Genomic DNA, 60,948 nt, shown 5'->3' with positions numbered 1-60,948 from the left:
AAATCAGGGTATAATAGTTTTGTTGAAATGTATTTAACAGGCAGAAGGAGGCGTGGCAGACCCCAAAGTATATATTCTTGATCAGTGTGACGAGCTGAATCGATTTGGCCCTGTCCGTCTGTCTGTCCGTCCGTATGTATGAACATGTCTTAAGGCATTGAAGATGAATTCCCCCGCCTCCTCCGAGCATGTCCAATTACAATGCTCCAGGGTATCTTTATAAAATTCTGGTCTCCAGACAAACTTAGTTGAGCAAACTTATATGGTTATAGCGTCTTCCAGGTGTAACAACGGTCCCTTGAGCGTCGTTATAGCCGGATTCTACTGTATTTTAGAACTGAATTAAGTAATCGAGCCTTAAGCGAGCCTCAGGCGCTTTTGGGTAGGAAATTCTCATAGTCATCAATCCCCTTCGGTTCAGGCATAGGGATAGAGAGCGGGAGAGTGGGAGAGAGATAGAGAAAAGGACTAATCAGAGTTAGCTTTTTGTCGTCCTTTGCTTTGCTATGTTTTGCCTTCCTTTCCGACTGTGCAGTGCAGTAGTGTTTGCAGCTGCTGATTCTACGTATAAGCTGCTGTCGGCAGCTACTCAGTTATTGCACACTTTCACTTTGTGGCATAGTGCACCTAACTGCGTACGCCTACGTGGCGCACACACGGCTCTTGGAATACTTACAGCAGGGCCTTAACATATGGAACAATCAACAAAATCGCATGGAATCCAGCTCAATCACATGTGGGAATTCAATTAAACGAACGTGCAAATGAGTCGGTTGTAAATGCTCAGATTTGCACTTGATGTGCAGCAGCAGCAACAACAATCGTTTCATCCACACACACACTCGCACAGACTAGAGGCATATACACATGTATGTATTTATAAATAAATCCCAAAGCGCCCGGAAGTCACTTACAGCTAAAAACGGAAGTTGAAAACGATTGCTGCGTTCTGCTGCTGTTGTTGTTGTTCTTGCTGTTGTTGCTCTTGTTGCTGCTGCTGTTGTTGCTGCTACTGCTGCTGCTTCTCTGCTGGTGTGTTTTATAATCGCTTTTGCGCTACGTACAACATGAGGCAAAGCCGTCTGTGTCGTCTGGCCAAACAAGCAGACTCGGCTGGCGCTCGTGCGCCCTTAACCGAGTCCTGCTCAGCCAGGAGTCTCTGCTGCTGCCACTGCCATTGCCACTTGGCTCCACACTCGTTCAGTCATTGAACAGTTGCCCAACGCGTTGCACGCCGACGGCAGCAACGACGAGAGCTTCACTTCAGACCTCAAAGTGACTCTTTGTTTTCGTTTGCTCCGTATTTTTTTATTTTTTTTTGGCGCGCATTCTAAATTGGTTGCAAACATTTTTGCATTTTGTGACTATTATTTTGTTTTATTTTTTTCAACTTGATAATATTGTATTGGTACTAAAGTCAAAGTCAAACAGGTGAAAAAATGCGTGATCATCCAGCGGTGCCAAATGTGTTTCGTGTTGCCTCATCGCACAGCATTAATAGCATGGGCGTTGCAACCACGCCCAGCAGTAATAATATGCAGCAGCAGCAGCAGCAATTAAAAATGGGCGCCAATATCAAGTATGTGAAAAGCAACAGCTATGAGCAGCAGCAATTAGCACAGTTGGAACCACAACTGCAACAGCAGCTGGCTAAGCATCAGCTAACCACCAGCGCATCCATTGAGCAGACGCATCAATCGATGCAGCCACAGCAATCGCCGTACGCAACGTTGCCCCGCGGCGTTCTGCGACGCACGCAACAAGAACCACAGCAGCAACAACAATACTCTAAGCAGCAGCAGATACAGCACGAGTCGCAAAAGCATCTGCATACAGGTGTCATCAATACGATTTCAGGCAGCATTCCAGCGACGGGCTTTCAGTCGCTAGCTGGCAGCTTCAGCGATTTGCAGCTCAACAATTTGAGCCGCAACAACAACATCTGCTCCACCAGCAGCAGCAACAATAATGACAAGCGACAGCAACAATTGCTGTTGCACCACCAAGAACAGCAGCAACAGCAACACCCACCACACCAGCAGCGTCAAGTACCTTGCAAACCTGCCGAACAGCAGTGGGCATCACTGTCGCCTGAGGATACTGGTACCGCTCTGGAAGCCCAGCCTGGATTTACAAGCATGTCCAGCGCCAGAGGCGGTTACCTGTGGCTACTGACACCTGTTGCGGCTAGGTGAGCGCCATACAGTACATGTACTGACAAGCCCAAGAATGTCACTTTCTTGACTCCTTCTAAGATCAACAGCATAGAATGTGTTCGCTCTTTTATATATTATATGTATATTTTTGTATATTATCTTAATTAATATTATTTATATTTCTATATTCGAAGCTTTATTATACCTATGAATATTTATATATCAATATACTAGGTGACCCGCGAACTTCGTACCGCCTAAAAATCAAAGAATGTCGTGTTACCTTTTAGCTGAACTAATTTAGGCTTTGATGAACGTAGTACAATAATACAAAACAATATTAATATACTCGTAGATAGAAATATAAAAGAATTTTATTATGATGAATGATGATGAAAATATACAGAATGAGAATAAAAATTAAAAAAAAAAGAAATAATTAAGTTTTCCAAACACATGTCAGAAAAAAATCATTGAAAACTATGTTGTTCAGGTTGGGGTACAGTATGATTAATTTATTAATCGGATTTTCATACAAGCACCTTGTGGTAAACGACATTCTTCGTTTTTTGGTCAGACAATTGACTCGCGATATTCCGTTGCTTGCGTTACGGGTCCGATGGGAAAAATTAGATCTTCTAGGACGTGGCATTTTGAATATGCACTTTCACAAAACCACATAAAACAAACGAGACAACCTATGAAAAGACATTTACACTTTTGTTAAAGTATAATAAATCTTTAACTTAATAAATAATTTACACAAATTAATGTCTAAGACAAACAAATATAATAGTACCTACCGGAACTTTCGAGATATTTTGCTTCTGTACGCACGCGTAAAACTTTTCAATCTTTTAACAAAAAAAAAAAAAAAATACACATGATAGTTTATTCATTCACGTATTGATCAAATGTGCATGAATAATTGTTTAACATTAGAGCAGGACCGAAAACTGTCACTGTTACCAAGCCTACTGGGTAAATTCTCAATGAAAACTTGACAGCTCCGAACTTAAAGAATTTTAGGGAAAATAACGCGTTTTTCAAGTATTTGTCAATTTTTTAGTATTATTTAAGATATACTCTCCAAATCGGGGCGGAAACAAATCCAACAAATCAAAATTGGTCCAGCAGATCTCGAGTTATAAGTTTTGTAACACATAACACGACTTTGTTTTATATATAGATGTTTTATATATGAATTTTTTTATATACGTTTTTCAGATCTAGTATCCTGAAATTGATATATGTATATTTTACTAAGCTATCTTATTAATTTACATTAAATTTTTGCTTACTCAAATCCTTAATTATATTTTTAAAATCTATTAAGTTTTCTGTTAGAAATATTTGCATATGTAAATACATACTAACAGTTTTAGAAACATTACTTTCTTATTATCTAACATATATTCAATAATGATAATAAGTTAGATTTTTATATTTTATACGCAAATCTGGCTCCTAATCATGTAATAGAATACAAATTATTTTTTGATATTTTAAGTTAAGTAAGTTAAGTTTTTTATTTTATTTAAAAACAAAAAACTCATTGTTAATACTTATTTAAAAAATAACTTTGATTATTTATTGAAAAATCTTCTAATTATACTTCTTTTTTTTACATTTGTTTGTAATTATTTTATTTTATTAATATAATTGTTATTACTATCTTTTATTATATAGCATTGTAAAAATATTTAATCCTGAACCCATTGACAATAGGAAATGAGGGTATAATTGTTTTGTTGAAGCGTACCAGTCGGAAGGAAGCATCGAAGACCCCATAGAGTATATATATTCTTGATCAGGGCGATGAGTTGAATCGATATAGCCCTGTCCGTCCGTCCGCCTGTCCATCCGTCCGTATGAAGGCAGAGATCTCAGAAGTTATAAGAGCTAGAGACGCATACTCGTGTATACCATACGCAGTACGAGTTAAGAGCCAGAGACTTCAATTTTTTTTTAAATGTCTTTATATACAGCGCGGATATCGAGTTTATCACCAAAAATCGATAACTCTTCTATCGATAAAAAAAACCTTATTGAAAATCAGTTATAAAACAAGTAAGAACGTTGCAGTCGGGCGTTACCGACTGCGGAATAATCATTCACATCCCATCAACAATTTAGTAGTTAAGTTTCGCTCTAATACTGTAGAATATACAGGTTTTTCCGACGCCCCAACTGGGCGTAGACACCTCATTTTTGGTCAGTTTTTAGAAAGAGATAACGGTACCCTAACTGCAAAGTTTGAATGCTTACCCTCAAAAAATGTGAAAATTACAGGGTATTTTTCGATATGCCACGCCCCTAAAGAGGCGTAAAAATTATTTTTGGAGAATCGATAGAGGAGGCTACCAGTAACTCAACTATCCAAATTTGAAGCTTCTAGCTATTATACTTTAGGAGATATAAACTTTTGCGGTTTGCCACGCCCCCTGTGGGCGGACATATATCCGATAAAACTTTTTGGTCTTGGGTGATCAGTCCGAGTATATATACAAAATTTGAGGTCTCTGCCATCAATAGTGTCCAAAATATAGGAGAATTTAAAAAATCACTATATCTTCAGGTCCGATTTGCCACGCCCCTAATGGGCGTAGACTTATAATTTATCTTCAGACTTTATAGAATCATACCATTAGCTGACGTGCAAAATTTCAGCATTCTAGGTTTACAACTTTAGGAGATACAGTTTTATCCGATTTGCCACGCCCCCAATGGGCGTAGATATATCCGCCATAGCTCGTGATCTTGGGTGGTCAACGCGGACCTACATACCAAATTTCAGCTTTCTAGCTCTTCAACAAACATGATTTCTGGTATATCGGAAAATGCATTTTCCGATTTGCCACGCCCCTAGTGGGCGGATCGGGAAAATTTTAACACTTTATAAATGGGAGATATACACGAGTATGTGTTCCAAATTTCAAGTCTCTAGCTTCAATAGCGCCGAAATAGATTGCGTTCATACGGACAGACGGACAGACGGACAGACGGACAGACGGACGGACGGACAGACGGACAGACGGACGGACAGCAAGACGGACATTGCACAAAACCAATATACTGATTCACTTTCGTGAATGAGTATAATTATATCTCCTATATCTTTAAAGATAGAGTCTCCAAATTTTAAATGTATACTTAAATGCATTTCATACAATTTCGGTTTTTATTAAAATTTACTCCCACCTGGATCAGGGGATCTCGTAGTCGAGCAGTCTCAACTAGAGCTTTCTTACTTGTTAGTATATGTATTTGTGTGAATTGGGTACGGTCTCCCATTTGCAGCAATTTATTAATATCTGTGCACAGAAACTGGAGGATTACATATATATATATATATATATATATGTTGTTATATGTTTATATGGAGTTTTTAGTAGGGAGTGCCTCATTGAGACCTACTGTACCCAGTTGTTAATCCTTTAAGCATAAGCATCGTGCGCCAGACTCATATTTTCAATGAGTTTAGAGTATCAAAACAATTTAACAATTGAATTTTTCATTCAATTTTCGAACTGCTCTACCTAATTTTTGCCCCATCACGGTTGTTTATTTGGAAGAAAGTTTTTGTGTGGAAGGCTTGAGATTCCTCAAAAGGGAGGAATACTTCATAGAGTATGGCAAATATTGTAAGAATTGTGCAAGTGCGAGCTTTGGAATCCGAAATCCAAATTGAGATAGTCGTCGCGTTGAAGGCGTGTGGCCGAGTTGAGTTTCAAACTTTTCGAATTAAAGCTAAAAACTTTGTGATCTTAAATGCGAAATGGGTGTGGGGCGAAGGGCGAGAGGACTTCCTTAAAGTCGAGTGAAGGCAACTGAGGACTTGGACACACTGACTGCAAATAGTTTGCGAACAAATTAAGCCCACTTTGCAGTGATTTGTGTCGCTAACACAATTATTTGTCGGCAGTAGAGCAGTTGATGTCCCTCGTGTTGTCCTGCTTCTGAGTTCTGCTCTCCTATGTCTACTGCCGCTGCTACTGCTGCTGATGTTGTTGTTGTTGATTGTAGCGGAGCACGTGAAAGTATGTGCTATGTGCAAAATATAAGTCGCGTCCCTTGGCAGTGGCGGTGGCAGTGGTTGTGGCTGTGGGTGAGTGGCTGAGTGAAGTCGATGCTCCAGCAATTGGTTGGCAGATGCCAGATGTCAATACATATTCATACATTCACCATGAGTACATGTATATGTATATGCGTGCACAGACATATCAACATATCCATATATATAAAATGTAAATATAAGCAACTCCCGGGCCATTAAAGAACTTCTAAGGCTACTCTTTCTGAACTATCACATTATATCTGTGTACACATGCACACATCTGCAATACGTGTGAAAATGTCAATCATAACAACATTAAGGGTCTTCGCAGCGAGGTGTGGCGAGGCGAGGCGTCCATGCAAATGAGACTCGGAGCTCGCGTAAAAGCCAAAATCTTAATTTGACTGCCACGGCGCAGTCTCTCATTCCTATATATTAGACAGCCCTTCCGCGTGGCACCTTTTCGGTTTCTTATTTTCTGGTATCGTTTATACCCTGCATTCCCTCAAGGGACCAGAATGTTGGTCGCAATAGCCATACGGACGCTATAAGCGGAGTTATTATAGCCAGGTTCTACTGCTTCAATGATCAGTGCACCCATGTGAGAATGGGATCTAATTTAACTAGAACAAGTAAAAAAGCTCTAGTCGAGACTGCTCGACTACGAAATCCCCTGAACCCTTCGAAGAATTGATATTTCACATTAATTCTTAGAGTCTTTCTGCTTACACAAGAAACACACACACTCACACACAGAAAAACATAGGGATGCAAGCATAAACACGCATTGGCAGCAGTGTAGGCTTACTATGGAAATTTAATTGTTTAATAACTTTTCTTGTTGATGAACTATACTCATGAAACTTTCAGGTTAATAATATAACATTAAAGTGCGTTATATATGCCAAAGCACTCTCTAGTATTTGAAATGCGCTTTTTATAAAGGTGAGGGTGAGGGGGTGAATATAAGGGTGGAGGGTAAATTTTAACAAAAACCAAAATTGTATAAATTGCATATAAGAAGAAGAAGAAGATGTGTGTGTGTGTGTGTGTATGTATGTATGCCTGTGTGTGCGTGCGTGTGTGTGTGTGTGTGTGTGTGTGTGTGTGTGTGTGTGTGTGTGTGTGTTTCTTGTGTAAGCTGAAAGACGCGAAAAATTATTGAAATAGCTATTACTCCAAGGGTACAGGGGATCTCGTAGTCGAGCAGTCTCGACTACAGCTTTCTTACTTGTTTTACTTGTTTTTTAATTATACTGTTGCATTCATTTATAACGTATTTTAACAATGCCAATGACAAGTCACCAACTGCTCGCTCATGCAGCCAAAGCGAGTGAGGGAGAGAGGAAGAGAGAAAGAGAGAAAGAGGAAAGAGAAAAGGATGAAACAATGGCAAAGTCGAAGAGATGAAAGGAATCACTTCAGTTGTCTGCAAATGCAATTACCAATCGCCGTCTGTTAATAGATTACGAACTCTCAAAGGAAATGTATATAATAGTTCTGCGGAGTGAGATTTCGCAATTTTCCAACAATGCGAACAGCTTTGGGGTAAAGAAAACACCTTGCTACTCCATCTGCAAATCAAATTGAATTCATTTGAATGGAATTATCCTGGCAGTTAGTGCACAGAGAGTGAATGGGATGATAAGAGAGGATGCGATGAAGAGAGCTAGAGAGAGAGAGAGAGAGAGAGAGAGAGAGACCGAATTCTTTCTCTATAAATTGCAAGAAGAATGTCTGTGCATCATATAGCAAAATATTAAAGTGTTAACATATGACTTCATATTTTCACGCAATATAAAAAAGTATTGAGTGCAAACAAAGAAAACTTTTAAAGCCGTGCAATTAACAAGTAAGAAAGCTCTAGTCGAGACTGCTCGACTACGCGATCCCCTGAACCCTTCGAGCAACTGATATTTTAATAATTATTTGCATATGCACACATACACGAACACACAGACATACGTCCGCACGCATAAACACGCATTGGCTGCAGTGGTGGCTTACTATAGGAAGTTAATTGTTTAATATCTTTATTTATGGATGTACTTTCTTCATGAAACTTTTAGATTATGAATATAATATAGATATGCATGTATTTGCCAAAGCACAAGTCCCTAGTATTTGGAATACGCCTTTTTCAAATTTGAGGGTGAGGGGGTGAATTAGGGGTGGTGGGTAAATTTTGACAACACAAGGACAAGGAGACTCTAGCTTTAATAATGAAGGAGATATAATTTTAAAACTGATTTTCGATAATGTTTTTAATCGATAACAAAATAACGGGGCACGTTATCGATATTTGAAGCAAAGCTCAATATGCGCGTGCTATACACGAACCTAGGAAAAAAAATGCTCTCTAGCTCTTATATCTTCTGAGATCGACGCGTTCAAACATCCGGTGCTCCTTGCTGAGAGATTCGCGGGTTATTTGCCCCTAAACTGAGTGATTATTTTCATATTAAAAGTCCTCCAGATGAAGTACATCTGCAAGTGTAGAGCGATCCTCAGAAAAAATGAAATATCTCTACATGGACTATGGTTGTCATTAGCAAGAAGTGATATTCCATTCAAATGGACATGAATGTGGCTGACAAATGTTATCAAACGCAATGACATATTTTGAGTAGTTTTTATGTTATTGCAATTTAGTTTGCTTATATTTGGTGAGCCCTAAAACTATCCAAATATTTTTAAAAATCTCGTTGACAGAAATCAAATTCAGTTTTCATTTGGGCTGTCTTCTAGCTCAGCTTCTTCTTGGCTTCACCATTTCATGAAATTTGCTGGTGGCTTGTGCTTTTGTGGAGCAGCTAAATTTACGGTTGTGCTACGGCGGGCACACTTACTTAGCATACGCTGCTGCTAACGACACAGATATCAAATTTTTTTGAATCAGCAGTCAGACACGGGGGCACAAAGACACACACACGCACCCATGCACATAAGTCTCCCTCTCTGTCTGTGTATGTACGTGTTTGTGGGGGAAGGCCATTCGCATTCCTTTGGCGCATGCATAGACTGCAACATAGTAAACTTGGCATCTATTACAGCATTTCGGTGGCTATCGTTATCGCCGCCCTGGCCGGCCCCCAGTGGCTGTTCACGGAGGAGAAGCTGCCCAATGTTAACTACAATGGGACGGCCAACTTTAATGCACTGGACGATGGCGCCTATGTGACGAAGTATACCAAATCTAGTCTCTGGATTTTATGCACAACGCTGCCAGGTGAGTGAAATGGTCAGTGGGGTATGAGGTATGAGGTGGGTGGACATTAAATTAGTATAAATGTGAAAGGCGATGACATTGCGTATACGTCATGTGGCAGACGAGATTTGTACTGTCATTGCGCGTTAATAAGCGAGGCACAACTAAATGAGCGGCACACACAAACATCACTGCAGTTAATCTATAGACGTCAGTTAGTCAGTCAGTCAGTCAGTCAATCAAACAAACAAATAAACCAGACAACTGCCTCCAATTAAGCGAGATCTAACGTACGCTGTTGGCCGAACTGATTCATTTGCCAAAAACCTATCCAAAAACTGTCTCTCATGCATGCCGCGAAGCTCTCTAAAGATACACAGATACACACTTTTTCTATTCTGCAAATTACAAGAGGATGAAATATATACATATACAATATATAATGAGATAATTACTTACATATGTACATATGTATATATGTACATATATAATTAAATTTATATCTACATGTGTACATATACATATGTATACCATGAATTATAAAATAGTGCTCTTTTATGGCAGGATGAGAAGTATCAACGGTAAGCGAATTACATTCAGTGGTTTATTTGATTAAATCAGTTGATGATGTATTTGAGTTAAGGTGAGGAGCAGCTGTTCCCAAATTGAGCACCCATATCTCCATATAGGCTGCATTAATGATTTGTAAAATGTGAATGGAATATGTATGTGCATGTAAATATGTGCGTGTCCTGTGTATCCCAAGCCCCATCTCATTCGTATATCGCCTTGCACAAAAGACATTGCTACTATTGGAGATCTGAAGTGTAATCATGTTTTCACAGGTCTTGAAATGGACTCATTCAATTGCATTAAAATTGATTACTTCCCTGATGAGGACTATCAACCAGATCCACACGATTCAACGTCTGCCATCCCCTGTAAGTAAATGTTAGAAATGATAGAAATAGATCGCAACTACTTTACGACTACTACTACTTGATATATACATATAACAAATAAAGTTACAAATATTTGATAAGGAACTTTAAAAAAAAAAAAAACAAGTAAGAAAACCCTAGTCGAGAGTGCTCGACTAGATACTACCCTGAACTAATAACTAATAACTAATAAAAATGCACATTTAGTATGGTTCAAATTTCAATTTCGGTGTGTTTAAAAATATCAATTAAATAGAAAACTTATTTAATTAAATATATAAATATTTTGAAACAATTAAAGAAATTAACATCAGTTGCGCCGCTCGGGATTCGAACCCGCGACTTATCGATCGAGCACCACACCGTTACTAACTACGCCATCTCACTTTTGAAAGCTGCGCTGGCAAACCTGAAATAGATTCACTGCTGCAGCGTCATCTACCAAAACCAAACCAAACTAACAGCTGATGTGATTCTAAGAATGTTCTAGAAGAAGTTTGAATGTATGTGTGCACACGTATACGAATCTGTTGTAACTGCTGCACGTGCGTATGTTAATTGGCCAAATATTAAATTATTTTTAATTAATTTTTGACTTAACGGAATTTAATGAAACTTTCAACATATTCTACTGAATATTTGACAAATTAAAAAAAAAAATTAAAAATCATTCATAATTAGCTATAGTGGCCTGACTTGAACTTGAATGTTTTTATTCGATAAAAACATAACGGGATGATTTATCGAATGTTAAACGCAAACTTGAAATTGAAGTCTCTAGCTCTTATATCTTCTGAAATCGACGCGTTCAAACATACGGACGGACGGACGGACAGACAGACGGGCAGGGCTAAATCAACTCAGCTCGTCGCCCTGATCAAGAATATATATACGTTGTGGGGTCTGCCACGCCTCCTTCTGCCTGTTACATACTTTTAACAAAACCATTATACCCTGATTTCCCATTTTCAATGGGTTCAGGGTATAACAAGTAAGAAAGCTCTAGTCGCGACTGGTCGACTACGAAATCCCCTGAACCCTTCGAAGAATTGATATTAAATTAGATATTAGAGTCTTTCTGCTTACACAAGAAACACACACACTCACACACAGAAAAACATAGGGATGCAAGCATAAACACGCACTGGGAGCAGTGTGGGCTTACTATGGAAATTTAATTGTTTAATAACTTTTCTTGTTGACGAATATACTCATTGATATAACATTAAATTGCGTGTATATACCCAAGCACAAGTCTCTAGTATTTAACATACGCTTTTTACAAAGGTGAGGGTGAGCGGGTGGATATAAGGCTGGGAGATAAATTACATCAAAAATCTAAACTTTATAAAATACATATAAATCTACATTTAAAATTTGGAAGCTCTAGCTCAAAAGGTGTAGGAGATATAATTAAATAACTAGCTTTCGATAAGGGTTTTAATCGATAATAAAATATCGGGAGTAGTTATCGATATTTAGAGAAAAGCTCGATATGCGCGTGATATACACGGACCCTGGAACAAAAATTTCAAGTCTCTAGCTCTTATATCTTCTGAGACAGACAGACAGGCGGACAGGGACAAATCGACTCAGCTCGTCTCCCTGATCAAGATCCTTCTGCCTGTTACATACTTTTAACAACACCATTATACCCTGATTTTCCATTTTCAATGGGTTTAAGGTATAAAAATAAATATAGTTTTGAATCAAACTGTTATTAATGTTTGAATTGCGAAGAAGAACATACTTCACCGACTAACCAATTTACGCTCAGAACGCAACAAAAACACACGTATCAGAAAAGCTTTATCATGCGATAAAACAAGAAAAGGATTCAGGAATGGTTTCTCGCAACTCGCTTTGGCATGTTTTAAGCGATTACATGTAAATGTGCATGTAGAGCTTTTCGCATATTGTCGCGCAATATTATCGTATCCACGCCATCCGCGGCCACTCTGACATCAGGCGTATACATACATACAATGTATATACGAAATCTAGTCTAGTCCATTCGACAGGACACACACAAACGGACAGATTAACGAACAGTAATAGGTCGTTTCAGTTGTTAATCCTGACCGACGCTCAGCACGGCATCTGCCTGATTAGCGTTAAAAAATCATAATTTTGGAGCCAAACAAGATATTCTAATATCTCAATGATATATGTTATTCTTCAAGCTTTCAAATGAATGTATCCGCTGTCTGATTAATTAATAATAAATAATTTTCTATCAAAAGGGGGAAATGTAATTTAACGTCAATAATACGTGTTATGATAAAATATTCAATATTATTATTATTATTATACTCATTCACGAAAGTGAAATAAGTATGTATATTGGTTTTGTGCAAGGTCCGTCTTGTTGTCCGTCCGTCTGTTCGTATGAACGCAGTTTATTTCGGCTTATTGAAAGTGTTAAAATTTTCCCGATCCGCCCACTAGGGGCGTGACAAATCGGAAAATGCACTGTCCGATATTCCAGAAATCATATTATATGAAAAGTTAAAAAGCTGAAATTCGGAATGTAGATCCGCGTCGACCACCCAAGATCAACAAGCTGTGATGTATGTATCTATGTATGTCCATTGGGGGTGTGAAAAATCAGATAAAGCTAGAACGCTGAAATTCTGCAAATGGGCTAATGGTATGATTCTATAAAGATTAATGAAAAAAGCATATATCTTAGCCCACTAGGGGCTTGGCAAATCGGACCTGAATATATAGCGATTATTCAAATTCTGCTATATTTTGGGCAGTATTGATACTAGCGAGCTGAAATATGATATATATACTCGGGCTGACGACCCAAGACCAAAAAGCTATGGCTTATATATATCCGCCCGCACGGGGCGTGGCAAGCCGCAAAAATTCATATCTCCTACAGTTTAAGAGCTAGAAGTTTCAAATTCAGATAATTGAGTTACTTATTATTATTATTATTATTATTATTTGTTTTTTTTTTCTTCAAGAAATGTTTTGCCTTCAGCACTTATCCCGCTTATTGCGACTTTTATATGCAGTTAACATAGTCAACTTTTAGTACTGTGGATTCAGACCCATACAAATTTTGATTTGACGCCCGACTGTGTGACTTTGGGATGAGTAGATCTCGGCGAGGGAATAGCTGCAGTATATAGTTTGTAGTACAAATTAAATTTAAGCACAGCTCTTCCCCTTCCTCAGAATCATATTGGTTACCGATTATTCCAGATGCCATATGGTGCATAATATCGGATAGAATTTGCATGTGAGTTGAAACCAAACGGCTGTAGAGAATTCTGTTTGAGTGTTTGTTAATTGAACACATATTTAATTGAGGTATTGCAGCAGCGTATCATAGCCAGCAAATTTGGTTAAGAATAATTGATTTGTGTACATGAAAATATCAGCTACAAACGCCCTTTTGCTCTTTAACAGCATCCGGGCGACTGACTAATTGCATTTAAGTCGAAATTTGGGAGCTGCCTCGATTATTATCTGTTTGCTAGCACTGACGTTGTATTACATCCTTGTTCATGTGCCTATTTCGATTTCGTTTTTGTGTCCATTTCCATTTCATTATTATTTAATTTTCGATTTCAGTTCATTCGATTTGCAGAAACACGAAAACTCAAATATTTCATTATTTCTGCTGCTGCTACTGATTCTGATTCGGACTGATTTCAAATGCGCCGCTGGCGATAAAAACAAACTATTGGACGAAAAAGTTCACATCGTTTGACAAATTTTCAGATTTCATATTTTTTCTCTATTTGGAGTAAAGGCCGCGGGCCGAAAATTGTGCCTTTTTGGAGCAAATTAGCTTTGCGGTTGTTCAATCGAAGCACAATAGAACGCTGTTTATGTATGTAAGTATGTGGCACACAACACGGGTAGACCACATGAATTTTGCGTCTGTTCGTTCATGTAATGTCGTTAATGTATAAAAAGGGCACGATTGTATTTTAGCAGCAAAGTGTTAAAGCCCATATATGTATGTATTATATAAACTAAATCAAAAAAATGGATATTATGATAATAAAATAATACTCTTATATATAATTATAAGTTAGAAGAGAAATGAAACAATACGAAATTATGATGGGATAACATAATGGGAAAGTCTTCTATCTGTCCAGTAAGCTATGTCACTCTATGCCTAAGACGTTGTCAGTGGTTTCTTGCCAATGAGCTTAAGTCAAGGACTATATAAACGTGTGAAAGTAAATATGAATGCATTGTGAGTAATCCATTGGATACATTGTTGTGTTTGGGCCTGATTGCTCTGAAAATGACATCAAAACTAAGTCAGCCCAAGATACAGGTCAGAATATATGTATGTACATATGTACATACAGTCACCCACAAAATAAAAAATAATAAACAAGTAAGAAAGCTCTAGTCGAGACTGCTCGATTACGAGATCCCCTGAATCCTTGGAGTAATAGCTATTTCAATCATTTTTCGCGTCTTTCAGCTTACACAAGAAACACGCACCCACACACACACACACACACACACGCACGCACGCACACACAGGCATACATACATACATACACACACACACACACACACACACACACACACACACACACACAGGCATACATACATACATACACACACACACACACACATACACATAAACATTTACACACACATACACAAACACATACACACTCAAGCATAAACACGCATGGGCGCAGTGAGTGAGCGCTTACTATGAGAACTCAATTGTTTAATAACTTTTTTTGTGGACATACGATCTTCATGAAACTTCATGAAACTTCAGATTATGATTATACCCTTGATATGCATGTATTTGCTAAAGCACAAGTCTCTAGTATTTGAAATATGCTTTTTACAAAAGTGAGGGTGAGGGGGTGAATATAGGGGTGGAGGGTAAATTTTAACAAAAACCGAAATTGTATAAATTGCATATAAGCATACATTAAAAATTTGAAAACTCTAGCAATAAAGGTGTAGAAGATATAATTTTATAACTGGTTTTCGATAAGGGTTTTTATCGATAAAAAAAGATCGGGATGAGTTTTAATTTAATGATTTTAAATGATAAACTCGATATCCGCGCTGTAATTACGAACATTTAAAAAATTTTAAGTCTCTAGCTCTTATATCTTCGGAAATCGACGCGTTCAAACATACGGACAGACGGACGGACGGACAGACGGACAGACGGACAGACAGACAGACGGACAGGACTATATCGACTCAGCTCGTCGCCCTGATCAAGAATATATAGACGTTATGGGGTCTGCGATTATTCCTTCTGCCTTTTACATACAGGCAGGCAGACCTTTAGAATATGTAATATAGGGTTATATAGAAGAATAAGTGGATAGATAGAGATAAACAAAATGATCCAAGGAATCATTATAAAGCATCATAATTTTTTGTTGCACGATAAAAATGTTTGAGCCGTACTCTACTGCTTTACTGCAGTCAAGCTTATATTTAAGTATCAATAGTCTATGAGCTCAGATCTTTTTAGTTGTCTATTGCAGATTAGTCTACAGTAAAATCTTAAGGATAAAATCACCTGGGATGCAGGTGCATTTCCATATCTATTGCTTTACAGTTCAAGTTTCGATGATCTAATCTGTTTCTGCATGATCATAATTGCGTATTTTAAGAATACTACAAGAATATTCTGTCACTTATCATACTTACATACATATATGTAGATATATTCATAATAGGAATATGCATACATATATTTATTGGCATTCCATATACATTTTTTTTCCGAAAACGAAAAATTAACTTGAACTTATTTCTTGCTTTCTGCAGATACTGTTACTCGGTCTTGTCCAATATTTCTGGGCGCCGGCATTTTGTTGGTCATCAGCTTCCTTATGTTTATGATACCAACATGTACGCATCGGAAATATATATACTATTTCAGCTCCGGAATACTATTTATCGTCAGCGGTAAGTGATGTTTATCTATAAAGTAAACGTTGCAGTTACCAACTGCAGAGTACTCATTCACACCCAATAACAAATTTAGTAGCTAAGTCTTGAGTTTCTAGATCTAATACTGTATAAAATGAAGTTTTCCTTGATTTGCCACGTTCCTACTGGGCGTAGACATTTTTGGCCAGTTCTTAGAACGAGCTAACAGTAACCTAACTGCAAAATGTAGATACTTATGCTGCAAAACTGTGAACATTACAGGGTATTTTTTGATACGCCACGCCCCTTAAAAGGCGTAACAATGATTTTTGGGTCATCGATAGAGGAGGTTACTATTAACTCAACTATCCAATATAAACTTTTGCGGTTTGCCACGCCCCTGTGGGCGGACATATATAGCCTTTTGGTAATGGGTGGTCAGCCCGAGTATATATACCAAATTTGAGGTCTCTGCTCAAAATATAGCAGAATTTGAATTATTGCTATATCGTCAGGTCCGATTTGCCAACGCCCCTAGTGGGCTTAGGCATATAATTTTTTTTTCATTAATCTTTATAGAATCATAGCATTTACCCATTTGCTTTAAGCAAATGGGCCATAGCTTTTTGGTCATGGGTGATCAACACGAATCTACATTCAAACAGCGTTCTAGCTCTTCAACTAATATGATTTCTGGCATATCGGAAAATGAACTTTCCGATTTGCCACGCCCCTAGTGGCCGGATCGGAAACATACACGACTTAGTGTTCCAAATTTAAAGTCTCTAGCTTTAATAGCGCCGAAATAAACTGCGTTTATACGGACAGACGGGCGGACATTGCACAAAACCAATATACTCATTTCACTCTCGTGAATGAGTATAAAAATTGGTGTTGGTAGTGCTTGTTAGTAGATGTTGTTGGAAGTGTTAAGTTTTAGATTTAAATGTCATATTATTCTACAGGTCTGATCATGCTCATCGGCTTGATTGCCTATATATCTATACTGAAGGCGGAGATTGGCTCCAAGCTGCGATCGCGATCCACACTACAGCCAGCGCTCTTCAAGGTGAGCTATGGCCAGAGCTTCTTCTTGTTCGTCTTTGGGTTCATTGCCACCGAGTTTGTCGGAGTGCTAAACATTTTTCTCTTCATCAACATGCACGAGATGAGCTACTACAGTGTAAGTATAGCTGCCCACCGGTCCCAGCATCCTCAGCGGAAATGGCTAAGGGAAGGGCAAAGAGAGGAGCAAAGTATGCGGATGTGGGAGCAAGAACTGACGTCATTTCCGTTTGAGCGAGCCACCACCGACAGACAGGACTCTGGCTGCTTCTTAAAGTTCTCTGAGCATTTGAATGTTGTTAATCATGCCATAAATCATAACCAATGTGCATGTTTATTGGGAATACTAAACCTTCTGCATGATAAACCTTTAGGTTTCTCAAGTTATTCAAGTTTATACTTTCCACGAAAAATATACATATTTCAATAAAGCCCTCGTAAGGAGTCAGCAGTAACTGCCTGTTAGAGCATTGCATAGTCTTGTTTACTGCATATTCTCTGCGCTTTAAGATGGTTTTACTCTTTTTCCAACAGCGACTACCCTGCTTTAGTTTGACCAACATACATTCCACCACCAAGGAAGACGAGGAATATAATGTGCTTAGCCACTCGTACAAGCGCTATCACCAGCCGAACACGGCAACGGCGACGGCTGCCGGCCAGGAGACGATGCCAGTGGCGGTGCGGGAGTCGCAATATCGAGCTGGTCAGCAGCAGCAGCAGGTGCGACCGGTGGCCCAGCGCTCGAGCAATGCGCGATTGCACCAAGTGCATGATGCGAGACGTGGACCCAGCCAGACGCAGACGCTGCCCGCAGGCTATGCGTGCCTCAAGCATCCGAACGCCAATGGAGGCGACTCCAATCAGAATCTTTATCTACACAACGATCTTGAGCGTCGGTAAGTAGAGGTGGCTAATGGACAAAAAACGAAACTCTAACTAGCAGTGGGTGACTCTCTACAGCTTCTACTTTGAGAAGCCTGCAGTCTCCAAGTGCAATTTGCACTCTCGCAGCTTTGCCAAGTCATTGAACGAGCTGTGTCTCGAGCCACTCGCAAGACCAGCACCAGCAGCAGCACCAGCACCAGCCCCACCGCCACCACCGACTACAACTATGTTTGCCGATTTGCCACAGGAGTTTCCGCTAACGCGCTCCGTGTCGACCACCACAGATATCTACACAGTGCCAACGGCGGTCCAGCTGAAGCGCAAACAGCTGCGCAACATGGCCACCAACACTCGCACGGACCAGCGCGACGACGAAGAGGAGCAAACGGCGCAGCTGTGCGGGTTGAAGCGCGGCCTGCGCAAGACTAAGGATGAGCTATTCCAGGAATTCTGTAAGCGGGCTGGCATGCGCGCCAAGCCAAAGAATATCTACTATATTCCCAGCGAGGATCCGGACGATGCGCTTCCGCTCCAAGAACCACAACCCCAACGGCGCGGCTACGAGGAGAGCCAAAAGAGCCATCACAAGATGCATGATGAAGATGACGCTGATGGCGACGATCATGGATTCCGACAGTTTCGCTCTGGTCCAACCTTGGACGAAGAACATCTCTATATAGTCGGCGGTAAATTAACAAAATATCTAATCTAGAATAATCTATATATCACCAGGCCCATAGTGAATGAAATGATAACTGATAACTGGGAAATCTTCATTAGCAGATCAGGGCTATTATTATTTGGTGGTACCACTGTAACTGTAGGCGATTGTAGACCCAGCGTGTTCATTTACACGACTACATTTCAATATGTGGCAATATATGGGGATAGCATTTGTTGGTCCCAAACAGAATTGGATGAGTGAGTCAATTAAATAGATGCTCGCCTAGTTCCAATTAAGGAACGAAATGAAGTGGCCAAATGGCAAGACTTGAAAAGTCTTCCGCCTATAGCTAAGGAGAAATATTATAACACAAAGTCTTGGGAGCGGCGGTTAAGGCTACCTTGATTCACTGTTGAAAATCCATAGCTGTTGAGTGTGCCGTGAGTATGGGACCGTTTCGTCAGCAAATGCTAAGCAACGTCAGCAGAATGAGCTTGCTGAGGCTCTGAGAATATGTAGTCGTTATATATGTAGGAGAGTCTTAAGTGAATCCGCATCTAAGATTCGATGGGCTTCTATTTGTTTCTATAAGGTATTGCTTGTAATGTCTGTTAATTTCATATGCAGATCACGCTCAGCTGGTGATACCTCGGCGAGTGTCCATGTGCGTGGAGCCTATGCTGCCGGCGCAGCAGTTACGGAAACTGAACTCCAATATGTCGCTGCACATGCCGCAAACAGAGGTGTGGCCCTGGATGGCGCAACCACGTCTCGCCTCGGAGCATGGTCAGAGCCGGACGCTGCCGCGCTGCTTCCTGCGCCAAACAGCCGGCAGTCAGGACAGCCTGGGCTCACTGCAAAGCAGCTACAGCGCCAGCCAGCTGCGCTTCTCGCAGCTGATGCAGCAGCACCAGCAGCAACTGGATCAGCAGAATCGTTATCTGTCCACGCTGACGCTGCCCCGGGCCGTCGATGAGGCTCAGATCAAACCGCAGTCGCAAAAGCAGCAGCAGCCGCTGCCACAGCCGCAGGCGCAACCGCCGCCACAGTCGGCGGTGCAGTGGCCTTCGGCTATACCGTCCTCACCGTCCAACTATGCCAACGGCTATCCAATGCCGCAGCCACTTTACGCTCCGGCTATTGCTGTGCCAGTTTCCAGCAGCATCGACGGCTCGCATCCGCCCAAGTTCCAGCGCGCCTACGCCTTCGACGATGCCCAGCGCCGGGCTAGCCAGGCTAGCTGTGCCGCTTCGGAAGCCTTCGATCTGGACGAGATGGAGCGCGAGCGTAGACGCTCCCATGCCAGTCTCTTTGGTGGCCCAGGCATGCCGCAGACACGGGAGCAATACGACCTCATCAATGGCACCGCGGTTTAGACCGAAGCAAGAAGCCTAAGCCCGGAGAGCTAGCTGTACTATGTCACGGCCAAACCTTCGAAATCAAATTGGTTGTATCTGAATCTCAATGTTGAATGTTAAATGAATAGTTTCAACATGAATAACTCTTAAGTACAGTTTCCCCAATTCATTTATTCATATCATAGAACGATTGCAAGACATATGAATCTATATATCTATCTCGCTCTTCATGCATATATATTTCTAGAGTGCTCTTTCAATGTGGATCCTATGTAATAACATTTATAAGTTTTTAGTTTCTGTCATATTTTATCATCGACTTTCATTTAATGTATGTTCTCCATTAAATGCATGTACATATATTCAGATATAGATAATCCTGAGGTAATTTTAAAATTGAGTAGATGCTATTCCAACAAGAATATATGTATATACACACATAAGTATGTGGATATTGTCATATAAATATAGATATACATATACATATATATATATATATATATATATATATATATATATATATATATATATATATATATTTATACATGTATATATATATACGATTGCCTCACTCTTCATTGAATTAGAGGAGAATGGGACTGGGGACGATTGCTTTACTAGGCGCGATTGGAGGATTCCAACACCACAAACATGCCCAGCAAATCAAACGTCGACATTTCATCACAGATTCATGCGTCTCCAGAACTCAGGACTATGCGACGGCGGCGTGCTGGATGACGCGTGCGATGCGGATGAGACGCTGCTTACCAGCTGGGCGTACACCTCCCGCATGGCTATGGGTGGGGTGTCCAGGCTACTGGCCAGGCTGCTTGAGTTGGTCGTCGTGTTGCCAACATCGCTGATTGCGTCCAACAGCCCCATCAGATTGGATCCGGCAGTCGTGGCTGTAGACAACTCCGTTCGGCAGCTGGGCGCAGTATGCGGTCGATGGGCCAAAGCAGTGGCTGGGCATCTGGCGTTCAATATACTTGTGGGCGCACTCCAAGGACGCGTGACTGTCTTCACATTGGCCATTGGCAAATCATCAAACTTGGCTGGGCTTTGCGCTACTACCTGAGCACCAAACAGCTGATGCAATCTAGCCATGGAGCGCTGCAATTTGCGTCTGGCAGGAGGTGTCACCGGCTCATCGCCTCTATTGGCGTCAGCATCTGCCAGAGAAGTGAGCGTGCTGCTGCTGCTGCTGCTGCTGCTACTGGCTAGATCTGTCCCCAGTGCTTTCCCAAGCTGCGCTTCGGCGGTTAACAGCTGCAGGCTGCCGGGCTTACAGACTCGCGCCAATGTCGCCTCTACGCGGCTCATCAGATGCTGCGTCTCATTCTGCACCTGGGTAGCTATAGCTGTTCGCTCAATCGCCAGCGCTGGTGCTTCCAGATCCAGCTCTGGAGACAATATTGATGCTGGTGCTGCTGACGTCATTGTTCCCGTCGCTGTCCCTGAAGTTGACTGAAGCTCTGAGAAGAGCTTACGCCTGGCCACGGCAATGGCATTGGTGAACTGATAGCTCTCTTGGTCCACTTCTGAGCTGCTGGTAATGGGCGAAGGTGCAGATGGCAACGCCGCAGTCAGGTTGACATCGTCACAGCGTATGCGACGCTGCCACTCGCGAAAGTTTTCCAAGGTGCGATGGATCTGCTGCCGCTCGCTTGCACAGCTGGCACGTATGTTGATTTTCTGTTTCTGGACTCGCGCACGGTCCAGATAGTCTAGAAAACTCTGCTCCAGCAGATCGCTCTCTTGCTCTAGCTGCAGCATGCGATTTCTGTATATATGGGATTCAGAGTGAATTAGCACTTACACTTGGACGCAGGATGGAATCAACTTACTTGGCGCTAAGTAGTGCTTCATTGAAACTGGACATATCTTGTGGTCTGGCGTCGGCTGTATGTGACCTGCTCTTGCTACAGGCGTTAGTGGCAACATTGTTCTGTACTGCTTTCTCTGGATGAGCAGGAGGTGAGACAGGTTCAGAAGAAGTAGAAGCAGCAAGAGCAGGAGGAGCACCAGGCGCAGGAGAAGCACCAGGCGCAGTAGGAACAGTAGGAGCAGCAGAAGCAGCAGTATTATCAACACTCAAGTCTGGTAGATTATGAAGAGGCGGTGCAGAGACAGGTCCAGTCGCTGGCGCAGGATGAGCACTAGTCGTGGACGTAGCAGGACGGCTGTATTCAGTATTCCCTTCGTTGGCTTCTTCATCAGTCCACACGGGCTGAATGCGTGCCGTTTGCTCGGCGGCCAGTTCCGTTTGCTGTATCTTCTCCGCAATCAGCCGATGGTGTGCCTCGTAGCGCGCGAGCAGCCGGAATATCTTTTGCACCAGCTCACGTGCTTCCGTGGACTGTGAGTCGCGCTCCACATGTCGGCAGAGCGTCTGCAATTGATATAAGTAAGATTAAGTGTACAAAGTACTGCAATAGGAGGAATACACACACGCCAGGAGTTTTGCCTGCGACTGAGGCGCATCAGCTCAGCATGATGCCGCATCTTTACTTCGAAAAGCTCATCCAGACGGTGCTTCTGCTGCTCCAGTGCCTTGTTTAGCGACAGCTCGACACGTTCCAGAAAGATCAGACCGCTGCGACTGTGCAGCATCTCATAGATCCACTGCTCGTAGCTGCGCGAAGCCACAGCTGTTTCGGGAGGACATGGAGCTGTTTGGCTGGCGACATCCCGGGAGCCTCTCTGCGTTCTACGCCTCGGACTAGTGGCTGCGTGCCGCTGCTGCGCGCTTGCCGTTTGAGTCACACTTGTGTGCACTCTGCGCGGTGGTGGTGGTTTTTTGGTTTGTGACGACCTGTCCTTAAGCCTCTGCTGACGCTGCCACTTCATGCCCTCCTGGACGCCCATGTAGTGCCCATGGGAGAAGCCCTCGCGATAGCCCTGCTGGAAGCCCTTGCGCATGCCCACGGTATACTCCTGCTCCATGGCCAGGTTGAGCACATTACTTAGCGACTGCACACAGCTCGCGAGCTCACCTACCATTACCCCAAGCCTATCTAGCTTTGAGTGCATACAGTCGTGGGTGCTGGAGTCTTGGGGAGTCTGCTGTTGGTATTTCTGCAAAATCTGCTGTACCGTCGCCAGGCTACCCACTTGCTCCACATGTAAGTGCGGCAGCTTTGGAACAGACGGCAAGTCCGCCGGCAGTTGAATGGGGCCAACCGGGGACTCCACTGTGTTTTTGTCCTCTTCCGCCTCTAGCTCTTCCTGTTCTGGTTGCTGTGGCTCGGGCAGCTCTACGGCCATCTCCCCGGCCCCCAGTACTTTTCCCATACCCTGGAGGCGCTGACGTTCAAGCATTTCCTTCTTTAGCAGCTGGTCAAACGCCTTTCTGGAGATGACCTCGATGGGCGGCGCACAAGATTTGCAGAGCGCATCAATAAAGCGCATTAGCTCTGACAGCTGCTCGTCCACGCCAATCAGCGACTGTGAGATGCCCTGCCCCATGAAGACAGTGCGTCCATCGGCGGCCACAATCAGCTCTTCGGCCTGGTACAGCCCGGTGGTATCCACATCCGGGCTGCTCGAGAAACATGCTACCGGATCTGTTTGCGTGCCCTCCTCCGATTGGCCTGCCGTTGGTGTCATCGTGGACTCGCTGACCTGTTGCACAACCATGCGGCGCGCACCTATCAAGCTCTGAACCAGCGCGGACAGCAGCGACTGATGCGTTATGTCGTAGGTCTTATGCACTGTTTGCTCGAGATCTAGCTGCGGCTGAGGCTCCCGTTGTGTTTCACCAAGCACTGCAGAGAGCAGCTGCTGCCGCTCCTGCTCACTGAAGCGAAACCGGACGCTGTTTTCGAAGTCGGGCAGTGCATGGCGGTGCGGCATCTCGCTGCTGTAAACGGTGAGCGTGTAATGGCAATTCTGCTCATAGAGAAACTCCGCGACGAGCGTGTGCAGAGCCAAGCCCAAGGGCGACAGCAGCAGGAAGTTCTGCTGCTGGCTCACCTGTACGGAGGTCGTCGACACTCGGGTCAGCAGCTTGCCTGCCGAAGAGAGAGAGTCAAATATACAATGAAATGGATATGCAACCACGCAGAATGCGTTACTTACCAAGCGAGCTGCTGTTAAAGCTATTGATAAGCTCCATGCGCAAGTGCGTGTGCATTCTATTTTCGATGCCCTCCTGTGCCAACCACTGACGAAACTCTCGCTCGAATTCCAGCTGGGACAGCTGTGAAAAATTCTTCAGTTGTCGACGCAGCTTTGTTGTCTCCTCATCCTCGGAGTCCGAGTCCATGTCAGAGCCGGAGCCAGCGTGTTGACCAATGGCTACGTTCGCGTCTCCAGCAGCTTGTGTGTGGAGCTGTGTGCCTGTCTGACTGCGTACTCCAGGAGCCTTCTGTTTACCTTTGTCATAGCTGGGCTTGGGCGTTGAGCGCAGTACCGTTGCTGTCAGCCTCGGCGCTGGCGTCGGCTTCTGCGTTGGCTTCGGCGTCGGTTTCTGCGCTGGCTTCGGCGTCGGCTTCAGTATCGACTTTGGCGTCTGTTTCATTGTCGGCGTCGACTTCATCATCGGCTTCGCCGGTGGCTTAGGCGGTGGCTTCGGTGTTGGTTTCGATTTCGGCGCCGTTGGTGTTATTATTGGACGCCTTAATGGGACAGCACGTTTCTGGAGTGCCTGCGCTTCCCTCTCTCTCCTGGCCGCCTCATGCTTCCGTTCACGTTCACATATCAGCTGCGGCTGCGTCTGGCGCAGCTTTAATCTGGTCTCTTCCTCTTTGCTTCGCTGCCTAACGGATGTCAGACGACTGAGGCCGGCAACGGTTGCTACAGTCGAAGAAGCAGCTGCAGCAGTAGCAGCAGTTGGCCTTTGCTTGGGTTTCATTCCGTTTCGATTTTAGACACTAGCAATTTTGAGCGCATCGGTAGAAGTCTTAATTCTCAGCCTTAGATTTCCGCTATAGCTTCAATCACAATAATTTTCCTATTTAATCGTGCACATCTTACATGGGATTCACTTGCCTGTGTGTAGCTGCTGCTATTTCTGCCTGTTCTTGCCGGCACGGCCAGCGTTTGATAAATAACTTTTTGGACGCTGCAGCACACTGTAGACACCACCGTCAGGTGCTCAACTTTGACAGCAGTAGCAGCGCCATCTGCGTCGTAGCCTACCTGCATTCGGCCAAGCGTAACACTCCAGACGCAGTAAAAACACGATTGAGCATTTGTGTAACTAACACATTTCCTACAGTGGAATTTTTGCAGTAGAATCATATTTACATAGGTATTGCACGAGTGCGTTATCGCTCATGAGCCGCTGAAAACATAACTATTTCTTTTTGGTGAAACATCAATCAAATCTGTCATAAATATACTTATATTTGTGTTGAGAAGAGCAAAATATATTTGAAATACAAACGCCGCAAATCTATACTCACTGTCAAAAGCTTGCTTGCGTGTCAATCGATGTATCGTATAAAATATTTCATCTATCGCTGCAACAGAATGAAAACAAGAACAAGCATTATTGCTTTTAGGTTATACCACTAACCAGACAACACATGTTCTATGGTTAGTGATTATACTAATCAGATTTATGACGAATATATATTTATTTTGCTCGTTTGGTAGGGTGTTGATATATATACATACATATATATATATATATAATACACACTCACTGACAAATGCTGCCTGCGTGCCAATCGATATATCGGATGAAATATGCGTGCTATCGCTATAACAGAGCTATCGGTACAGAATCAAAACAATAATACGCACTATTTTGTCAGATGCTTAACTTTGACGATTTGTGGGTGGTAACCATTAATATAAATGTGGTGATAGCAAGCAATTCCGAATGACGTTGCGATTTCGGTTTCCTTTGTGAAGTGGCACGAGAATACATGAGTGTTAAAAGACTTAGTACACAGTTGAACATAATCATGGGATTACACACACATATTTACTTTTAATTTCACAGTTTTATCAGGAATAGCAAAATACGCACAGTCATTATTTGCAGCACGCAATTAAGGCTGGACCGCTTTGATGTCGCAGATCGATAACATCTTCAACCAGGTGCGAGCGCGCCTGCAGACCCAAGGCATCAAACTCTGGGAGGAGCCATACTATTCCGATGGCTTGGGCAGCATTGAGGCCTCAATTGAAGTAAGTACATCATCCGGATCCACATCCAAATCGAGGCGATATGTTAATCTTTAGCCCGCAGCGCTTAGCTGAGGAGTACAGTGTCGACCTTGGAATCGACGCCTCAAGATGCAAATACGTGATCACCGAGCTGCAGGATAATGCTCTGCGTAAGCTGGCGGCACGTCGAGAATTTAGCGAAACGGGTCTCGCCACGTTCAAGGTGCGACGCGTCGACAATCGCAATGGCACCACTAGCATACTGGACATCAAATGTGATCTAAACGAGCTGGGCTCCAAGCTGCAGCAGGTGATTGCGGCCAAGCTGGAGCTGGGCGATGCCGATGAAGTCAAGTGCATTGCAGCGGGGCACATCATCTCGCCGAATGCAACGCTCACTGCACAGCAGCTGAAGAACAATCAGCAGCTCATTGTCATCATTTGCAGGCGGGACGACCAAAACGGCGCCTTGCATGATAGAATCGCCAAGATCAAAGCTGATGTAGAGGCGGTTGTGGCATCCCAGAGTCAGCTTATGGAGGTACGTTGCCAAACTGAGATTGCATTTGCCGCATGTATGTGTAACCTCCTTTCAGATGGAGGATCAGGATGGCAATCCGGTGTTTCTGCCGCCGAACGAGAATCGCGCTCTGCTAACGGGTTTGGGTTACTGCGAGAAGGCGCGTGCTGCAATGCAACGCGAGGACTACGAGGAGGCTCTGCTGTTGCTGCTAGAGGCGGATGAGCAGTTCAGTACGTGTGATTCCAAGTTGCTTGAGTCAGTGGATAATTATGCACTGCTCAACTTGGACATAGTCTGGTGCTATATGTGCCTGAAGAATGTCGCCCAGCTGCCGGATGCTGACCGGCGTTTGAGCATCTGTGAGCGTAGCTTCAAACGTAGCTACGGCGAGAACTATTCGCGTCTTTATGCGCTCAAGGGTCGCGGCTGTCCAGAGCGCGCGCTCATCATGCGGCTACAGCTGCTCCAGGGCGTCGTGCTTTACCATCAGAATCAGCGAGACGCCGCCTACGAGCGCTTAGAGGCAGCTGGCATTGTGTTAAGCGAGCTAAAGGTCAACGACGAGCAATTGCTACTGCTCGTGGAGATGGGCTTCGAGGTGAGTGAGGCACGCCTCGCCTTGCGCTCCTGCTCGGGCGACGTGGAGCGAGCGGTGCAGTATATCCAACAGCGCAAGCAGCAGTTATTAGACGCTCGCAAGCAATCGAAGGAGGAGCGGGCCATGCACCGACGCTATGCTAAGCAAGCGACCCAGGAAATTGACTGGGTGAATCCTCGCAGTGTGTGCACTCTCACCGAAATGGGCTTCGAGCGGCGCCTGGCGGCTGCAGCGCTGCGACGCACCAAAAATGATGTAGCACGCGCAGTAAGTGAGCAGCTGTATCAGCTTCATATTCAATATCACAGCTTACCTTTGATCGCTTTAGGTGGAGCTGCTGCAAACTAACTCCGCCGAGCTGCGCGACTCATTGCCTGAATCGCAAAGCGTGGATGCAGTGCTGCTGGCAGCCTTGTTGCAGCTGGGCTTCAAGGAACCAGCTGCTCGGGCTGCTCTCGAAAGCGCAGAAAACAAATTGGAGAGGGCAATGGACTTTCTGCTCAAAGCCATCCAGAGCGAGGAGGAGCTGCTGCAAACTGTGGAGCGCGTCACAGAACTTGCTAAAGGGGGGGCTATCGAGTTGAATGGAGCATCCACTTCGCAGGCAGCCGAGGGGGCACCATCCAGTTTCCTCATAGATGCCGTGTTGCAAAAGGCCAAGGCCGAGTTGGAGGCATATCAGGCATTCAAGCGCCTGAATGCAGACCTGACTAGCACTGATCAGGATTACTTGGATTTGCCGTTGCTGCAGGAGGAACAGTTACTGGCCGAGTACCGCAATTTGCTAGAGCAATAAAATGAGGCAACCGAGGTTGCTGCTACTTTTGCCTGTTTGTTGTTAGTGTCTAAGCGATTTAATTTAATTACGTTCGTTACGGCGGCTCCGGCACGCTATATAAAACCGGTTTAATACATGCGGATAACTGTAATCATGACTTGTGCATTGCAAATCATTCACTTCACTTATAATGATACTTAAGTGGCGTTCGTCTTGCTGCTCCTAGTCCCCACATGCCCTCTTTTGACCTGCCTACGAATCTGTTCACAGACGGCATCGCAAATTGTCTCCTATATACAGAAAACAAATATATACATATGTATATACTTACTTTGATATGTATATATGCAATGTAATTCGCTGCTTATTAGCGTTGATGTCAATTCATTTTATTTAATCAACAGACTTTGGATCGCTGTCAGATGCTAAGTTGCTGACCTTCCCGTAGACTTAATCATTTACTTCAATCAATAGAAATGATTAGAATTTTCTGCAAAGAATACGTTATATATTTAAATTTGAATTAATATTTCAGAGCACTGTACAGTACTTTACAGCACATGTTGACTGACAAAAGCTGTGTGCTACCAAATGATCCACTACGCTGACTTATGATGGAAACTCTCAAAAGTTGTGCATTTTCAAATATAATGGGAAAAATTCCGAGCTAATATTTAAAATTTCATACTGCTTTGTTTTAATCTGTACATGACATCAGCTACTGCCAATTATCGGAGCAGATGAGGCAAAGATGAGTTTTAACGTAACGGTCAACGGAGCGAAGCCCGATTATATTTGGCATTTGTCTGTACATATATGTACATATGTATATAATAACGCAATCGTTTTTGTCATTCAACAGTCTCATAATTTTGAATATGTAAAATTTTAACAATACATGTTAATGCTTCTATTCTTTTGCTCAAAAATTCGCCAATCGTCTTACATGTGTAAAGGATTCAATTTTAATATATATTTTTATACCCTGAACCCAATTATATCTCCTACACCTTTAGAGCTAGAGCTTCCAAATTATAATGTAGACTTATATGTATTTTATATAATTTCGATTTTTGTTGTAATTTACCCCCCACCCATATATTCACCCCTCACCCTCACCTTTGTAAAAGGCGTATTTCAAGTACTAGAGATTTGTGGAATGTACATACATTTTCACCATATGATTACGCTCTGAAAGTTTCATTGAGATTGTACGTCTAGAAATTAAATTATTCAACAAATAAATTCTTGTAATGTTGCCCACACTGAAGCGCAGCCCAAGCGCAGTCGCTGCTTACTGCGCAGTTAGCAGAGCGCGTTCTAATACGTGCGTGTGTATGTATGTGTGCCGAAAAGAAGTGCAGAGTGAGTATCAGATTAGAGGGTGCAGGGTATCTCCTAGAGCCTAGAGTCTCGACTAGAGTGTTCTTACTTGTTTATTTTGGACGATTTCAAACATAGAGGATGCTATAAGCAATTTAGTCGCTGAGCTTTGTGTTTCTCGCCCTATACTGTAGAAAATACTGTTTTTTTTCGATTTGCCACGCCCAGTTAGCGTAGACACACAACTTTTGGCAAGTTCTTAGAACGAGCCAAAAGTAACGTATTTGCAAAACATAGATGCTTACGCTCCAAAAATGTGAAATTCCACGTTATTTTTCGACATGCCACGTCCCGAAAATCACAATATATTCAGATCTGATTTTCCACGGGTTTAGTGGGCGTGGACATATAAATCGATCTTTATAGCATCGTAACATTAAAAAATTTCAGCGATCAAGCTTTAAAACTGTAGAGGATACATGCTACGCCCCTACTGGGCGGGAAAATTCATACACCTTAGAATTGGAGGGTATCTGCAACCATAGCTCAAAATTTCAAGTCTCTAGCTTCAATAGCATCGGAAAAAATTACATTTATGCGGACAGACAATCGAACGGACAGCAAGACGGACATTGAACAAAACTAATATAATAATTTCACTTTCATGAATGAGTATAATAAAGTTGAATTATTAATACAAAACCTTCAACTCGGTCAAGCTTTAAATACAGGCTTGAAGATTTAGTATGGACTTCAAATATGAGAATCTAATAGTTTTATGAATTCTCTAAGTTTCGTCTTTCGCATAACTAAAAATTACTGATAGGGATCTTTAAGTGCGAGTTGATTGTTTTAATTTTTTTATTTCTGGTTCTTTTCTGATTCGTTTCGTTTATTTTATTTATTTATTTTTTTTTTTTTTTAATATTTAAATTCACCTTTTTTCCACCACTTAGTAGTTGGTTTTTTAATGGCTCTGGCGATTACATGTAGCTGATACTCAGCCAAGCGCAGCATTTGGCCATTTATCCGCAAATGAACTTAATTTTGTTATTTTATTTTTGACCATAATGGTTCTGGTTTTGATTTTTGGTACAGCAAATTTAAATGTTTCGTGTCGTTTTATTATTTACTGATATTTATCTAAATGTACAAAGGGAAACCATCCACATATCTGTTTCCATAATGAATATACAGAAATATCACTTACAGGTAGCTACATACATATGTGTCTATGTATGTATGTATATATTCACAGTTGAATAGACAGATATGTAATTTTACTAATGCTCGTTCTCGTAGCGAAACAGCGAAGAGAGTATATTTGTGTTCTGTTTATGTCTTTCTCGCTCTCTCTCTCTCGGTCTCCTAACTCGCTGTCTCAATAGATGCAAAGCATTGGTAAATAGGAATATATACATGAGAATATACGACGTTTATTAAAAATGTAAAGCCGGATCTATAGCCCAACTTTACTTAAAGCGTGGTAAATTGGAAATTACATTAGTAGTTTAAATCCTATTATTTGCTAAGTGCAATTAAAGTTACAGAAGTTAAATATGATATTTGGTTAATACAATTACATCTTTAATGCTATGGCTATAGCCCCAAATAATATATATATATATATATATATATATATATGTATGCCAATCGGGGTAGGGGGGCGTTCGCTCCGCGCGCAATGTTTTGTGGAAAAAATGATCTTAGCTGTTGTGTGAGTTTGAAAAGCCATACTCGAAAAATTGATTTACCCAATTTTTTACTCAATACAAACATAAATTTTTATTTAAGCAAAACTTTAAAATTTAAACTAAAATTTCAAATTCTTTTCGACAGACAGAAATTTCCGACGAAATCAACAAACTTAAAAGTTAACTTTTCTTGCTTTCATCGCTGCAAAGCTGCATATTATATCCTCGTAATCGAACACTGCAGCAGCTTAATTTTCGTTTAAAATAATTGAAAGACTTGATAATCTACTTTGACCTTGAGTCATGATCTCAAGTAAGATTTAAAAAATGTAAGTTTGCTTAGTGATCTTTCACTGGAAGCAACTGAAACAGGTATAGTTAGTAATATATGCAAAACTATCGCTAATGCATTGTAAGATTCTTGTCCTACTGAAGAAATATATAACAGAACTTCTGTTCAGGCAAGAATCCCTTTTCCTCTTCGTTTTTCTTCGCTCTTTTTAGTAAAAGTTGGACGTCTTGTAAAGGTGAGCAAGTCTTCGTGTCTATGTATCTGGATAAAATTCTGCAAGTTTCTGGCTTTTCCCTTCTATTTTGAGAAGCTTATCTTTGTTTGAGTTTTTGGTAAGTTGTATTATTTTGCAAAATCACAAAGAAAACCAAAACGTTCTTTGAGCTTCTTGAAATTTGTGAAACGAGATGATATTTCAATTCAATTCAATTCTGCATCTTTAGATATTTCCCCTGGCATATTACGCTTTTTACGAATTCTCTTGATAGTATTCACCCCACTTGTTACATTTTTATACCCTGAACCCATTTTGAATGGGAAATCAGGGTATAATGGTTTTGTTGAAATGTATGTAACAGGCAGAAGGAGGCGTGGCAGACCCCACAAACTGAGTCAATTTGGCTCTGTCCGTCTGTCCGTCCGTCCGTCTGTCTGTCCGTATGTTTGAGCGCGTGGATCTCAGAAGATATAAGAGCTAGAGACCTCAATTTTTTTAAAAATCGATAACTTGCCCCGTTATTTTTTTATCGATAAAAAACCTTATCGAAAATCAGGTATAAAATTATATCTCCTACAACGTTATAGCTGGAAACTCCAAAATTAATTTAAAGTAGATTCATATGTACTTTATAGAATTTCGGTTTTTGTCAAAATTTACCCCCCACCCCTATATTCACCCCCTCACCCACATATTTGTAAAGGGCGTATTTCAAATACTAGACACTTGTGTTATATTCATAATCTGTTATTATAATCATAATCTGTTGCATACATTTCAACAAAACCATTATACCTTTATTTCCCACTTTCAATGGGTTCAGGGTATAATAATAGGGTGGTGGAGTTGTGGGCAGCAAATCATTTTTTTGCCTCGGGCGCTCAATGTTCTGTGTACTACACTGCATACATACATATGCCTATTTATTGCACGGATAGAAACAAAAAGTTGGATTTCCAATAAATTTGACTGGTTACGGATTGCAACCGAGCAAAGCTTTTCTTTAGCTGTACTATTTTGATTAACTGTAATACCATTATATTGAAAGAACGTTAATTGTAACCTTTGAAATTTTACATCAGTTAAAATAATGCTTTTATTATTTGCAATAGCCAAACATCAACAAGTAAGAACATCAGCTCACGTGCAAAATTTCAGCATTCTAGGTTCACAACTTTAGGAGATACCGTTTTATCCTATTTGCCACGCTCCCAATGGGCGGAGATATATCCGCCATAGCTCGTAATCTGGGTGGCCGATGTAAACCTATATACCAAATTTCAGCTTTCTAGCTCTTTAACTACATGACTTCTGGTATATCGGGAAATGCATTTTCTGATTTGCCACGCCTCTAGTGGGTGGCTCGGGAAAATTTTAACACTTTATAAATTGGAGATATACACGAGTATGTGTTCCAAATTTCAAGTCTCTAGCTTCAATAGCGCCGAAATAAACCGCGTTCATACGGACAGCCGGACGGACGACAGACGGACGGACAGCAAGACTGACATTGCACAAAACCAATATACTCATTTCACTTTCGTGAATGAGTATAAAAATCACAATTAAAATACGCACATTAGTTGTACTTCTGACGTATAAATTCCAGTAATTCGAATATAAATTAACTATAAAGTGCGTCGCCTCATAATCACGCTCCACCATTGTATCTCGTTCTTTATGCTCATGCATTATTTACATACATATGGACTGACATTAATATGCAATTGGTGGTACAGCTGTTTATTATAGAACCCATTGAAGTCAGGGTATACTTGTTATGTTAAAAGCTATGTAACAGACAGAAGGAGGCGGCAGACGCCATAAAAGGGGGACGAATCGATTTAGCCCTGACCGTCTGTCCATCCGTCCGTATGTCCGTATTTATGAAAGTATAAGAGCTAGAGACTTCAATCAGTATATGTATGTATGCCTCGCGCGGATCGAGTTTGTTTCCAAAAATCGATAACTACTCCCGTTTTGTTTGGTATCGATTAACAATCTTATCTTATCTTCATGAAATGACCGTATGTTGATTTTTTGCGAAATTCTGATTTTAATGCAGAACGGTTAGAAAATGTCTGCCTCTAATTTCGGAAAAAAATAAATTTCAAATTAAGCGTATATGTATATGCTAACATACAATAACGAAATTTAAACAAAGCGTCTCCTGTAAAGTTACATTTTTGGACATACGATCATTTCGCAGCAATGCGACGATCATCTTTAGAGCGATAGTCTTCAAATTTTAACATTTAATTTCCCATAGCAAGTCCATACAGCAGCGCAAGCTTGCAGTGCTTGCGAGTGCATGTATTGTTTTGTCTGCTAGCTGAAAAGAATCGAAGAATTATTGAAATATTAGCCGCTCGAAGCGTTCAGGGGATCTCGTAGTCGAGCAGTTTAACCAGAGCTTTCTTATTTGTTTTATCTTTGTCTTACAGCTGTTTTGAAATCAATGAAAGAACTCTTCAAGGAAATGCCTAGCAAATTCCTTGGAATTGGCATGAATATTTGATTAATGTATCACAATTTAGCACACAATATTTGCATATTGTGAGTGCTATGGGTTAGCACTGTTTTCATCTGTTGGTTCCGGATGGACGAGCTTAAATCTAAATATCATTCAGTAAGAGTCACAATACCGAATTGATAAAGATCGAGTTCCAACTCATTAACGCTGACTGGTTCCAAAGTGCGACGATACATCTAAACACGTCTTCCCAGTAGCGATGACTTTTAGTTTTTTGCTGGCAAAATACGACTGTGAATAGAAGAGCTGTAATGTCATGCATCAGAGGAGGGGACTGTGCCATGCTGATTTAATATCTAGAATTAGCTTTTTTGGGGGAAATGGTGCAGTAATTAATGCTATGATATTTGACATTTCAATTACCCGCGCTCGACATTCGACGTTCTTCTTCTTCATTTTGTTTAGGCTTTGTGTTGAGCCAAAACTTTTGGCCCTGATGGCTGCACGCAAGCTGTTTAACAAAAATACATACATACATACCTGTATATAAAGTTAGAATAGATCACGGAAGAGCTAAGCGCCAGCAGCAAAGATTGAAGGGGAGCGTAGCTGGTCTACCGGAATGCTGGACGAGCTACGAAGCAAATTATTGCGTTTGCGGCATTTGCGATCGGGCTTCAGGTGAGAAACCGTCCCGCTAGCCGATCGTCAGCTTCAATCGCTTAACGCTGCCGCAGCTGCGGAATTAAATAATTTTCCGTAAGCGCGTTTTACGAAGCTCAGTTCAATTGCGGCAAGCGTTGTCAACAGACGTCTCTCCACAGCCCACTGTGCACTGCGCAGCTCTATTCAACGGCAAGCTAACTCCGACGCAAGCGCAGCCAATCGACAAAAGAAGAATTTAGAAGTGAATGCAAATGATGCAACCGCACACAAACAAAGCAGCAAAACAGTGAACAGACAAACTGAAGGAGAGAGAGAGAGAGAGAGAGAAACAGGTAGATGGAGAGAGAATAACGAAAATATCAAAAGTTTACAGCTACCAAAGCCTTAATGTGCGTGTCGTGTCCGTGCTGCGCGCGTCTGACTGCGTGTGTGTGTGTGTAATGAAGTAACAACGACAACAACTATTCGAGCTCGATCACAACAAAACGAAACGCATCGAAAGTAAAACTTGGCGTCGCTCTCTCACACCCAAAAGCAGAAAACCAATACCCGAAATACCATTAAAAAGAAGAAAACAAATACGTAACGTCCAAAGAGTTAAGCGAAAAACGAACCGAAGCCGTGTATTAGCTTTTATTTTGTTTTTGTTTCTGTTTCTGTTCCCATTCATTTGTGTACTTGTGCGTAAGAGAGAGAGAGAGAGAGAGAGAGAGAGAGCGAGCGAGTGAAACAGCGACGAGAAATAATTTTGGCATAAGTGCAGTTAGTAAGTCAATTGAATTGCATCTAATACCAGTTTAACTTCCTACACAAAAGCATTACCAATTACCAAGCAGTGAAACTACGAAAGAAGAAGACGACGAAACGAAGTGAATAATGTTGATGCGCAAGAAGGGCTGTGGGACGAAGGAGGTGCGGCGGTAGCAGTGAGGGTCTATGTAGTGTAGTTTTGATTAAAAGCTTCGCGCTGTTTTGTTTCTGCGTACGTCTATGCGTCCGCAACTCGACAGCTGCTTTTAATCGCTATCGCTTTCAGCTCACTTTTTCCTTTCTTTTTCTCTTGCTGCTGTTACTGCTGCTGCTGTTGATATTGTTGTTGTTGCTGCTGCTGCTGCTGGTGCTGCTTTCTTGACACGTTGCAGTGGGTCTGCTTGTTGCTGTTTCTTTTATTGCCATTGTGTGGGCCAATCGTGTAGTTGGTTTATTGTTTCATCTGTGAAGGGCCGCTCTTCGGCGTTGGCAACAAAAGAAAATGTTTCGCCCAAAGGCAGCAGCAACAGCAACAACAACAATAGTCGCACATCAAATATAATCGGGCGAGATCGAGCCAATAACAAATCATTTTAGTTGCACCTCATGGTAGCTATTCGATATGCCAAACACTTGTTAGCCAAATCTTCACAGTTACAATTTGCTTTTCGCAGAAGAATCAATCATTATTCCTTGCGACTACAATCGAAGTTTGTATACACACATACATACATATCTCAAAATCTTAAGTTTTAATCTGAATTCCTGCTATATATTCAAAAATATATAAATACATAAATATAATTAGTTCTAACTAGTGTTCTCTATATGTGGGTCTAATATAATGACATCCATTACAGTGTCCGCAAATGAAAGTACAAGTTTTCTCTTATAAATCGGAATCTTTCATCATTTAAAGATTTCTTACTGTGTGAGTCACTCTCAATTCACAATTTTGCCTATAATACACGAATATGTTTCCTAATCATGCTTTCTTAATGAATATTTATACATGCAATACATGCATATATTGTACAGACATACATATGTACATGTGTACGAACATACAATGTGTATATGTATACGCTTGTTCGAATCTCGAGGCACACTAGATTCTTGTCTTTCAACTAAACAGTCTGAACCGGTTTAAGCTATCACTCTCATTTTATCATATGATTTAAAAAAATATCTTATAATGTGTATATATACTGAAATTTATATATTGATACTGGTATCATATATTATATCGACAGCTTCCCAACTAGTTTTGAGCTATTTAATAAGTCGGCGTTAATCCTTGTCGAACGCTAGTCCACTCCCCATGTTAGAGAATTTTAAACTGCGGTTAGGGGATTTTTCTGATTTTAAAATGCTCAAATAGAAATAGAATAGAAGAAAAATAATTAATTATATAGAAAATACCAATCAATATTTACATATATTGTATTGTGTCTTTTAATTTGACTCTTTAGTTTTAATGAACATTTACATGACTCCCTAAAGCTGAGAATCAAGTTTGCAAATTGATCAATAAAGCTTTTTTCAACTTTTCTTCGCAAAGTTCTTCCGAGTTTTTTATTTGATGATTAAGCAGTTGATCAATCGCTTAGTCAGTCTATTATTCAATTAATCATTACAATAAGTAGCTCTCGAAATAGTTCGAAAGCTTTGGCTTTTTTTGTCGTGTCCATTAATTTCCAGTCAGTCAGTGAACTATCCGGAATTAGTATTAGTAATTCTTATAATATTAAAGAGTTTTCCACTTGATCAATCAGACAGTCTTTGACTCCTTATTGTATTGAATATATGTATATTCAAGCTTTAATAATTTGCTCAATAATTTGCTCAGTTAGTAAGCAAAACGATTCTCAATATTTATTGTATTCAAGAACCTTTTTCCTTCTACATACATATATCGGAAGAGTGTTTCAGTTCGTGGTGAATTTTTCATATATCTTCGCTGTTCTTTTTTGCATATATTGCAGCAAAACTTTGCAGACTCACCAGTAAGTTGGCCCCTGACGCAGCTTTAAGTGAGTCGTTGAGCCCTCGACAGAGAATCTTTTGCATATACTAGAACGAGCATCAGGGCTTGAGTGCATTCCAACGCTTGCACGTTGACCTTGCAAGTTGCTGAGCGGGTTAAAATTTGAAGAGCGACAGAAAGAAAGAGGAAGACAGAAAAAGAGAAAGAGAGAATATTTGAATTATGTACATATATACATATATATATGTAGATATACAATTATAACAACTAAGAACGTTGCAGTCGGGCGTTACCCACTGCATAATACTTGGTCACGATCAAAAAAGTTATACATAATTTGTATATTACTTGATCGATGATTGAAATTTAACGATATAACTATTTCTGATGGTCGTTTATCAACTGACATGCATGAGTTTGACTCTAAGGCTCCGCACTGACTTATATTGACGTATTTGATATTCTTTAGTGAAGCTCTGGTCCATATGAATATAAGGACTGCTTAGCTATCAATACATAAATACGCCAGTTATGTCTAATATAATATCACGCGGTATCCAAAAACAGTTTCTTCTCTTTGCCTTAAGAGACCTTAGATGGGACAGTAATTTACGATTACCGTCATATAATAGTAGGCTCCAGCTTGTTGATCTTCCATCTTTGTATTAACTTTTCTTGCAACTTCTTTTAATACCTTCCTTCTTCTCTTTCTATACTAAATTCTCTTTATTTTCTTTTTTCTTTTTTTATTAATTTTTATTTTTATTTTTTTATTTTTTTTTATTTTATTTTATTTTTTTTAAGAATTATTTTAATTATTATGTTAGATATAGTTAATAAATCTACATTTAATATTTTTTTTTAAGTTTTCTTACTAACACTTTCTTTTTATAGCTTCATTAGTATCACTGACCATATTTGGCTGTGAGACGTGGGCATAGCTGGCCAGACTGGCAAATAAAATACCCCCATCGGGTCGGTGTACTATTGAAATTATATTCTGTACTTTGTTTAGGCGTTTTTTTAATTTAATTGACTCTCGTTTTTGTCAATAGCTTTAAGATAAAATATATAAATAAATAAATAAGTAAGGCTAAAAGATTGCATCCCAAGTATCAGATTCACAAAGTCAGGGAGTTCAGAGTTTTATGATACCTATTATGACATAAACACACGTATATATATTTCGAGAGCGACAGCTATGTAAATTTAGGTTGGGATAATAATGAACGCATTATATTATAAAGTTCGGACGGGCTGCTGGAGCGAATACTAAAAACGAGTTTTCTATTTTATTTCTTTATTTACTTGTATATTTATTCATTATTCCTATTTCTTTTTATTCATTTATCACACACACGAACGATTCTCGTCTCAGATGCTTTTAACTCGATTTGAATTTGTGATTTTTGTTCAGTTAGTTGAAGACTCATGGCCAAGGTCGAGTGCTCAATAAATAGATAGATCGTGCGTGTGTATGTGTGTGTGTGTGAGTGTGTGTGAGTGTGTGTGTGTTTGCCATAAATTGTGCTAAACTGTCTGACCGACATCTTTAGAGCCGACGTTTTTGCGTCTGGTCCACATTTTTGCTTGTTTTCTAGTTAGTTGTAACACTACTAGATATAAATGAATATATATACATATATATTTGGGTTGCAAGTTGTGCCTTGGCATTTGCCTTTCTACACCCTAAGCTTATTGGATATGGAAATACAGAGCATATTGTGCTTGCTAGCATGTGAGTGACAGGCAATGAAGGGCTTCCACCATCGAGTCATGCAATCTAGACATATTCGTCTATTAATAATAGAGTCTTGAATGAACATGTAGCTTTGCATCTCAATTTGAGAGTCAAAAGTATTGCAGAACATTATTCTATATACATATTATAATGAATGTTTTTTTTTATTATAATGAGAATAATATTCTTCAGCGGCTTGTCAGGGTAACTAGTAGTCTGGCAGACACGACTCACCTCGCGCTCGCCTACCTGTTTGTAGTTAGCTTTGATCAGTTGTTGGCCCTAACCCCGCTGCTTGGGGCGTCATTCAGCAAGCTGTTGAAGTTGCCAGCTTCAAGGCGTGCGGCCTGTTCTAATCTTAATTAATCTTAATTGGCGCAGATGTCACTCAGTTGGCGGCCTTTGCAGTTGCCCATCTCCGCACAGTGGGTCAGTTCGGGTTCTCTTTTTTTATGCACCCAAAAGCCTATTATATTATTTGTATTGCATTTACAATTTGCATGGTCAATTGCCCACCTTTCGCCCATATCCAACTGAACGGCTGAAACGCTCCAGTTTTTTATACATTTGTTTATATTTTTTATTTGACAACCTGTTATAGTTAATATGCAGCAATTTCACTGCAATTTGGTAGATGGCGAACGCCAACCTGGTACAATATGAATACTTATTTTTATAGTGTTTAATTTTCATATTTTAACAAAACATTGTTTATCGTTGCTGCACTTATAAACCAACATGCTAAATTTATATGTGGCTGAAATTCAAATTAAAACTCGGCTTTTTAAATTTCAGCAATCTTTTGTGCACATTTGACAAGCATGGCTACAGATTTTTAAATTCAAATTTTGTTTATAAAATATTTCCTTTTTTGTGGTTTTGAATTTCATAACGAAAACCTAGAGCTATCTGTTATCTGTTTAAACTCAGATTCGGATATTATGTGAGATTTTCGACTTGGATATCTCTGAGGGCCCACATCGCATTCGCAAGCACTGCTCACAGCTAAAAGATATTGGTTAAATGCGAAATTGTCACGTAATTTCCTCGTGAAAGTTCTTTTTAAGATATAGTCAGAATGTTGTCCACGATAAGCATTAATGCACCCACAGTGTAATATATATGATTGTTATATATGATTAGATAGATGTCGTGGAAGAGATCTTTGGAATGATATGATTCGACAGGAAACTATTGTCTAGTTATTCTTAGGAATCGACATTTTCAGACTTGAGATGATAGCTGAGTGGACTTGGTATGGTATATCAAAGTATAATTAAATAAATGTTTAGGCTTTCCTACTTTTATGCTTTTTCTTAATTCCAATTATATAATTAAAGGGTATGTGTAATACTTGAACAAGTAGAAATGTGGGGAATGACTCAGTTTGAGGTAAGCGTTTGTTTGTTTCAAATAAATGATTTTACCGAGATGCAGCACTTTCGATTTACATTATTTCCCGCCGGTACGTGAAGCTTTGATTTCAATTAATTGGCACTGAGAGCCGTAAAAATCGTGTAGAACCCTAATGGTTGCAGAGACACTTGGCAAACAGCATTAGTTTGTCACGTTTTATCCAACAGTTAAGTTTCCTGGTAAGTCTCTAGATCAATAAGACTTGTTTGAGCTTAAATTGAAGTAACACTTTTGTTGACTAGTGTTGCTTTGGTTGGGCATTCCAAGAACCCGACGATTGCCCGGACCTAGCGCAAGCTTCGAGCCCCCAACTCTGCGACTCTCTGTCTGGGCTCTACGTGCCCGGGCTAGCTAATTAGGAGTGCCATCTTTCGCATAGATATAACCAGAGCCTATACACATCTGACGAGTCTGAGTTCGAGTCGTGTTTCTTCCGCATGCAAAGCGAGACAAGTGCGTTTTGCCAAATAGATGAAGGGGCTGGGGACTTGGTCTGGCTGTTAAGCTAGACCATGGAAATAAATAATTCTCTCACTAATGTGTTAATTATAACTAGCAATTGTTTAGTATTTCCTTTGTTATCGTTGGCACTCTTTACCTTGTTGTGGTTTATTAGCAAAGTCATTTACTCTTTGGCAAGCTGACCTATACACTGACAGAACTGAGTGGTTATTATAGATGTATTGGAAGCATAAGTGAGTTACAAGAAACAATTCAATGGAAATATCGGTAGTATTACTATTATTTATTGATTTAATAGTTGAATACAATGTAAAATTAAAACTAACTTACTGCTAAGACCTTCAACTTTACATTTAAAGGTTTTATTAAAACATTACTAAAATATCAGGCGATTCTTTGGGAAGATCTCGGCTCTTGGGTGGGGATAGTTCATTGCTGAATGGCAATTGGGGCATGATAGGATGTACTCAGGGTTGTTGCGGAAGCCTTGTATATATTATTATATATTGGGCAGTAAATTTGACAGTAACTGGATACTCTACGGGGATTGGGGGAGGAGAGTTGTAATTGCTTGATATTACAAATGGATTTTTATAGACACGATGGAGGAAGACGCGGACCCAATGATATATTTCCTGTTCTTTTCCATTAGTTCTATACCATGAAGAATTGCTTTGGTGTTCGCTGATAGGATGGATGACTAGCAGAGTAGGATGCATTTTATTAGGATTTCGTTTACTATTTTACTATTATTATACCTATACAATATTGTTGTGTTGAGCTTTGCACAAAGTTACTGTCTAATTTTGTTCATTAGTAGTGTAAACACAGTGCTATAGCCTTACGCCAGTTTGGGATTTGAGCTCTGCTTTCCGTTGCTCAGTTACACAATTGGGTTAAGGCGTGTAACAGACGCACTCGATACCTACCTCTTTAAAAATACACGTATACATATGTATGTACAGGCATTCTTGATCATGACGTCGACTTGGCTTGATCAAGCCACATAGTTAACTTTGGTTGATAATCGTAAACTGAATCGCTGAATGAATACATTGAGCATGCTGTATATGTATGTATATTCGCTGTTCAATAGAATTTTTCCTATTTTGTTGAATTATTGATATATAATATAAAAAATCTGTTTATACTGATAGCCGCGACGCTGCGAATTGCTCAATATATAAATAGGTCACATATTTTTCGAATAATATATTTATAATTCGATTGAACTCATATAATTACGCATTCGGCTAATAGCTCTGTATCTGCATTTGATTGCCAGATTTATGATAATCAATGAAATGCATAATAATGTCATAATGTCATTAGCTTGATTTATACATGTACACAGATGCCATAAACAAGGCAAGTGAATGCTTGTATAACTGGTTCACAAAATGTAAACAAGTCAGAGTGAAGAAATTTTGTCATAGTTGCTGTAATATATACATATGTATGTATATAGGGTAAGCTACTCACATCACATAGGTACTAATATAATATTATTTCACATACGATTGAGTTTGAGATAGAAGAAGTGAAACAAAGTTGCTTGTTATGACTCGACATGGACCTCAAAATATTTAAGTTGTTAATTATAGAGTAAAAGTCGGTACTCAACAATATACCTTTTACTACATTTAACTAGGGTCTAATACGTGGTCAACTAAATATTTACTATTGTTATGGAGACAAATACCAATGGCAATGTGAATAATATTATTTATTTAATTTTCGATTCGACTTATTGAAAATACGTTTATGTCATGGCGCCACTTGTGGTGGGGACCTTAAAAAAGAGGTCAGTACCCCACTGATAAGAATGAAATATTATAAGAATACACTTATTAAGAATTAAGAATACATAGAATATATTCAAATACATGAATGGAATATTAGCTTTCGGGGTTTTCATTTGCTTTCTCACGATAGATCTGAAATTACTTATAGTAGGCTTCATATTTTAGTTTTCTTAGTATTTTAGTTGGGCAGTTCCGATAGATCACCCTTACTAGTTTTTAGAGTTATTTGTACACTATATTGAATAGTTTACTGCCAAATGCTGTTTTATATTTCCAATAGAATTTGAAAATGGAAATTTTAATTGTGTTGTTTACATAACAGTCATATAACTCTTCATTAAGCTGCAGTAACTCAGAGCTTAACTATATTCTCGCCGCTTAGGCAAATGCATCTTAGCTAAAGTTAAAGACTAGCTAGCTTGCTAGTAACAATTAACTCAAATCAATTAAAGGTCAAGAGTTTAGCCCAGACATCTTTAGATCGAATGTCTCATTACGCAGCTGTAGCTGAGGCCAGCACGAGCCAAGGAAATGACAATGACACACAAACTTGAGGCACGAGAACAATATTTCACACAAGATAATATGTGAGAGAATATTGCATATTGATTAACCGCCAGCTGGCGGAGACAAGTTAAGCCCATTCGGAACGAGGCAAGACCAAAAAGCCAAACACTCAACAATATATATGACAACATTTTAAAATAGGTGTAGGCTTGATCCCTCCCGCCTTCAGGCGGCAGACGTAATTGCCTCTGCCAAAGAGAAAGCAAGAAGCAATCCCAATCAACTTCATCAAAAAGTCACATGTCAAACTTTGTTATGCTTCAACTGGTCTCTGACTGATTCGGTTCCTGTCGGTAGATACGAAAGCTTTGCATTGTTCAGAGAAAGGCTCGAATTCGTTAAGCGCCTAGTCAAAAGATTTCAACGATTAAATTTTATTTTCCAGATGTGCAATATAATGAATACTGAAACAAATACCTAGCATATTCACATAGTATCAGTGTAGCTGGCTGTTGCCTATAGTTCAGAAGTAGAATAATCTGTAACAAGAATGCATATCTCTTGGAAACGTCAGATATCGTTGAACAGATAGACGTTAAATGCGATAGAAGTTGATCTTGGTCATGAATGTAGGCTTTTTAATAGAAGTATAATATACTAATGACTCAATGTACCGTTTTTGGAATGAGTATTATTATCAGGTCGATATTTGTTATATATGTACTTACTACCAAGCATAGTTGAATATTCAACATTTTATTCCACATTGCCTTGCTATTTATGAAATCGAACCAGAGGGTTGTACTTATAAATGACTTGGTGAGACCTGCAATTATTTATGAATGAGATCTATGACTATACAGCCGTTCACAATATTCCTGGCGCTTTGCTATAAACTTTTACAACTAATGTCAATACAGTACCGGCAAACATTCAAATGTCAGAGGTGTTCATATAGTCTTCAATAAAACTAATTATAAAATATGGATGCATTTAGAATTCAAGGTGAACTGCAACTGACTACAAACCGACTTAGCGAATATGAATTCACAAGAGACAATTAAACTAGCCGTTGCCAATTGTGTACTTCAAGGATTAGCGGCTTTTACTCACAGTTGCTTTATTTCCAGTTTTAAGCGTAGATCCACTTATGATTCGGAAGATGCTATATTACAGCTAATCTAACTCTAACAGAAGTATTTCAATAGAAACTCTCTTATCTCAATATCTTAAAAATTCTATACACTTTAATATCGATAATGTAATAAAACTTCGTCGCTATATTTCTTCGTATAGCAAAAGAATGTGTCAATGATCTGGAGGGCCGTAAATTTAACAGAGAGCATCTGCCGAAATCCGTAAGTGCAGTTTTGGGAACTGAACGTGAGCAAAATGTCCTTCAGGATGAGAGAGGTGAAGGCGCTGCTGCGCAAAGACATTCTAGTGCGCTGGCGCCAGAAAGGCCTCTCGTTGACGGTGATATTGTGGCCGTTGATTGCATTTATGCTGATATATCTAATAAGGCTAAAGTACGGCTCGGAGCAGATGGACGCATGCCAGTTCCCCACTCGTCTGCTGCCCACTAAAAATCAGGTTGTGCCCAGCGCCTTCTCCTACATTTGCAGCATAGAGAACAAGTGTCTGAACACCGAGCCGTATGAGGAGTACTCCAAATGGCAGGCAGCACCGTAAGCTTGAATCATAAATAGTATCTATGGAATTGCTCTTAAGCGCAGCTTTGTTTCAGCTTGCATTCGGTCATTGATATAGTGAATGTGTTCGTCACCGATGATCGATTGTACAATGCAATCATCGAGCTGCCGGAAAAGGCGAACTTTGTAAGCGCAGTCACTACACTCATAACCAGCAGTCATCTCAATGTCATTCGAAGTGAGTAGTTTTCTTGTGTCTTTGTACTATGGTTCATATACTAAAGATATTTTTGTCCTTACAGGTAACATTAGCCAAATCGTTTCTTTGGTTCCCGAAATTGAGCGTCTGATGAACTACAGCTTTGATGTCACAAAACTATTTTCAAGTGAGTAGTCCGATTGTACGCTATCATTTTCTTTCATTCCCCTTTCATATGCTCTCTCTCTCTCTCTCTCACTTGCATCATTGTAGATCGTGAAACGTTTGTAAAGCTGGGCGTTTTACTTTGCGGCCATCCGTTTCCCAGCACGGAGAGCATACCTCTGGTCAATGATATACTGTACTCCGAGGATTTCAGCGAGGTCAATGACGATGAGCTAAAGGCCATGCCAAGTACGTTCCCCAATAAATATTGGGCTGCCGTATTTATTCAAACTCCTCCATTCTCTCGTCTCACAGCCAAGTATTGCAAGCGACTGTATTTGGACGTTACCTCATCGAATCAAGGCAAGCTAACCTGGAATTTCATCAAGCCAATTATACAGGGTAAAATTCTATATACGCCACTCAATGCTAATACTGAGAGCATCGTGAAATTCGTAAGTGCCTGGATAGCGTTAAATGTCTTGACTTAGCGATTACTAAACTATAAATGATTGTTTACAGACCAATGCAACTTTCGAGGAAATAGATCGACTAAAGAATATATCGCACGCAGCCGCGACCATCCTCGACAAGCTGCACACGAATGCCACATTTCAGCAGGCCTTTGATAATCTGCTGAAACTGGCCCGTTCCCCACTCGTTCAAAGCTTGGTTGGCAGTGAGTTCAATGTGGAGGAGATTGAGCGAATTATGAACTATGTGCGCACCAATGAGCTTATACATCAGGTTTTAACTACCGTTAGTGATCTCATGGAGTGCGTATCGACCAACCGGTTTGAGGGGGTGTCCAGTGTTGAGAAATTGCAGCATCGCGCCTATGAGCTCAATCAGCAGCGCCTCTTTTTGGCGGCGCTCAACTTTGAGGATGTAGCTGGTCAGTATATAACCTACAGATTGCACATGGACACGGACAATACGCAGCCGACGTTCGAGAACAAAAATCGGTTCTGGTTCCCGGGGCCAGCATCAAGCATGCTGGTGGATCTCAAGTATCATCGTGGCTTCGTTCAGCTCATGCAGATGGTCGACCTGGCGATTATCAAGCATAAGCGAAAGGAGCTGGGACCTGACGAGCAGCCGGAAACTGATGAGATCTCACGGCCCTCAATCAGTTTGAAACGCGTTGATGATGATGAAGATCTCTTTAATGAAGAGGATGAGGAGAAGGGCGAAGATACAGATGACGAGACTTCGAGCAGCGATGAGGCAACTACGACTCTCGCTCCTGGATCTGACGAGGTAGAAGTTACAGTCACCGATGGGTCACAACCGCTAACGGAAACATCAACCGTAAATCCCGACTTTAAATTCTTGAGCAATGATGATTTAATAAACTTCAAGTTGCCAAGCGGCTTTGAAAGCGCCCTCAGCCAAGCTTTAGCAGATCCCACGCTCAATTCGGACTTCCGCGGAAGTCGGGTTAAGCGCCAGGGTCTCTTGGATTTGCTCAGCAGCTTTAGCAATAGAAATGACAATGCCAATGGTATTAAATATGACGTGGACGAGATGCAGTTTTATACTAAACAATTTCCCTACCCTGCCTATGTGCGCGATGAGTTAGTATGTCCTCGCTTCGTAGTGGATTCAATCAACTCAATCGCTTTATTATTGCAGCTTTAAACGCGGCATATACCTGGCTCAAGCCGTGCAAGTGTGCTTCTGTCTGGGCCTCGTCGTTGCCGTGGCCGTATGCGTGCGAGAAAGGATCTGGATGCGTGAGAGCCGTAATAGCATGGTAAGCTTGACGCTGTTTCCCTCTAGCTCCAGCTAACTTTCTTATTTGAATAGCTGATGCGCTCCATGGGTATGCATGCGCACTCAGAGCTGATTGCTTGGATATTAATGAGCTTCGCCGAGCTGTTCGTCATATTTGTGCTGGTCAGCCTTGTTCTCTACATCGGCGGCATTTTGGTCTATACCAATTGGTTCTTCATGATGTTCTATTGCCTGGTCTTTGGCGCTTGTCTAATCTCATTCTGGTGTGTATTTGAGTAATACAACTTTCGTGATCTTCCCGCTGAGCCTCCGATATTCTTATAGCTATATGTGCTCCAACTTCTTTATATCTGCCAACATTGGGGCGGTCGCTGCGGCGCTGCTTTTCTTCATCACCCTCTGTCCATTCATAATAGTACTGCTCTTCGACGCAAAGCTGAATCTGCTGGAGAGCTTTTTTGTCAACTTGTCCTTCACGACGGCCTTTGCCAAGGGCTGGACCGAGCTTCTGCGCATGGAGCTGCAAGACCAGGGCCTGACCGTTGGTCATCTACTGCACTTGGGGCCCGCGGGCAGCGAGTGTGCGCTGGCCTTTCTTATGTTTATACTTGATATGCTGCTATATGCGGCCATTGGCTATGGATACCAGCGCTACAAGAAAAGTGAGTAAAAGCGGTTGGAGTTTCGAATGGTTTTTATGTGAGTTTATCTTAGGCAACTACAGGTTTGTGCGGGTTACTCGCGCACAGCTTGATGCGAAGCTGGGCGCGTCCTTGACCAGCGTCTCCAAGATGTATGGCCACAAGCATGCTCTGTCGAATCTTACGGTTGACTTTGCACGCAATCAGGTCAGCTGCCTGCTAGGGCGCAATGGCGCTGGTAAGAGTACGCTCATCAAGTTGCTCACGGGTCAAACGGTGCAGACGACGGGCCAAGTGGTGCTCGCCGGTCAGCATAATGTGGGAGTCTGCTGGCAGGACAATATACTTATACCCAAGCTGACGGCACGAGAGCATCTGGAGCTTTATGCTCAGCTCAAGATAGACGCTGCTGATAGCGAGTGTGTGAGCGCAAAGCAGGAGGTGCGGCGCACCTTGAAGAGTCTCAACTTCGGCAAACATGAGAACTATTATGCCTTTCAGCTGTCAGGCGGCTATAGGCGACGTCTCTGTGTAGCCATTGCGTTCATCGCATCGCCAAGCGTTGTCATCTTGGATGAGCCCTGCAATGGGGTCGATGCCAAGGCGCGCAAAGATATCTGGCAGCTGATAGAGCAGCTGCGTCAGGGACGTGCTGTAATCTTTGCCACACACTTTCTCGACGAGGCCAAGTACCTCAGTGATGCGCTCTTCATCATGCGCAATGTGAGTGGATGAACAATATCGAGTTGAAGCTCGTCTTGATGCTGGGCTTAAACTTATCCAATGTCTTCTTCACAGGGTCGCATCATTGCCCAGCATAGCCGAGACTCGCTGCAGCGCCTCTGCACCTCGGATTATAGCATGGAGATGCGCTGCATTGATCCCAATGCATCTGCTACGATAATACAACGGGCACAGCAGCTCCTGAACCAGAGCCATGTGCTGCCCGGTCAGGAACCCCAACACTTAATCATAAGCGCGAGCTTTGCACAGAACCTGACTCCGGCTGCTGTTCAATTTGTGGAGTTCCTGCTGGCACAGGAAGCGGCGGGTCACATTACCGATGTGACACTCAACAGCAGTTCCACTCTGGAGCAGGAGTTCGAGCAGCTGAATCGCAAAGACGAATCACTTGTGCAGGTGACGCCCACCACATCGAGCATTGTCACCGGGGCGTCCGATGTGTTCGAAAAGCCGCCTGGCTCCTGGAAACATTTTGTGCTGCTCCTGGGCAAGCGGCGCCGTCATCTAATGCGCAACTATCGCCTACTCCTGTACGTGCTGCTCCTGCCTGCCATTTTTGAGCTTTGCGCAATGTGGTTTGTCAGCTACCGCTTGAACGATGACTTTGACACGATCCTCCCTTTGAGTCGCGCACTCTATCCGCATAGTGCCCAAGTCATGAGCGCGGAGAAGATGACTGACTTCACAGAGATAGTTTACGACAATCTAACGACCGAATGCGGCACGGCCTTTGAATGCGGCGAATTCAGCAGCTCTCGAGACGCCTTCGACTGGGTGCTCAACAGCCTGGATAAGTATCGTGGTCGTCGCTATGGCGGTTACGGTATCAATGGCACTGGCGCCACCGTCTGGTACAACAACAAGGGCTACCATGCCATGGTAGCCTGGCTGAATGATCTGAATAGCCAGCTGTTGCGCAGCACGCTTGACAACTCATCATTCCAAATACAAACATTGAATGAGCCCTGGAAGCTGGGCTTCGCCGAGCTTAGCACCAGTTCGGTGCTGCGTCAGGCTGGCGATTCCTGCATGGTCTTCATACTGCTGATTGCGTTCGGCCTAGTGGTTGCGGCTGCCTCCGTTTACCTGGTCAATGAGCGCGTCAATGGCGAGAAGCTGCAGCAGCGCCTAAGCGGCGTTAGCGCTGCTACCTATTGGCTGGTGGCCATTCTCTGGGACTATCTCATCATGGTGCTGGCTCTGATCGTCTGCCTCGCGATTGTGCTGATCTTTAATATGCCCGTCTTTGTCGACCGTCAGCAACTGGTGGGCATTGTGGCTCTATCTCTGATGTTTAGGTAAGTGTCTTTGTTTTATTCCGATCATCTATCGCTGTGTTTATTTCCTGCTCCATTTGCCTTACAGCTTTGCGTGCGTGCCCGCCGTGCATGTTCTGGAAAAGGTCTTCAGTGACTCGAGCATCGCTATTGTGTCCATCTTTTGCGCCAACATCATCATTCCAGTGGCTACCATGGGCATTGTGTTAATTCTGGGTGTCGTGGGCGACGGCCCCGCGTGGGACACTTGGCGGCATGGCCTCAACAATGCCTTCCTTATCTTTCCCCAGCATGCACTGGGCGATGGCCTGCTGGAGCTGTGCAAGAACTATATGGTCGCCGTTGTCTTCAAACGATACGACATTGACTCCTATAAGCAGCCGCTGGCCAGTGATCTGCTGCAGCGTCACTTCATAGCCCTGTTCCTGGTGGGCATTGTCTGCCTGCTGCTGAACTGGCTCATTGAGTGTCATTTGCTGAGTCGTCTCTGGCAGCAAATGGCGAGCATCTTGGACTGCCAGTACAGGCGCGAGTTGCGCAAGCTTGGACAGCTGAAGCTCGTCAACATCAATAGTATTTTTAAGAGTTGCGTCGGCGCCGGTGAGGCACTGCGGGTCGAGAACCTCTGGCTAGCCTACCGCCGTGGACGCTATGCCGTCCGTCAGGTTCACTTTGGCGTGCAGCGCGGTGAATGTTTTGGGCTGCTTGGCAAGAACGGAGCTGGCAAGTCAACCATATTCAAGATACTCACACGTCAGCTACTCCCAGATGTGGGGCATATATATTTCGAGCATGTAAGTTCCTCACGTTTCATTAGTCACATAGTCAATTATCTTTTTAGTTAACCGCTCAATCAGCTTGCACCCTTAATCAGCCAGTAATCCATCAGTTTTTGGAAGAATGACCAACTTAGTCAGCTTGCTAGTCAGCTGGTGCTTCAGTCATACTATAAGTCAGTCAATCACTACCAAACAATCAGTAATTAATTCTGATAATATAACTTAGTGGACTTGTCAGTAATTCAGCAAAAAGTAATTCATGAAAACTAATTAGTTAGTCAGTAAATCAGTCTCAAAGTCCACTCATCGATATGTTAATCAGTCAACTAGTTGTGAATTCAGTTAATCACTCTGTCGATCAATTAATTTGTTCCAATCAAAATGAATTATTTTTACCTTTTTAGCCAGGCGTTTCGTATTGCCCGCAGAGCAATCCACTAGATCCGCTGCTGACTGTGAGGGAATGCATCCGGCTCTATGGCCAACTGAGAGGCATAAAGGATGTGGACAGCCTGCTGGAACGCATACTGGACACTTATGAGCTCCGCAGCTTTCGGGATGTCCAGGTAAAGAAGCTGAGCGGCGGCAATCGACGCAAGCTGACGGTGGCTATCAGCTGCTGCGGCTATACGCCGACGGTGTTAATGGATGAGCCGACGAGCGATATGGATCCGGTGACACGATCTTTTGTCTATCGCACTATTGAGCAGCTGCTGGTGGCGCGACGCGCTGTGCTCTTGACCTCGCACTCTATATCGGAAATAGAGCACCTGTGCCAGCGAGTGGCTGTGCTTAAGGATGGCCAGATCGTGGCTAGCAACAGTCCAGCGGAGCTGAAGAGCCAGCACGGTGGCTATTATGCCATCAGTTGCTTCTGCGCGCCCATTCAACAGGCCGAACTGGCCAGGATTCTGCCTCAGCACCTGCCCGGCGCCTGTGAGCTGATGCACTATGCGCACAGTCTGCGCTTCATTGTGAAAGTGTGTCAACCAACCAGCTCGGAGGTGACGAGCAGCGCTAAGCAGCCAACGCTTGCCGCACTTTTCGAAGCAGTGCGCGTGATGGCCAGCAGCTTGGAGCTGCCGGCCCACTTTGCGATCAGCCGCTGTCGCTTCGAGGCGGTCTTCGAGCGCATCCTCGACAACTGTGAGTCGGTCTCCAACGGCAGTTCCGATCTGCTCTCGAAGTCAGCGGCAGTCAGCGGATCCCTGGAAACGGGCTATGTACACTGCGGCTACGATGAGACCACGACCTAGACCTGAGTGAAAAACACTAAATTGATTACTATTATTATTATTTTTTTTTTTTTAATACAGTTTAACCGTAACTATGTTAGCTTTTTATGTGTATGATTTATGTTTATATATATATCTATATGTACTATAGGACAAATTCGTTTTGTGATAAGTTTGGACAGTCCGTTCCAGTGATAGGCTTACGGGGTAAATATGTGGGCTAGGCTTCCAGCAATGGTTTCGGTTTGGGGTCGAGTTTGGGTTGGAATTTGGGTTACCATTTTCAGGGCGTCCTTAAAGTTAAGGGAGTGAGAGCTTTAATTGATATGTGTGTAGGCTAGGTAATTATCTTATGTGCAAACATTCATATACAGCGCCGGCGAGTGCAATTGAAGTGTTGTAGAGTCCATTTGAGCTTCTTTCGATACACCTGATTGTGACCCAAGTTTTTTTTATTCTGGTTATATAATAGTGTTTGATAAATATGTATATATATTTTTTTGTATTTATAACAATTCTAAATTGTAAACTGAATAAACTGACAAATTTATGTGTACAATTTAAGATATTTTGCTTTTAATGTTTGAGTAAGTAAGTACAGCCTTTATAATATTTATGTAATTTTATGCAATTTTAATGTAATTTTATCATACTATAATGAGTTAAAAACTAGACGGGGAGTACTCACAAACGTCTCTTTTACTATCCCTTTGCTACGCTAAATTATTCTGTTCGAAAATAACTTTTAGTCCAGATAATTTTCTGATTATGTATATTCACGTTTGAGCAGTCAAGTGACTGACTAAACGATACCCTGTAAGGTTCTATTTCGGCGCAATTGAAGCTAGAGACTTGAAATTTGGAACACATACTCGTGTATATCTCCGATTTATAAAGTTATAAAGTGTTAAAATTTTCCCGATCCGCCCACTAGGGGCGTGGCAAATCGGAAACTGCATTTTCCGATATACCAGAAATCATGTTTGTTGAAAAGCTAGAAAGCTGAAATTTGGTATGTAGGTCCGCGTCGATCACCCAAGATTACGAGCTATGGCGGATATATCTCCGCCCATTGGGGGCGTGGCAAATCGGATAAAACTGTATCTCCAAGAGTTTTACAGCTAGAGCACGTCAGCTAATGTTATGATTCTATAAAGTCTAAAGATAAAATTACAAGATTACGCCCATTAGGGGCGTGGCAAATCGGACCTAAAGATATAGTGATTTTTTAAATTCTGCTATATTTTGGATACTATTGATGCCAGAGACCTCAAATATTGTATATATGCTCGGGCTGACCAAGACCAAAAAGCTTTGTCGGATATATGTCCGCCCATAGGGGGCGTGGCAAACCGTATAATAGCTAGAAGCTTCAAATTTAGATAGTTAAGTTACCGGTAACCTCCTCTATAGATGACCCAAAAATAATTTTTACGCCTCTTTAGAGGCGCGGCATATCGAAAAATATCCTGTAATTTTCACATTTTTTGAGGGTAAGCACTCAAACTTTGCAGTTAGGGTACCGTTATCACGTTCTAAAAACTGACCAAAAATGAGGAGTCTACGCCCAGTAGGGGCGAGGCAAATCGGCGTTTTCTACACTATTAGAGTGAAATTTAACTACTAAATTGTTGATGGGATGTGAATGAGTACTTCGCAGTCGGTAACGCCCGACTGCAACGTTCTTACTTGTTTTTATATACCCTGAACCCATTTTGGGAAATCAGGGTATAATGGTTTTGTTGAAATGTATGTAACAGGCAGAAGGAGGCGTGGCAGACCCCACAAAGTATATATATTCTTGATCAGGGTGACGAGCTGAGTCGATTTGGCCCTGTCCGTCTGTCTGTCCGTCCGTCTGTCCGTATGTATGAACGCGTCGATTTCAGAAGATATAAGAGCTAGAGACTTAAATTTTTTTTAAATATCCGTATTTACAGCGCGGATATCGAGTTTATCATTAAAAATCGATAACTCATCCCGATCTTTTTTATCGATAAAAACCGTTTCGAAAACCAGTTATAAAATTGTATCTTCTACACATTTATTGCTAGAGTCTCCAAATTTTTAATGTATGCTTATATGCAATTTCGGTTTTTGTTAAAATTTACCCCCCCTATATATCCACCCCCTCACCATCACCTTTGTAAAAGGCGTATTTCAAATACTAGAGACTTGTGCTTTAGCAATTACATGCATATCCATGTTATAATCATAATCTGAAAGTTTCATGAAGATCGTATATCCAAAAAAAAGTTATTAAACAATTAAGTTTTCATAGTAAGCGCACAATGCAGCCCATGCGTGTTTATGCGTGGGTGCTTGTGTGTGTAAATGTTTGTGTATGTGTGTGTGTGTGTGTGTGTGTGTGTATGCGTTCGACATCTGCATAGATGCATTCAAAAGGGCTATTGAATCATTCATTTTTAAATGAGCACACTTTTTTTCCTGTACAACATTAAATGAGTACCAGTTAATATTGTACAACATTAGAGGTTTGCATGAATGTATTCATTTCCAAAACCATAGTACTGTACAGTAGTAAAATGTTCTCAAAAATACTGTACTCATTCCTTGCTGTACAGTATATTCAACTGTCAAAAAAATTCTGTACAACTTTTATACTGTTCACACTTACAGTGATTGACAGTAAAAGTTGTACTCTTTTTAAATGAGTACAATTTTTGTTTCTTTCCCACACGTTGTACACCAAACTTCCATATGAAAATAGTAAATGTGATTAAGAACAACTGTAAAGATATTTTGAACTGCTCTGCTAAGCCTACTAATGAAAATGATGCAAACGCAAAGATATTGCAGCAGAGCGCGTGATTTACATGCATGTGGATGCATGTGTATGCATGTGTGTAAATTTGTAACAATTAAAATATTGGCCATCTTTTCTTGCATAAAACATTCTGATTTTTGTACGCCCCCTTTCATTAAAAATAAATATAATAAAAACAAGTAAGAAAGCTCTAGTCGAGATTGCTCGACTACGAGATCGCCTAAACCCTTGGAGCCATAGCTATTTCAATAATTTTTCGCGTCTTTCAGCTTACACAAGAAATACGCACACACACACACACACACACAGGCATACATACACACACACACGCATACACACACATACACACACACATACACACACACACATACACACACAAACACATACACACACACACATACACACATACATACACAAACACATACACACACATACACATACACACACGAGCATAAACACGCATGGGCTGCAGTGTTGGCTTACTATGAGAACTTAATTGTTTAATAACTTTTTTTTGGACATACGATCGTCATGAAACTTTTAGATTATGATTATAACATAAATATGCATGTATGCCAAAGCACAAGTCTCTAGTATTTGAAATACGCTTTTTACAAAAGTGAGGGTGAGGGGGTGGATATGGGGGTGGGGGGTAAATTTTAACAAAAACCGAAATTGCATAAATTGCATATTAGCATACATAAAAAATTAGGAGACAATAAAGGTGTAGAAGATATAATTTTATAACTGGTTTTCGAAACGGTTTTTTATCGATAAAAAAAGATCGGGATGAGTTATCGATTTTTAATGATAAACTTGATATGCGCGCTGTAATGACGGACATTTAAAAAAAAATTTGAAGTCTCTAGCTCTTATATCTTCTGAAATCGACGCGTTCATGCGTTCATACATACGGACAGACGGACAATAGAATGGACGGATAGACGGACAGGGCTAAATCGACTCAGCTCGTCACCCTGATCAAGAATATATATACTTTGTGGGGTCTGCCACGACTCCTTCTCCCTGTTACATACATTTAACAAAACCATTATACCCTGATTTCCCATTGAAAATGGGTTCAGGGTATAACAAGTAAGAAGACTCTAGTCGAGACTGCTCGACTAGGAGATACCCTGAACCCTCTAATCTGATATTCTAATCAGTCTGCACTTGTTGAATAATTTAATTTCTAGACATACAATCTTAATGAAACTTTCAGAGCGTAATCATATGGTGAAAATGTATGTACATTCCAATGCACACGTCTTTAATACTTGAAATACGCCTTTTACAAAGGTGAGGGTGAGGGGGTGAATATAGGGGTGGGAGGTAAGTTTTCATAAAAACCGAAATTATATAAAATACATATAAATCTTCATTTAAAGTTTGGAAGCTCTAGCTCTAAAGGTGTAGGAGATATAATTAAATAACTAGCTTTCGATAAGGTTTTTAATCGATAATAAATTATCGGGAGTAGTTATCGATATATACAGAAAAACTTGATATGCGCGTGATATACACGGACCTAGGAAAAAAATTTCAAGTCTCTAGCTCTTTATCTTCTGAGATCGACGCGTTCATACATACGGACAGACGGACGGACGGACGGACAGGGCCAAATCGACTCCGCTCGTCGCCCTGATCAAGAATATATATACTTTGTGGGGCCCGCCACGCCTCCTTCTGCCTTTTATATACTTTTAACAAAACCATTATACCCTGATTTCCCATTGAAATTGGGTTCAGGGTATAAACACGTTGCAGTTAGGCCCTGTCCGTCTGTCTGTCCGTCCGTCCGTCCGTATGAACGCGTCGATCTCAGAAGATATGAGAGCTAGAGACTCAAAATTTGTTTTCCTAGGTCCGTGTATATCACGCGCATATCGAGTTTTTCTAAATATATCGATAACTACTCCCGATATTTTATTATCGATCAAAAACCTTATCGAAAGCTAGTTATTTAATTATATCTCCTACACCTTAAGAGTTAGAGCTTGCAAATTTTATATGTAGACTTATATGTATTTTATATAATTTCGATTTTTGTTGTAATTTACCCCCCACTCCTATGTCCACCCCCTCACCCACAACTTTTAAAAATCGTATTTCAAGTACTAGAGTGCTTTAGAGTGTACATACATTTTTAGCATATGATTACGCTCTGTAAGTTTCATTAAGATTGTACGCCTAGAAACTAAATTATTCAACAAATAAATTCTTATAATGTTGCCCACACTGCAGCGCAGCCCAAGCGCAGTCGCTGCTTACTGCGCAGTTAGCAGAGCGCGTTATAATACGTGCGTGTGTATGTATGTGTGCGGAAAAGAAGTGCAGAGTGATTAGAATATCAGATTGGAGGGTTCAGGGTATCTCCTAGTCGAGCGGTCTCGACTAGAGTCTTCTTACTTGTTATATATTTAATTAAGCAGTTTAAAGCGCCAGAAATCCGTTCTATAGAAAAATTTAATTATACCAAATGGTGTAACATTAACGGAAACGTACCATGAAAGGTGTACTGGGCAATGGGTCCAGCCTCGGCTCTCTATTTTATTCCCGTGGGTTGCTACGAAATGGAGACGTAAGTATGTGTGGAATTTGAATAGAAGCTTTTTAAGTTTTGCTATTCCATTGTTCGTCCAAACAGGGTAATGGTAAAGGGACATGGATCTGACAGGGAACTAGTGGCTAGGGGTAGGTGTTAGGGGTTAGGGCAATGGCATAAAACGAGCTTTCTGCTAAAGCACTTTATATATGCATTTTCATTTGGTTTGGAGTTTGCGGTTGGGGATGATGTGATGTGGAGTGGCAACATCTAAATTATTTTTTCAAAGGATTAAATTAAATTCTTTCGATTCAAAGGCAAATGCTAAAAATGCAAAAAATTCAAAACAAGTAAGAAAACTCTAGTCGAGAGTGCTCGACTAGATACTACCCTGAACCCAACAAATAAAAATGCCCATTTAGTATGGCTGAAATTTCAATTTCGATGTATTTAAAAATATAAATAAAATACCAAACTCATTTAATAAAATTTAAAAATATTTTGAAACAATTAAAAAAGTTAACATCAGTTGCATCGATCAGGATTCGAACCGCAACTCCTCGATCGAGCGCCATGCAGCTAACACACTACGCCACCTCACTCCTGCTAGTGGCGCTGGCAAAACTCAAATAGATTCACTGCTGCTGCGCCATCTATCAAAACTAAGCGAAACTAACTGCTGATGTGATTCTAAGAATCTGCTAGAATAACCAAACTATTAAAAACGCACATAAAGTATAGTTAAAATTTCGATTTCGGTGTATTTAAAAATATAAATTAAATAGAAAACTCATTTATGAAAATATAAAAATATTTTGAAACAATTAAAAAAAATTAACATCAGTTGCATCGATCGTGATTCGAACCGCGACTTCTCGATCGAGCGTCATGCAGCTAACACACTAGGCTACCCCACTCATGCTAGTGGTGCTGGCAAAACTCAAATACATTCACTGCTGCTGCGCTATCTACCAAAACTAAACGAAACTAACAGCTGATGTGATTCAAGGAATGTTTCTAGAAGAAGTTTGAATGTATGTGTGCACACGCATACGATGCTGTTGTAGCTGCTGCACGTGCGTTTGTTAATTGGCCAAATATTTGATTATTTTTTATTAATTTTTGACTGAACGGAATTTAATGAAACTTTCAGCATATGATCTACATATTATATTGAATATTTGAGAAATTAAAAAAAAAAAAAAAAAAAATCATTCACAATTACCTATAGTGGCATCTGATTTGAACTTGAATGTTTTTACTCGATAAAAACATAACGGGATGATTTATCGAATTTTAAAAGCAAACTCGACGTCCGCGCTGTATATACGGTCATTTAAAAAAAAAATTGAAGTCTCTAGCTCTTATATCTTCGGAAATCGACGCGTTCAAACATACGGACAGACGGACGGACGGACAAACGGACAGACAGACAGACGGACAAGGCCAAATCGACTCAGCGCGTCGCCCTGATCAAGAATATATATACTTTGTGGGGTCTGCCACGCCTCCTTCTGTCTGTTACATACATTTCAACAAAACCATTATACCCTGATTTCCCATTTTCAATGGGTTCAGGGAATAAAAAAAAACAAGTAAGAAAACTCTAGTCGAGACTGCTCGACTAGGAGATACCCTGAACCCTTGGAGTATTTTTTTTTTCGCGTCTTTCAGCTTACACAAGAAACACGCACACACACACACACAGGCATACATACATACACACATACACACACACACACACACACACGCACGCACGCACGCACACACAGGCATACATACATACATACACACACACACACACACACACACACACATACACATAAACATTTACACGCACATACACAAACACATACACACACAAGCATAAACACGCATGGGCTGCAGTGTTGGCTTACTATGAGAACTTAATTGTTTAATAACTTTTTTTAGACATACGATCGTCATGAAACTTTTAGATTATGATTATAACATGGATATGCATGTATTTGCTAAAGCACAAGTCTCTAGTATTTGAAATACGCCTTTTACAAATGTGTGGCTAAGGGGGTGAATATAGGGGTGGGGGGTAAATTTTAACAAAAACCGAAATTGTATAAATTGCATATAAGTATACATTAAAAATTTGGAGACTCTAGCAATATAGGTGTAGAAGATATAATTTTTTAACTGGTTTTTGATAAGGTTTTTTATCGATAAAAAATCGGGATGATTTATCGATTTTTAATGATAAACTCGATATCCGCGCTGTAATTACGAACATTTTAAAAAAATTTGAAGTCTCTAGCTCCTCTATCTTCGGAAATCGACGTGTTCAAACATACGGCAGTCGGACAGACAGACACGACTCCTTCTCCCTGTTACATACATTTCAACAAAACCATTATACCCTGATTTCCCATTTTCAATGGGTTCAGGGTATAAAAAAAAGAATATCATTTGATGAGAGAGAGAAAGTGAGAGAGATATAGGATGGAATATGAAGTGTATTGAAGGGACAGTTATAAACAAATATGAGCTTGTAATATCAACTGTTCCTCAACTACTGACCAGGGTTTAAATGCACCACAGCCAGACAACAACTCTTTGTTTTACACCTGCATCCAACATTCCCACCCGTACGGACACTCATTTCATTTGTGCCGTTTTTATACCCTGAACCCATTTTCAATGGGAAATCAAGGTATAATGGTTTTGTTAAATGTATGTAACAGGCAGAAGGAGGCATGGCAGACCCCATAAAGTATATATATATATATATATATATATATATATATATATATTTTCACAAGGTCCGTGTATAGCACGCGCATATCGAGTTTTTTTAAAATATCGATAACTTGACCCGTTATGTTGCTATCGATTAAAAACCCTATCGAAAACCAGTAATAAATGTATATCTCCTACATCTTTAAAGCTACAGTCTCCAAATTTTATATGTATATGCATTTTATACAATTTCCGTTTTTGTCAAAATTTACCCCCCACCCCTAATTCACCTCCTCACCCTCACTTTTGTAAAAGACGTATATTAAATACTTATACATGCATATCTATGTTATATTCATAATCTGAAAGTTTCATGAAGATAGTCTATCCACAAGAAAAGTTATTAAACAAGTAAGAAAGCTCTAGTCGAGACTGCTCGACTTCGAGATCCCCTGAACTCATCGGGTTCAGGCTATATGGGTTCAGGCTATAAAAACATAACTTAATAGTTTTTAGGTTTTAGCTTTAAAGTCAATTCAGCTTTTATCTTAAAATGTAATTTCACAAAATTGAAGTGTTCATATGTTTCAAATGCTAGAGACTTGTGCTTTGGCATACATGCATATCCATGTTGTAATCATAATCTGAAAGTTTCATGAAGATCGTATGTCCACAAAAAAAGTTGTTAAACAATTAAGTTCTCATAGAAAGCCAACACTGCAGCCCATGCGTGTTTATGCGTGGGTGCTTGTGTGTGTACTCGACTACGAGATCCCCTGAACCCTTGGAGCAATAGCTATTTCAATAATTTTTCGCGTCTTTCAGCTTACACGAGAAACACGCGCACACGCACACTCACGCATACACACACACACACACACACACACACA

At 40.9% G+C, this 60,948-nt stretch overlaps 4 protein-coding genes across 7 annotated transcripts; 3 read left to right on the top strand and 1 right to left on the bottom strand.

The window, feature by feature from the left end:
- Nucleotides 1-1,192: 1,192 nt before the first annotated feature.
- On the top strand, nucleotides 1,193-20,493 carry LOC6586287. The gene is made up of 8 exons (XM_032733233.2): nucleotides 1,193-2,191; nucleotides 9,267-9,442; nucleotides 10,267-10,362; nucleotides 16,156-16,296; nucleotides 17,226-17,443; nucleotides 17,860-18,224; nucleotides 18,289-18,899; nucleotides 19,505-20,493. Exons 1-8 carry the CDS (start codon nucleotides 1,440-1,442, stop codon nucleotides 20,251-20,253), a joined length of 3,108 nt encoding a protein of 1,035 aa, XP_032589124.1. The 5' UTR covers nucleotides 1,193-1,439; the 3' UTR covers nucleotides 20,254-20,493.
- A 300-nt stretch (nucleotides 20,494-20,793) lies between these two features.
- LOC6586286 lies at nucleotides 20,794-25,617 on the bottom strand. Its single transcript, XM_032733238.2, has 5 exons — nucleotides 25,228-25,617; nucleotides 24,316-25,163; nucleotides 22,687-24,248; nucleotides 22,083-22,627; nucleotides 20,794-22,018 (listed from the first exon to the last, which is right to left on the bottom strand). Exons 2-5 carry the CDS (start codon nucleotides 25,088-25,090, stop codon nucleotides 20,917-20,919), a joined length of 3,984 nt encoding a protein of 1,327 aa, XP_032589129.1. The 5' UTR covers nucleotides 25,091-25,163; nucleotides 25,228-25,617; the 3' UTR covers nucleotides 20,794-20,916.
- A 331-nt stretch (nucleotides 25,618-25,948) lies between these two features.
- On the top strand, nucleotides 25,949-28,405 carry LOC6586285 (NEDD8 ultimate buster 1). Of its 2 annotated transcripts, none has more exons than XM_002011867.4 (4): nucleotides 25,949-26,376; nucleotides 26,438-26,896; nucleotides 26,952-27,743; nucleotides 27,805-28,405. In XM_002011867.4, exons 1-4 carry the CDS (start codon nucleotides 26,257-26,259, stop codon nucleotides 28,270-28,272), a joined length of 1,839 nt encoding a protein of 612 aa, XP_002011903.1. In that variant the 5' UTR covers nucleotides 25,949-26,256; the 3' UTR covers nucleotides 28,273-28,405. The 2 variants fall into 2 exon arrangements, with proteins under 2 accessions (XP_002011903.1, XP_015015965.1); XM_015160479.3 differs by having other exon boundaries at nucleotides 26,249-26,376; nucleotides 26,431-26,896.
- A 6,608-nt stretch (nucleotides 28,406-35,013) lies between these two features.
- Nucleotides 35,014-52,580, top strand: LOC6586283 (ATP-binding cassette sub-family A member 13). 3 transcript variants are annotated; one of them, XM_002011866.4, is made up of 14 exons: nucleotides 35,014-35,685; nucleotides 44,884-45,275; nucleotides 45,335-45,477; nucleotides 45,542-45,625; nucleotides 45,712-45,852; nucleotides 45,919-46,058; nucleotides 46,126-47,180; nucleotides 47,239-47,359; nucleotides 47,413-47,603; nucleotides 47,665-48,002; nucleotides 48,055-48,704; nucleotides 48,780-50,023; nucleotides 50,091-50,796; nucleotides 51,186-52,580. In XM_002011866.4, exons 2-14 carry the CDS (start codon nucleotides 44,980-44,982, stop codon nucleotides 52,035-52,037), a joined length of 5,961 nt encoding a protein of 1,986 aa, XP_002011902.2. In that variant the 5' UTR covers nucleotides 35,014-35,685; nucleotides 44,884-44,979; the 3' UTR covers nucleotides 52,038-52,580. The 3 variants fall into 3 exon arrangements, with proteins under 3 accessions (XP_002011902.2, XP_015015963.1, XP_015015964.1); XM_015160477.3 differs by having other exon boundaries at nucleotides 35,014-35,251; nucleotides 45,712-46,058; XM_015160478.3 differs by having other exon boundaries at nucleotides 45,712-46,058.
- Nucleotides 52,581-60,948: the final 8,368 nt, after the last annotated feature.

The sequence above is a fragment of the Drosophila mojavensis genome, unplaced genomic scaffold, assembly GCF_018153725.1.
Source record: "Drosophila mojavensis isolate 15081-1352.22 unplaced genomic scaffold, ASM1815372v1 contig_136, whole genome shotgun sequence".
NCBI classification, from domain to species: domain Eukaryota; kingdom Metazoa; phylum Arthropoda; class Insecta; order Diptera; family Drosophilidae; genus Drosophila; species Drosophila mojavensis.
The sequence above is the reverse complement of the archived record's forward strand: the minus strand, read 5'-3'. Positions and strand labels throughout refer to the sequence as shown.

Bases quoted from the DNA above. Each gene is read 5' to 3' on its own strand.
- LOC6586287 (XM_032733233.2), top strand. From the start codon at position 1,440: ATGCGTGATCATCCAGCGGTGCCAAATGTGTTTCGTGTTGCCTCATCG. The intron at 2,192-9,266 runs GTGAGCGCCATA...CATCTATTACAG, and splicing joins CTGACACCTGTTGCGGCTAG to CATTTCGGTGGCTATCGTTA. The intron at 18,225-18,288 runs GTAAGTAGAGGT...GACTCTCTACAG, and splicing joins CACAACGATCTTGAGCGTCG to CTTCTACTTTGAGAAGCCTG.
- LOC6586286 (XM_032733238.2), bottom strand. From the start codon at position 25,090: ATGAAACCCAAGCAAAGGCCAACTGCTGCTACTGCTGCAGCTGCTTCT. The intron at 22,628-22,686 runs GTGTGTATTCCT...TATCAATTGCAG, and splicing joins GCAGGCAAAACTCCTGGCGT to ACGCTCTGCCGACATGTGGA. The intron at 22,019-22,082 runs GTAAGTTGATTC...CCATATATACAG, and splicing joins GAAGCACTACTTAGCGCCAA to AAATCGCATGCTGCAGCTAG.
- LOC6586285 (XM_002011867.4), top strand. From the start codon at position 26,257: ATGTCGCAGATCGATAACATCTTCAACCAGGTGCGAGCGCGCCTGCAG. The intron at 26,377-26,437 runs GTAAGTACATCA...TTTAGCCCGCAG, and splicing joins GCATTGAGGCCTCAATTGAA to CGCTTAGCTGAGGAGTACAG. The intron at 26,897-26,951 runs GTACGTTGCCAA...ACCTCCTTTCAG, and splicing joins CCCAGAGTCAGCTTATGGAG to ATGGAGGATCAGGATGGCAA.
- LOC6586283 (XM_015160477.3), top strand. From the start codon at position 44,980: ATGTCCTTCAGGATGAGAGAGGTGAAGGCGCTGCTGCGCAAAGACATT. The intron at 45,626-45,711 runs GTGAGTAGTCCG...GCATCATTGTAG, and splicing joins TGTCACAAAACTATTTTCAA to ATCGTGAAACGTTTGTAAAG. The intron at 47,360-47,412 runs GTAAGCTTGACG...TTATTTGAATAG, and splicing joins GTGAGAGCCGTAATAGCATG to CTGATGCGCTCCATGGGTAT.